Source organism: Hyaena hyaena, unplaced genomic scaffold (genome assembly GCF_003009895.1).
Source record: "Hyaena hyaena isolate Hyena2069 unplaced genomic scaffold, ASM300989v1 scaffold_170, whole genome shotgun sequence".
Classification (NCBI taxonomy): Eukaryota; Metazoa; Chordata; class Mammalia; order Carnivora; family Hyaenidae; genus Hyaena; species Hyaena hyaena.
In genome coordinates, this window is record NW_024080802.1 from 533434 (window position 1) to 605522 (window position 72089).

The 72089-nt window shown below is 37.1% G+C and overlaps 2 protein-coding genes across 2 annotated transcripts; both read left to right on the plus strand.

Moving 5' to 3' along the window:
- Window positions 1-13929: 13929 nt before the first annotated feature.
- Window positions 13930-47341, plus strand: EPYC (epiphycan). The gene is made up of 6 exons (XM_039240235.1): window positions 13930-14094; window positions 34080-34251; window positions 39556-39714; window positions 40582-40784; window positions 42115-42210; window positions 47171-47341. Exons 1-6 carry the CDS (start codon window positions 13930-13932, stop codon window positions 47339-47341), a joined length of 966 nt encoding a protein of 321 aa, XP_039096166.1.
- Window positions 47342-56508: 9167 nt separating this feature from the next.
- Window positions 56509-57963, plus strand: CCER1 (coiled-coil glutamate rich protein 1). Its single transcript, XM_039240230.1, has one exon. The coding sequence runs from the start codon at window positions 56589-56591 to the stop codon at window positions 57810-57812; it is 1224 nt and encodes a 407-aa protein (XP_039096161.1). The 5' UTR covers window positions 56509-56588; the 3' UTR covers window positions 57813-57963.
- Window positions 57964-72089: the final 14126 nt, after the last annotated feature.

The window sequence follows — 72089 nt, forward strand, 5'->3', positions numbered from 1 at the left end:
TTACAGGCTCTGAGCTGTCAGCACAGAGCTTGACATGGGGCTTGAATTCACAAACTGCAAGATCATGACCTGAGCTGAAGTTGGACACTCAACAAGCTCAGCCACCCGGATTCCCCTAAAATTCATTCTAACTCTCTTTCTTTGGTATATATTTTTCCTTTTATCATTTATCATTTTGTTCATGGCTTTAGCAATTATATATTAGAAAACTGAAGTCTAAAATACGATTATAACTGAATAAAACTATAAGGAGAGAAAAATAGCAGCAACTTATAAGAGCTGTATTGAATGCTATCTCAAGCTGCGAACATCAGTGTAAAATTAATGTTTAAAGCATAGAAAGAGTTGATGTTCTGGGATGAGAATCAAGTTCAGAGCAAAAAGCCAATTCATCTACACAAGCTGCGAAGGCCAACACACAAAAAAAGTATCATCTTGTAAACAAGTACATGAATCAACTTATTCAGCTTGGAATGACTGATTTAACCAAGTTAGACAACATAAAATGACTTCAGCCAAGAGAAGACTAGATGTTAACTGTAACAGAGCCAACAAATAGCGAAGTCAGAAAACTAGAGAGCAAAGTGTTAAGACTGCTGGCATTTATAGCTACGTGTAGACATAAAGTTAGAAGTGAGGCAATTTTCTGTAGTAAAAACCCCATAAATGTACTGTGTGTTACAGTTCTTGCTCTGATAAAAGCCTCTTTTGATTCAAATGTTTTCCTTTAGAAGAAAATGTTTGCTAAAGGAAACAAAATGTCTCATATATATGATATATATATATAAAATGTACACAGTGTGTGGGTTATCCCTGCATATTAATGCAGGGACCCATCCATAACTAACGGCAGTAACAGTGGGAATAGTAGTAGCTGTAGTAATATTTACCACATTTAAAAATATGGTCTATTCTTAATCCAATGTAGTACAGTATATTCAACTTAGGTTCTCACTACATCGGGAGAATTCCATAAAGTTGTATGCCCCAAGCACAGTGCCTGGGCACACATCCCTTTATTGCCCTTCACTTCATTGAGCTTTGCAGTGATTGCATTTATTTTTCTTCTTTCTTTCTTTCTTTACAGGGTAGTGTAAACATGAATTTACATGCACTCAGAAATAAAACAAATCCATTCGACTTGCCTTATTCCAGTGGTCTGGAACAAAACCTGCAGTATCTCTGAGGTATGTCTATAATAGGTAAACCAAAAATAGGGCACATTAGTGAGTAAGTTATTATATTAATCTTTTGTGTGTGTGCGTGAAATGAAAAGACTGAAATTTTTTTAAAGATTGAATTTTGATTAGTTTTAGATTTGCTGGAGAATGGAGGAGATAGTACAGAGTGTCCCAGATTACCACTTCCCGTGCCCTGAATACTTTTCCTTTATAATTAATATCTTGAATTAGTATGGGACATTTCTTATAATTAGCAAACCAATATTAATATACTGTTATTTTTTTTTTAATTTTTTAATGTTTACTTAGTTTTTGAGAGAGAGAAACAGAGCAGGAGCAGGGGAGGGGCAGAGAGAGACAAAGACAGAATTTAAAGCAGGCTCCAGGCTCTGAGCTGTCAGCACAGAGTCTGAGGCAAGGCTCAAATCCAGGAGCTGAGAGATCATGACCCCACCCAAAGTTGGACACTTAACCCACTGACCCACCCAAGCGTCTCAATACACTGTTACTAACTAAAGTCCCTAGTCGACATTAAGGATTGCTATTTGTGCTGTACAGTTCTATGGGCTTTGACAAATGCATAATGTCATGTACCAACCATTATAGTATCATACAGAATAGTTTTCCTGCCCCCAAATTCCCTGTGAGTCACCTGCTAACCCCTACCCACACCCTCTAAACCTTTGGCAACCACTGATCTTTTTACTGTTTCTGTAGTTTTGCCTTTTCCAGAATGCTGTATGGTTGGAATCATACAGTACGTTGACTTCAAAGATTGGCTTCTTTGACTTCACAATATATACTCAACTTTAATCCAAATTTTTTATGGCTTGATAATGCATTTTTAAAAATATTTGAATACTATTCCATTGTATGGATATACCACAGTTTATCCATTCACCTTTGAAGTATATCTTGAGGGCTTCCAGATTTTGGCAAGTATGAATAAAACTGCTATAAACAGGAGCACTGGGTGGCTCAATCAGTTACGCTGCCCAGTCAGTTTGGCGGCCGACTTCAGCTCAAGTCATGATCCAACAGTTTGTGAGTTTGAGCCCCACGTCAGGCTCTGTGCTGACAGCTCAGAGCCTGGAGCCTGCTTCAGCTTCTGTGTCTCCTCCTCTCTCTGCTTCTCCCCTGCTCACTCTCTGTCTCTCAAAAGTAAATAAACATTTTAAAAAATTTAAAAAAAAACTGCTATAAACAGAGTGCCCTCACTTCTTTCCTCCCATTCTTTACAGCATTGCTGTCATTCATTTTACTTGTGCATATACTACATTAGCCATCTGTCCTTGTAACTTGTCCACTTTTTCCAGTAGAGTCCTTAACATAGTAATCATATTTGTTTTAGGTTCTCTGTCTGGTCATTTAAAAAATCCATGTAATATCTGAGTTGTGTTCTGATACTTGCTTTGTCTCTCTGGATTGTGTTTTTCTTGTCTTTTAGCATGACTTGAAATTTTTGGTTGAAAGCTGGGCATGATGTATTGGGTAATAGGCACTGGAGTAATTAGGCTTTTAGTGTGAAGTTTTATGTTAATCTGGCCAAGAGTTGGGTGATGCATAATGTTTGCCACGGCTGTAGTTGCCAGAAACTTTAGTTTGCTCTAGTTTTCTTGTTTGAGATCCCCAAAACTCCCACCCAGCCACCCCATTGCCTATGGGTTTCCCCTAAGAACTCCTTCTTAAATAGATGCCATGTCTTGAAGATTTCTTAGTTCTAATCTGTTGTTTTTAAGCTGAAGACCTGTTGATGTGCTGGTAAGATGCTGGGAAGGGTAAGCATTATATATTTTTATAGTTAAAGCTCAGGTTTTTAGTAGACCTTAATCCCTGGGAAGTATGCCTTAGTGCTTTTTCTTTCTCTCTTTATGTGGAACAAAGAAGCTAACAGGAGCTAGCGTTGGCTGATTGCCCTATCATCAAGTCAGAGAGGCCTCTGGTAAAGTAGCATCCCATGGACAACAGGCCTTTGTTATTTTTTCTTCGGGCGTATTTCAAAATATTTACTAAAAACAGTAGAAGAGTGGCCAGTTTAAGGACATACACAAGGAAAGAGAAAAATAATAACATTGACAAGAGTGAAAATAGACAACGACAGGAAAAAAACAAAATGAGTCTCAATATGATGTATTTGTTATTTGAGAAAAATGATTCCAATGAATTAAACAGAAATCAAAATTCAAAGATAAGCTAAAAGATATTTGTGCTAAAATTAAGAATAGTAACTAATCTGCAAGTAAAAAATGAACTTTCTTCCCTTGGAAAGATTGGTACGGAGCCATAAATGTCAAGCCACCATTTGGTGATGTTACCAAGGCTCAAGGTGTAGAAAACATCTTATGAGCCTTCAGAGGAGAAAAGAAAATGACCTAAACAGTGGAAAATAATTAGGCCGGCTGCAGACTTTTCCATTGCAACCTTTAGAGCCAGAAGACAATGAAGCAATGTCTCAATGTCCCAAGAAAAATGTGACCTAAGAATATCCTACCAAACAATTTGTCCTCAGAGTAAAAAGTTCACAGACATTTTCAAACATGCAAGGCCTCAGGGAATTTGGCACATCTGAGATGTTTTTTGGGAAAAAAAAATCTGGAAATGAAAGTAGATAAAAGTATTGTTATCTGTAGATACACAGATATAACTACATTTTGAGCGGTGAGCATTTGAACGGTTATCTTTCCTTTTTCTCAGTATGTCCTGGGATTTTTATGACAAAAATGTATAATTTATACCAAAATAATGAGCTTTTTAAAAAGATGCAATGTAAAAATGATAAATAAACTGTAATAATTTAGAGTCCAAATTTTGATAAAAAAGCATCAACAGTGTCTATAATTGTTTTATAAGTATTACTTGATATAGAAAACATGGTTTACCTTAAGCTATACAAGAAGCAGAGATTTAATGGTACTCCTATCACATCTTGTTTGTCAATGATTTGTTGATACCTTACATCGGTTCACTGGGAAGACACAGAAAAATAAGAAATTTAGCAGAAACCCTCAGATCATACAAAATAGGTTTCAGAAAGTTGATGCGTTAATGCTCAAAGACTGTGACCAATCATGATTCTTTTGCTCTTCTTTTACTAGTCCCTGTTGGGAACCACTCATTTCTCAGTTCATTGCAGGCTCAAGGGTAAACATTTGGCCAGAGGTCTACATTGGTTCATTAAGTTATTCAACAAATATTTATTGAATGCCTATTGTGTGATTATGGACTAGAAACACCATGATAAACAAAACCAGTACATTGTGGTTTTGTGAAGATAACATTCTGGAAAAGAAAATAAAGAAACTAATCATATATGCAGTAATGCCAAAGAGTCAGAAGTGTTATGAAGATTGGTTCTCTTTTAGACAGAGTGGTCAGAAAGGAGCGACTGTAGAGGTAACATTTGAGCTGAGCTTCAAACGAGGTAAGGACTCAGCTAAATAGACACTGAATTCTCTCAACTCCATTTTTTTAAGCAATATGCATTGATTTGATCAGAATCAATAACACTAAAGGTAATATTTTCTTAGGTTACTAGAGTAAAGAATTCCTTTCTTTCCCTCTGGATTTTAACCCAAAAAGATGTAAGATATGGAGCAGACATTGTCACCTCCTTTGTAGGCAGCCCACTGAGAATGGAGTTAACCAAAAGCAAGTTCTCTGAAAAGAGAGAAATGTACTTTTCAGTTACTTGGGTCAATAAATTCCTTGTTTCCTAAGTCAGTTTGAGTTTTGGCTTTCTATACCTCTATTCAGGATTCCTAACTGGTATGGAAACTCTCAAATTCTCATCAAAAGTCCATACGGCATGTCTTTGTATGTGACACAAGAAAGTATTAGGAGCAAATAAGCATGAAACATTGATGCCTGAGGCCCTTGGACAGTGGCTTGAGAAGTGTTAAGAGATAGCCTGGCAGTTAGCTAAACAGAAAGATGTAATTAAAAAAAGAGAAAAAGAGAGAGAAAGAAAGGCCAAAAACAACTTATCATAAATGCAAGTAATCCTATAATATATTTTTACTATAGTCCAAGCAAATCATAATAGCTTATTAAGTAATTATGTATTCATTTGAATTACGTACATTTGATTCAGGCAATCATTAATTGATTCATTCAAATAACACTCAGCATGGATTGCAGGCCAAAGACTATTTTAGACACTAAGGATACAATTGTCAATGTGACCAATAAATTTTATGCATCATGGTGTTTATATTCACCCAGGGGAGATATATATATATAACACCAGAAAAATATAGCCACAGATGGCGGCAAATGCTATGAAAAAAATTGTAGTGAGACATGAGAGTATGACGCAAAGGAAGAGGGTCTCCTCGGATGGGGAGGAGGCCAGGCAGGAAAATAGGACCGTTGTAAGATGAAACTTTATTTTATAAAATTGAGGCATAATTTCAGAAGTCAAAATCAAATGATTTATAGAGTGAATCAAATCTGCAGATACAATTTTGAACTCTGCAATGTCTTAAAATAAGTTGATTTTAAATTTCTTTAGACTTACACATGAGTTCTCAAAGATACTACTATATAGCCATCATATTTTGATATTGATTTAGTTCACTTGTGTTATAGGGAGTCCCTGCCTGAATTTGCTCAGAGCATATGTCCCTATATGTAGAACTGACCTAGTGGAAAGGGAGATACTGAGAGGGAGGAGATAATTAGAGAAACCCAGACCTTAAAAAGAAGAAAGGGAATAAAATCCTGGGTATCATTTGGGGGATTTACTTATACGTGCAGGTGGATTTGATGGCAAAAGTTAATTATTATTCTGATGACTTCTACTATCACTCTATTCTAAAAGGAATACAGGAGGGTTGAGAACATAGGAATGTTATAAAGCAGTCATCTTAGGTTGGCAAAAAGAGCACCGTTATCATCAGAAACATAGTATGGTTGAAGATTTAAAGAATTTAAAGTGATGGCAATCTTTGTATGTGATATTCACTGTAATATACAGCTGCTGAGATGCAGGAAAGAAGAAAGTTGGGAAGTTGTATTCAACTAAAGATGAGGTTTCTCCAGGTGAGTATGGTGGAAAGAAAAAGGAAAAAAAAGAGAGAGAGAGAGCAGAAAGTATTTGAAAAGGTATACATATGATAATGGTGCATCAAATCTAAAAGTAAGGAGAGAAGTTAAGATAGGAGATTTAATGAATTGTGGAAAAGGGATGGAAGCTACGGAAGAAGGCCTCACTAGGCAAAAAGAAAAATAAGAACAGTGCCCATTTAATAGGGTTAAGTAAAACCTGGTGATAATGACCTTAAAGACATGACAGTGATGGTGAGTAGTTGGGTAAGAATGTGGTAACTTTACCACAGGTACCTGAGGAGATAAAGCAGCTACCACACCACCATGATAGGTGGATCATGTACGCGGAGGTTGGCATCACTGGAAATGATGACCAGATATGAATAGAGGGTATGAGCGAGTCAGGAGCTGAAGTCATCAATAAGAGATTTGGTTAGGAGATCAAGCAGTTGATGACAAGGGAGAAGTCACAGAGGTTACAGATAGTTAAGCCAAATGCCATGAATTCCAGGATGGGCAAAAGTTTTGCAAGAATAAAGAGGAAAAATCATTTGAAAGAGAAAATGTAAAACAAGAAAAATTCATCCATCTTTGTGTTATGTGAATGAAGAATTAAAAAAAAGTAAACACCACTTTAAAGGACAGCAGCACAAAGCTTTGTCAGGAGTCAAAGATTCTTTTATTATCATTATTAATTTTGCTTATTTAAATTCAAGTTAGTTAACATACAGTGTTGGTTTCAGGAGTAGAATTTAGTGATTCATCACATATAACACTCAGTGCTCATTCCAACAAGTGCCCTCCTTAATGCCCATCACCATTTAACCCATCCCCCATCCACCTCCCCTCCAGCAACCCTTAATTTGTTCCTATAGTCAAGAGTCTTTTACAGTTTGCCTCCCTCTCTGTTTTTATTTTATTTTTCCTTCCCTTCCCCTATGTTTATGTGTTTTGTTTCTTAAATGTCACTAATGAGTGAAATCATATGATATTCGTCTTTCTCTAACTGACTTATTTCACTTAGTATAATACACTGTAGTTTAATACGCATTGTAGCAAATGGCAAGATTTCATTCATTTTTATCTTTGAGTACTATTCCATTGTATGTATAGACCATTTATTCTTTATCTATTCATCAGTTGGTAGACATTTGACTTCTTTCCATAATATGGCTATTGTTGATAGTGCTACTATAAGAATTGGGGTGCAAGTGTCTCTTCAAATCAGCATTTTTATATCCTTTGGATAAATACCCAGCGGGACAATTGCCAGATCATAAGGTAGAGGATAGTTCTATTTTTAATTTTTTGAGGAACTTCCAGAGTGGCTTCACCAGATTACATTCCCACCAACCGTGCAAAATATTTCCCCTTTCTCTGAATCTTCACCAACATCTTCTGTTTCCTGAGTTGTTAATTTTAGCTATTCTGACAGGTGTGAAGTGATATCTCATTGTGGTTTTGATTTTTATTTCTCTGATTATGAGTAATGTTGAGCGTCTTTTCATGAAGCTGTTAGCCAACTGGATGTCTTCTTTGGAAAAGTGTCTATTCATGTCTTCTGCCCATTTTTTTACTGGTTCATTCTTGTGCATGTCACTGTCCAGCACCATGTGATGAAGATACTGTGTTTTTCCATCGGATAATCTTTTCCTGCTTTGTTGAAGATCAGTAGGCCATACATTTGTGGATCTATTTCTGGGTTCTCTATTCTATTCCATTGATCTCTGTGTCTGTTTTTGTGCCACTATCACACTGTCTTGATGAATACAGCTTTGTAATATAGCTTGAAGTCTGGAATTGTGATGCCTTCAGCTATGGGTTTTTTTTTTTCCAACATTACTTTGGCTATTTGGGGTCTTTTTTCATTCCATACAAATTTTAGGATTGTTTGTTGTAGCTCTGTGAAGAATGTTGGTGTTATTTGGCTAGAGATTGCATTGAGTGTGTAGATTGCTTTGAGTAGTATAGACATTTTAACAATATTTTTTCTTCCAATCCATGAGCATGGAATGTTTTTCCATTTCTTTGTAACTTCTTCAATTTCTTTCATAAACTTTCCATAGTTTTCAGTGTACAGACTTTATACCTGTTTCTTTAGTTTATTTCTTGGTACCTTATCTTTTTGGTTCAATTATAAATGGGATCGATTCCTTGATTTCTCTTTCTGCTGCTTCATTACTAGTGTATAACAATGCAAATGACTTTTGTATATTGATTTTATATCCTGTGACTGCTGAATTCATATATCAGTTCTAGCAATTTTTGGGTGGAGTCTTTCAGGGAGTGAATCCAACACGTTGGTGGACTCTTCCATTTTTTTCCTCATACAGCATCTTGTACGTCATCTGCAAAGAATTAAAGTTTAACTCCTTCTTTGCCAATTTGTATGCCTTTTATTTTTTTGTGTTGTCTGCTTGTTGAGACCAGGACTTCTGGTACTACACTGAACAATAGTATTGAGAGTGGACATCTCTGTCGTGTCCCAGACATTAGGGAGAAGGAGAATGCTCTCAATTTTTCCCCCTTGAGGAATGTATTGGCTGTAGACATTTCATATATGGCTTTTATGATGTTTTGATTCCTTTAAGATAAAAGAAGCAAAGGGAAATTCTCCAAAAGAAACAGAAGGCAAAGGAGAGTTTGCAGATTGCAGGTGAGGCTTGAGAGATTCTGGAGGAGATGATGAGATCAGATTAAGGAATACAGGCAGCACAGTGTATGTGGGTTTAAGGTATAAAGCTCCAGGACTTCTACTAATGAGTACAAAGTCTTTATGGCAATTTGGGAACTCTTAGGAAGGTAGATAATCACTTCAGGTATTGATTTTATTCCTTATTACCAGTGGAGGGGGATATCTACACCCTCACCTAGCTCCTACTGATGTGGTCATCTGGCGCTGAGGACAAGGACAGGCAGCAGCATGCTGTCCTCAGAGTGCTCTTCTCTGTTCACTACTGCTACAGAACAACGAGAATCACTAAGAGAAGACCACTCTGTTTAAAATTAATTCTGTTTAAGCAAGCAGGATGACATTCAATTAATTTTGTTAAGAGTTACAGTCAAAAGGATTTGTAAAATATTTGGGGGCTTAAAGAGATAAATCCAGAAAGCCTCAGTTACTAGATAATGCAACTAGTCTTAATAACTGATCCCCTGAGGGTTTCTGATAACCAAGCTCAGACTCTATTAAGAAAATTATCATGAAACTAAAAGATATTTACCAAGGATAAGAAAGACTGGAATTGGTAATTAATCCTTCTCACTATTAAACAGAGATTAGGTCCTCATGGGACGGTTACGAATTTGAGCTCCCATAGTTCAGAATGGATTTTGAAATATTGGAGAGAGTCCAAATAAGACCAAGACAAATGATTTAAAAATTGCCCAATTTTTTTTAAGGAAAAGTGAAACGCTTATTTATTTGGAAAAAGAAAAGACTTGGGAATGATCATTTATGCTTTCAATCCTATATTAAGACAAGTAATTTAGTTATTACCTTCTCACAGAACAATTGCATTAGTAGACAGTGTTCTGAGGCCCAAGAACAGCATCACTAAACCAAAATGTCACCAAAAGACAGTGTGAAAATGTTACCTCTGAAAATAGAGTCTTTGGGTTCAGCCAGAGAATTCCAGAAGACAAGGGACTACACAGATGCCACCTTTGTCACCTGACAATGTGTGCAGAGTATTAGATGAAATAATGCAAAAAGAAGAAAAAATATTAGGTATTTTCATGGATATTCTACTCATCTATTTTTATCCCAAAGCACCTAGAAGAGCCTAAAAATTAGTGACAGGTAAACAGCCTTAGGATAAGAAACAGAGATACCACTGTCTTTTCACCTTCACCTGTAACCCTCAAATGAGCTCAGTAACACCTGGGAACTTGGCCCACTTTGGTTTTTAATTTGTGTCACATGTGACCCCAGATAATTAAATGTTGAGTGCCAGCCACCTGGGAATGGAGAACTACATTGTTGAGAACGTGTTGGAAGAGTTAGCAATGTGTAAACTCATCTCACACGCAGTGTTGGGACAGCGCTGTAACAGAGCCAGTGTAGGAACTCAGCTTCAGGCCTCTTTGTATAAATGCTTCTGAAAGTAACCTCCATATGACGTGAAACTGCAGGATGCAGGGTAGGAGGCCCTATCAGCCAGGACGGCCTCTCTGCTGTCATAGACGTCTTGGTAGATTCTTCACTTTACCCTGTATCATCGCTTCCATTGTAAATAAAACTGGTCCCAAGAAAAATAACGCACACTGAGAACAACTCATGCGGAAGCAGGTGTGCATGGTGAGGGTAACGACTGACAGTGCCCTGAATCCCAAAGAAGTTTGGGGATAGGGAGGGAGAACAGTAGGGAAGACAGAAAGAGGAGACTCTTGAAGACAGACTTTGTCCTCCATCAGTTTGTCCTCACATGCTGTCAAAATTCAATACAGCTATTCACGTTTAGGAAAGGAAAAAAGGATTCCTGATGCACAGGTTAGAACCAGGGTTTATGTAAAGCATGTCCATATACATGACACAGCTTCATCTTCCTCTAGAATCTTTGCAGTGTGAATGGAAATGGAGAATGCAGATTGAATAAAAGTGTACTTTGTCTCCATACCTGTAAGAAGGCTCAGTGTCACAAACCATGTCAGGTAGCAGGAGCCTACAACAAATCTTGCATTCTGTGGAAAAAATGTTTTTATGTAATTTGATGTGTTTGGTTCTGATAGATAAGAGAGGAAAAGGAGACTTTTTTTTCAAAGCACTCAGATCCTATTTATGCATTGTTTCAAGACATAATATTTTTATGAGCATGCAAAGGGTTTATTGTTTCTTTGCTCTCAGAACGTTCCAAGCAATTTTTAAAAAATGGATTTTTTTTACTTACCCAGCATGAAACAGGTAAGGCTTTTGCAACATTTACTGAATTTCATTTAACATTAATGAAACCTGAAGAAAGCAATTCTAGACATGCAAGGAAAATTATTTCTTATTAGAACATTTCTACAGTATCCATCTCTAGTATCACTGTATACAGTTTTTCTTAACTGGTGAAATTGTTATAGATTAAATATATTAGAACCAACTTTTCGGATTTAAAATGTTTAAGGCAACACGTTGGCAATTAGAACTCCTTTAACATATTTCACACTATGTCATTTGGATTCTACTGCTTACTTTGAGTGACTATAAAGTAATTTGGGTGTTTTAAAGACTGAGAAGCATTTCTCAAGGCTAACTTTTCCAAACAGAAAATTGAGTGTTATAAATTCCACCTCCCACAGACCAGAATTCACAACCATTGGTCAGGGGCACATACTACTGGCTCGGCGTCCTCAGTCACTTCATGCCATTTCACCAAGTAGGAGCCAAAGGTAAGTTTTTACAATTGCTTTCTTCTCGGGTGAGAGACTTTTTTTTCCCTACTCTAATAACTCTTTGAAAAACAATTCAACTTGCTTTAATATTTCATGGTGAACTTTGATTCAATGGTTTAGGTTTAAGTTTGTTATTTTATATTTATATTATTCTTGGAAAACTCAAATTTTTAATTAGCTAAGAATTAATAACACACAGTAAAATGGTTGATCTTAATAGTCAGGATAGATGCCAATGAAATTATGGTAGTTTCCAATATATTCCTTAAATCAAGTGCCCTGACATAGCCCATGTTTCTTGCTATTATAGACATGCACTATTGATTAGTATTGATTGAAATATTATGCCAAAGGAAAAAAAAGAGAGGTTTCAGGTGCTTAAAAATATATTGATGATTATATGGCAATGATGCATTTAGAATGTCTTTATAAACTATATCTTTTAAAGTTGTATATAAACATAATTTTCAAAACACCATGAAATGATGTAAAGTGGACAATGAACTCAAAGATACAACATTAAATACTAGTATAGTTACTTGGAGGAAGAAATGTGCTTTTTAAACTAAGCATAAATAGGTGTTCTTCATATTTATCAGGTTTTCACAAACTGTCGTTGCTGATAACTTTGGGGGATATACCCAAAGATAGTAAAGTCTAAGAATGTAGACACATAATCAAATTTATAGTTTGAAGTGAGAAAAAATCATCGGCAAGTGCAAAATTACTTTGAACAATGAAAGTTTCCAGAAATGTAGAAGGAAATGTAGAAAGAAAAGATTTTCTCTAGGTTAGTGGGGTCCACTGTTAATGCTTTCCACTCGACTATGGGTGAATGGTTTGTGGAAAATTTGTAAATCACATTGTTTGATGAAGTAGGACTTTGTTGGTGATTGTGTACAGCAGTTCAAAATCTGCAATCCTGCAAAGACCCCTGCAAAGGCAAGTGACATAGAGGCTTGGTTTATCCAGTATGAATTAAAAAAAATTACTAGAAGAAATCATAGGAGGGAATAAAAAGGAGCTCCTTGTACTGCTTCTTATTCTCAGAGGAATTTCATATGCCTCTGCCTAAACCTGCTTCATAAAGACTTTCTTTCAGGTAACTGAAGGTCAGTTTGTCTGCGAGTGCATTCAAGTTTAAAAGTAATATTTATCATGAATTCCCTTTTATACGTGTGCATAGGTACAAGCACCGTATGCACTGTTCTTGAAGTAAACCTAAGAAGTGTATCCAAAATACAAAAATTTTAAAATTGGACATGCTTGATAGAAAAAAGTTTTACAGATGCTTTGCCTCCTCGATAAATGATTACCAGGTAACATTTTTGATAGGCCCAATTTAGATGTTTAAAATTAAACAGGACAGGTTTTTTCCCTAAACTAAAATGTATTTAAAGAAGTACATACAGGACTAAAATAATAAAACGATAATATCTTGATTGAATCCCTCCCACCATGTTATCATTGGAAAATATGAATTGTGCTTAATAAAGAATTATAAAAAAAAACTTTTTAATCTTATGTGTGTGAACATCCTCCTCTAAGGAAATCTTGCCATAATAGTGTCTTTTAGGCATGTATTTTGAATGATTTTGAGTTTAAACCTTAGATAGCTGTTAAGAATTGAAATAAAACACTAAGGACTAAAGGAAAAATAATTGTATTTTCTGTTCCATTTCATTAAGAATAAGTTTTGAAAAATATTGCATGATGTATACATTAATGATACCCAGAGGTAACAAGGAAGTAAAAAAGAAAAAAAATAAAACCTTCTTTATTTTGTCTGGAAAAAGTCATCGGCTTAAATGTACAAGAAACAGTTACGAGTCCTAGTTACATCATTAGTCAACTCTGTCTCGGTTTCCTCATCTGTAAAATGGAATGACAGTTACAGTCCCCCTCCCCCACCTCCTCCTCCTTCCTGCATCCCAAAGTTGATGAAAGAAACTTAATGTTTAGTAAAAGGTAAAACTCTAATGCAAACGCTTTTGTGAACAAGTGTATCACAGTTATGTCTGCATCCCATTTTCCCTGAGTTTCTCTATGAAAGAAACTTAATTTCACAGTAATGACTCTATCTACTGTGAAAATGTGGACAGGTTTGTGAAATAATTTGAACATCTGCTATGAATAGTCTTCAGAATCTGTAAAATTTCATGTGTTATGTTTATAAATGATCCATGTAAAGAAAGCTACCAGCTTAAGTTTCACAGTGTCGAACTGTGAATTTATCATTCCTATTTAGTGGAAACTATTCCTAAGTTATTATCGATTAAATATTTATACATGATAATATTTTTTGACTAGGAAAGCTTGAAACATGAAAATGTTAGCAAGGCTTGTTCTGGGACTCATCATCTTTGATGCCGTTGTGACTGCTCCAACTCTGGACCCCATCAACTATGACTCAGAAACTTATGAGGCCACCTTGGAAGACCTGGATAATTTATACAACTATGAAAACATACCTATCGGTCAAGCAGAGGTAACTGATTCCTCCCTCTCTTGAGACTTTTAAAAGCATGAGTATGAGGAGTTGTTGAGATTTTCTCACTTCAAATAAATTGTTATTTATTTATAAATAGATATGTTCTATCTTAATGATTTCATATGAACCCTCTCTGCAGAATCCGTTCAATCTGTTCAAAGATAACATTGGGACACTCTTTTGCTTTCTCATGGTTCACTTCGTTTCCTTTATATCTACTCACAAAATTAAAACAACAATAACAGAAAGAAGTTTCTATCGAATCAGAACAAAGAACATTAGAGGAGAAAGCCATCAGTAAGGAAGATTGGAAATAGGATGCATGCAATGATGAGGAAGATGGACAAGTTTGGGGCATCAGAAAAAGAGGAAAGTAAATTAGAAGAAAATAAGAATGCAAAGAAAGGGCAGTGATTTGGAACTCCACCATGTTGCAAGAGTGCATGTGCTTTCCTAAATGACTGATCATCTCTCAGCTAATGTAGGCATTGGCAAGGTTACAGCCCATTACATAAATCTGATATGACATGTTCCTAATTAAATGTTAGACTTTTTACATAACTAAAGGATACAGACTAACTTTTTGAATCAAAACACAAATAGACCTTGAAATGTTGGAGGGTAATTAATGTACACCATTGACAAAAACTAATTAAGCATAAATCAACCAAAAGGGAAGTTACGTCACCTTTACAGGGTCAAAACATATTTTGGGCAGTCATTCAAGTGTAAGTCTTCTTAGCATAATTACTTTTGATAATTAGGGAAGTAAAATATTTAGACAAAAGCGTATATTTAAATTGTATGGAACTTAGCTATATCTTTATTAAGAGAATAAGCATTCTCATTATTGTTTATGTTGCCTTCTGAAATTCAAGAATCAGATTTTTGCAATATGATTATTTTTACATCTTCTTCCCAACTCTATTTTCCTTTCCATCTTCCTCTCTCTTGTCTTCACTCTCTTCCCACCCCACTCCTTCTCTGTCTCCCTCTTTCCTTCTTTTTAGTAAAGTTTTAGGCTTGACAGAAGACCACTTTTCTTCTGCGCTTTTGGTTGTGACTCTGTTTTCTAAGTCTTTATATACTGTTTGATTCATTTTGCTGTATGACTTCTGCTACGTCAAGGGCATTTTCTGTAGAGTTTACAGTCATTAACACTAGTCTTGCTGTCCATGATCTCTAGATCTCCAATATAATGCATCAGTGCACAATATAAGGAGAAACTTTTTCAGTGCTTAACTCTCTGCTCTGTTCCTTTTCCCATCTTGCATAAATATAAAAAAAAGGGGGGGCGCCTGGGTGGCTCAGTCAGTCAAGCATCTGACTTTGGCTCAGGTCATGATCTCATGGTTCGTGAGTTCGAGCCCCACGAGTCGAGTGATGACTGCCAGCTCAGAGCCTGGAGCCTGTTTCAGATTCTGCATCCCCCTCTCTCTCTGACCCTCCCCTGCGCTCTCTCTCTCTCTCTCTCTCTTTCTCTCAGAAATAAATAAAACATTTACAAAATTAACAAAAAAGACTCAGTATGCATATGCAGTTATCTACCAAGCTAAATATTTTAGTTTTAAGTGTACTTGTCATTCCTCCAAAAGATATCTTATAGAATCAAAGAGGTTAGTGAGTACCATCAGTGAATCCTCTGTTTTGAGTAGGCCTGTGGAGTAGGTTCTAGGGACTGCTCAAGGCTGCCCTAGATAAAATTTTGAAGGAGATAAGCTTTATCTGTAGACCTCTTTAAAGCCATTCCTTGATGTCAGAATCCCTTTTTCTGCACAGACATTCTCAAGAGATTCTGAAGTACTTTGTGCCATCAATAAGCTTAAGCTGATAAATGCATCTCTATAAAGATCATTTCATATGTAACCCTTCCTCAGTATTTGCTTATTATGGAAGAGCAACCTTCTTGCAAGGTACCAAATATATGGCATTGTATCCCCTTACTTCATTCAAATATGCTTAATTTTCACCCTGGCATAGCCAAATTCAGCATCCTTAACAACTCTGTCTCGAGAGAGCCACAAAATAATCTTGTGTTCCTGACTGAAATACGTAAGTCATCCCTCATTGAATAATCTTTTGTGATGAAGAAAACCAGTTTATAGATAGGTGATATACATATATACATATACACATGCTTGTACAATAATGAAAACATAACACATTTGAAAACAAACTATGCATAATTTTTCAACTTTACCAGGTTGGTCCAGTAGCAAAATTCAATTCACCAATCTACTCACCTACCACCTGTGAAAAAACAAAATACAAAAACAATGTAATATAATAAATGAAAGGACATGAGGAATAAAATTCAGAATTTCAGCTCAGCTCTTAACAAGTTAATAATGTAAATTGCTTTATAAACAACGAACTAATATTCAATTCCTTACAAGAAGATGTGAAATAAAGCCAATAAATCCAGTCATGCCTGCATGGATTCTAGAATATAGCTACTCAAGATACAAATTTCTTGACTTGAGTCTTGGAAATTCAGATTCTGACAACTCCTGATAACCTTGTTTATCTAATCTTTATCAATTAAAAACAGTTGTTACACATGTTCTTATTCCTATATGACACTTTGTGAGTGAACACTGTTAACATACCCATACAAGGTACAGTTGAAGAAAAAATTCATGGTAAATAAAGCACATGGAGAATGGTAGGATACGGTTCTTTTGTTTTATGTCTTCAATCCCAAGAGTATGATTCTGCCTATCTTAGTCTAGAATTTATTTCATCTATAGAAAAGGCAGCCTTATATTTTAAAATTGTAAATTTATAGAATAACTGGACAGTGTTTCTAAAATATATGCCAGTTTCTTTCTTATTGGTTTCTTGGGTTAATATAATAGACTCTCTAGACTTTGAATGCTTTATCCTTAAGGTCTTAGATTCATATGAGGTAGGCAGAAATCTAAGATGTCCCCTAAATGACCCATCCCCAGGTGTGTCCATGCCCTCTATAATTCTCAAAATCATAAATATATTGGGATATCACTCTTGTAATTAGGTTATTTTATGTGGCACAAGTGAAATTTAGAGAAAAAAGTTCTATTGGATGGCTCTATCTATACTAATGAGCCCTTTAAAACAGTGTCTTGAAGTCAGGTACAAATTTTAAAGCATGAGATAAATTCAGGGGAATGGAAAACTATTTGTGGCTCTCTTTAAAGATGGATGGCTTCACATAGCAAGGAATGCAGGAAATCTCTAAATTTTGAGAGAAGCTGACAGCCAGAGAAAATATGGAAACCACCGTTCTATAGATAGAAGGAACCCAGAGGTATACATGAGATCACAGCCCTGGCATTAACTTGATTTTGGGCTTGTTTTTTTTTTTTTTTTTTCACCCTGAGCAGAGTACTCAGTCTGGCCATTCCTGGACTTCTCACCCACAGAAACTGTTAGTTAAAAAATGGGTATAGATTTAAACTGCTAAATGTATAACAATTTGCCTTGCAGCCATAGAAAACTAATATGATATGTAATAATATAAATTTTTTTCTGAGAACCAAATTTGAATTTTTATTGCTGCAAGGCTTGCATTTGTGAATCCAGTGATTTATCTAGCAATGAGCTAAACACCACCCCTCCAACCGCAAAGTTTGAATCTCAATAGAGCTTTGTTGATTTCTACTAGTGGGAGTATATTCATTCCCTGCCTAGTGAGTGAAAGGGTCATGGGGGCACCTGTGTGGTTCAGTTGGTTAAGCGTCTGACTTCTGCTCAGGTCATGATCTCACAGTTCTTGGGTTCAAACCCCGTGTCAGGCTTGGGTTCAAGTTGTCAGCACAGAGCCTGGAGCTTGCTTTGGTTTGTGGTCTTCCTCTTTCTGTCCCTCCCCTGCTCATACTCTGTCTCTCTAAAAAATAAATAAACACTAAACTAAAAAAAAATAAAAATGAAATAATTTCTAGTTTAAAAAATGATATACAGTAATAGTATTCCAGAATGTTGACTTAAGTGATTTCTGATCATTTAGAATATCCAGGATCTTCTGGATTCTATTTTAGAAGCAGATCTTAGGTTCAGAAATTCCATCATAATGCTCTATATTACCCAGTAGATCCTGGATAAATTTGGTGGTATAACATAAATTTTTCGCAGTCTTTTACTTAGCTTTTATTTTACTTTAATGGTACAAGTGGGAATTGGTTACAAGCCATTAGACAAAAATATGAACATTTTGCTCTCTGATGAATATTAGCTAACCTTGATTGAGCACTTCTTATGTGCTGAGTACTATTCTAGGCCTGTCACATGCATAATCTCATTACTCGCAACAAAACTGAGAAGCGATATTGTTATTTTCACTGAATAGATGAGAATGTTGAGGTAAAGAGCAGTTAAGTAACATGATTAAGATTAAAGTTGTTAATGACATATAATTATGGTGATATTATCTTCTCATATCAGAAAATTATTTCCAGTAGGTTAATAAAAAATTATATTATCCTCCATCCATTTTCTACCATTTTCCAAATTGTCCTTTTAACTTGATATTTGTTTTAGTAGAACTGAATGCTGGTGCTCCAACGCTGCTAAACGCATTGTTCTATGGATGAATAATGTAAACTAGAAGTAACCTTTAGAGACAGTTGACTTACCCAACTACTGTAAGAAAGAATGGTTTAAGGCTGACTACTTCAAAGATTAATTGTAGATAGGCATTCTCCAACATAGTGTATCTATGTTACAGGGAATAGCCTCTAGCTATCTCTCTCCCTCTCTATTTCTATCTATCTATCTATCTATCTATCTATCATCTATCTATCTACCTATCCATCCATCCAATCTAGTTATAGATGATATAGATACAGATATAGACAGATATATAAAATCATAAATATTGGATGGTTTAGAATCCAGGGAAACATTTTGCAATTTGCCTTAAAGTTTTCATCAGAACACAGTTCAAAATTTGGTATTCTTTAAGTGATTTAAACTGAGACTGTGCTTTTGATTAAGGTGAGTATTTGGTGTTTCTGTTTTCATGGTATACTTTTGGGGTTATTGATTTTTCATTTCTCTTAGGTCTAATAAAAACACTGGCCTACCCATGAATTATTTCCCTTGCCCAGAAAAGCACCTGGTGGCAGTATTAATATTTATGGAGGATATGAACTTCCATTTTTGCAGTAAACTTTCCTGGGCTCCATCCAATCAGATTTACCCTCTTCTATACTGCCTTACTCTAGTCTTATATAATTGCTTTTACTTAACTGTATCTGCAATATCCATGGATCTTTAAGAAACACCACGAATGTTGTATCACAGAGCCTTGTGGAGCACTTGCTTGTATTAAATGTGGAACAGTATGAGGGGGCACTTATAATGATGCCATACAATGCTCTTCAGGAGAATATAGAGTAGACCTTTCTCTCAGCCTCAGTGACCAAATGGGTTGCAAATTTTCAGGAATGTGCTTATTTTCTAGGCTCTACATCTTGTAACTAACTGTGCTTGTCATTTTGCTCTGAAATTTAGGCCCTAAATTTTGCCTCATCCTTTCCTCATTTAAAAAAAAAATTTAATGTTTTATTTATTTCTGAGACAGAGAGCATGAGCAGGGGAGGGTCAGAGAGAGAGGGAGATACAGAATCTGAAACAGGTTCCAGGCTCTGAGCTGGCTGTCAGCACAGAGCCCGACTAGGAGCTCAAACCCACAAACCGTGAGATCATGACCTGAGCCGAAGCTGGACACTTAACTGACTGAGCCACCCAGGCACCCCACTTTCCTCATTTTTTATTACTTCCCCCACTTTTACTTTCCCATAGTCCTAATCTCCTCATGTAGATTGAAGCATTAGCATGCAAGCTTTTAAAAATGCCACATACACCTTCTGGATGGCAATAACTAATAAAGGGATATCAGTAATAATTGACCAATAGGGTTTTTTTTTTTTTGAGTGAGAGATGTTGTCCTTGCTGTTACTCTCCATTAATCTTAAAATTAGGCCATTATTTTCTCTTTCATCAAGAGACTAAGTAGCTAAATTATTTAAAATAATTCCAATGAAAATCTCTATTGAAATAAATAAATTAAGCTTTAAAAATAGCTTTCATAAAGGAAGAAGCTATAAAATTCATCAAAGGAATGAAAATTAAATTTAGTGGAGTTGTAGAAATGGATAAGAACTCAGTGAAGGCAGGTGTACCCAGTAACAGTTGAACAATGGTTTGTTTTCAGTTGCCATCATGGTAATATGATGCCATACAGAATAATTTTAGAACAAATGTTGTTGCCCTGTAATACTAGAAATTGCGTAAGTAGAATCACATTGACTTTGAGCTACTCATAGAATCAATGTCCACTTCAGATAATGCTATATAAAAAATATTTTTAATTAGTTTATCTAAATATAATAAATTGGTATAGAGCTTTGGTAATGCTAGCAGATAGCTCATTTCAAAAACTGTCTTTGTATTTTCTGAATAAAAAGCAATTAATTAGTAATATTGCTACTATTTATTTCCTCTGGTGATAAAGCATGGAATACTTTTGTCTTTATATTTGGAATGATGTCGCACTTTGGCCGGTTTATGCAATATATTTCAGTTTCAAACTTATGGTTTGCATATAAAACACTTTTTATTGGAAGGAGTAATTCAAACTCAGCCCGAGTTAAACATTCTTTTCAGAATTTGGCAAAAAATAAAAACTAATCTTCCTCTTCACTCTCTCTCCTCACCAAAGACACTCTGGAGGAAGGGAGGGAAGAATTTTGCTGATGAGTTTTTAATATGGTTGTCTGATTGACTTTCCACATGCTTCTTTTAAAAACAGTGTTAAACTATTTGAATCTTATTTTAAAACTATTTGCAAACTTTAAGAAAATAAAGCCACAAACAATACAATCATATAGGCTTATAGGAAACAAAAGAACACTGATAGTCTTTGCCAGCGATTCATTTGTATTGTATTATACATTATTTATGAGACCACAAACATAAGTTAACTCTCATAACTATCCTTTGAAATGATAACTTATTCTGTTATTATTATTATTAACAATCAAAGATCAGAATTTTGCCCAAGGTTATTTAGCTAGTAAGTTTCAGAGTAAAATTTAAACCAGATTGTTTTAATGCCAAACCAGAGAGACTTTGGCATTAAATGCTTCCATTATTCTCCTTCTCTTTAATCTTTACTTCTTTTTAGCTGTGTCCAATATTGAGGTTTCTTACCTCTGAAATTAAGTAATTTGATTATTAGGAATCAGAAAAGCAAGAATTTTCAAGTGATTGTAATTAACACAATATCTAAGCATCTGTCTTAGCTGTCAAAGTATTTAAGGGAGCAAGAGGTAAGACAATCCCGGTGAACTGAAAGTGCTTTGTGAGAAATGTGGGACTGAGCAATCTTTGCCAAACACATTTCTTCCTCATCCATTTTCAAGATAAAATAGAAAATAAGATACAGCTTTCATTGCCAGTGTTCATGGTCACATTTTTTTAGATAATTAATATGGATCAGCTAAATCACTTTGCACACCAGGCAGAGAAGAATTCCAACTTAAGAATCCTCACTTAAGATATCTACATGCCAGTCTATGAAATCCTTAAGAATACATGGTTAGTAACCCAGGCTAAATATATGAGAGCCTTTTAATGCCTTTGGAAACCAGTTGTTGACATAATGCCAACAACAAGGGATAGCTTCAAGATTTGTTATCAACTGTGTGGGACAATTTTGGAAAAAGATAAATGTAAAATTCCATTCTGTTTAACAAAAACCTTATTCTGTGCTAATATGAAAATCCAAATAACATTCTGGATTTCATTTTTTTAATGAGGAGCAGACCTGTAATTTAAATATTATTTGCTGAAGGCCTGGGCTTACTAGTTAGGAATTGACTTAAAGAGTAAGGATCTTAATCAAAGTGAGTACATAGGTGAGGACATTTGTTTCCCAATCTGACTTTGCTGGGCATTTAAATTATTAAACCACGCATTACGAAGAATAATGGAAGAAGCCACTAGCTTTGGGTATTAACCCAAAACTGTGGTTAACCACAGTCTTCAGATTAGCGCCTGATCCAGTAAATTGTAGTGCATGGAGTGACAGAGCAATGTACATTCTTGACAGGTAAACAATTCTCCCAAAAAAGGAGGGTGAATCACTCAGTCCTATCTTCACCCACCCACCAATTAGCCTAGTCATTCTTCTTCAGGAAGAGTGAGTGAAAGAGCCAACAGAAGATGCACCCACCTCCCAAGATGGTGGCCTTCAAGCCATTAGGCTTAACTATTAAGTTCAATATAGCTCTTCCCTTCAACAGAAAGCTTCCCATTTTTAAGACAATCATGCTTGCACCTTTATGAGACCTATTCTTATGACAGTCAGCATTCTTAGGCATCCTCTGGCAGAATGTAGATTTTGATCCCAGAAGCCCTGAAATGAACCCAAGAGCATCAGTGAATTTATCTCAAAGCCCTTTCTGTACCTGAGATTGAAATCTCACTCTCAGTTGCATATTCTACCTAAAATTATATCAAGCCACACTAATAATACAGCTTAGGAAAGACTCTGAAATGAAATTAAATGCTGAGTAAATATACTCCAATAAAACAACTCCAGGGGTGCCTGAGTGACTCAGTCAGTTAGGCCTCCGACTTCAGCTCAGGTCATGATTTCACAGTTCTTGCATTTGAGCCCCATGTCAGGCTCTGTGCTGACAGCTCAGAGCCTGAGCCTGCTTCAGATTCTGTTGTCTGCCTCTCTGCCTCTCTCTTTCTTTCTCTCAAAATATAGATAAAGATTAAAAAAAACAATTCCTGAAACAAAGATAACACTAATTTGTATATATTACCCCTACTTCTATAATGCTTTTGTGGAAAAATAAAAGACTACAGATTAACATCCATTTCCTGCAAATTAAAGTCTGTATTTGTTTAAATCCAAAGAGGTTACAGTACAAAATCAGAATTGCTTGACTTTGATTTAAAAATCCAAAGAATATACAGTCCAAAACTTTCTTATCCTAATTCTTTTTGCTACATCTTCATTTTGCCTGGGGTCAAGATGGACTCTTTCAGTAACGACATGCTGAATTCTTCCAGATACTTCCAGATAAAGGTGTAGTCCCTTCAAAGGCACATACTTTGTAATCAGTTCATTACAGTCCCCCACAACCTTCACATTTTAAAAGAATGAAGCAGTAAATGTGCATGCAGTATTATCTCAAAAATGATCCTAACCCCCATCAGATTTAAAGAACAAGTTACTCCCGAGTCTCCAAAAATAATTACTCCAAGCAAAAGTGTATTCCCCCAGACCAGTACATAGTGCTGGCAGATACTCTAACAGAGACCTGGAGCTACCTAAGAAAAATGAGAAGGTGGAAAAAAAATCTTGATTTAGCCTCCTCCAGATGTTGGTCGGCTTATGTTTATTGCTCCTAGTTTGCAAATTTTGAGCTCAAACAGTTGGAGAAATCTTCCATCAGGAGTTAAATTACGGCACAGCTTTTACCATTCTCAGAGTAGCTGTTCTCAAAATGTAGTTGCTGAACTGGCAGTATCAGCATCGCCTGGGAGCTGGTCAGGAATGCAAAGTCTCAGGTCCCAACTCAGACTTAAGAAATCAGAAACTCAAGAGGGGACCAGAAATTTAACTCCTCTGTCATTCTGATGCACCTGTGGTTTGAGCAGCACTGAACTAAGAAACATCCTCTAACATAATGGCTCTTCTTAGAGTATCATTTGAGATATTCTTGTTTTCCAGCATCTTTTTAAAACACACAATGGTGGCTGGTCAAGGGAAGCTTCTTCCTCTTTCTGTATACTCAAAGCCTTTGAATTTCTAATTTTCTGCTAAACCCTGGGTTTCTGGCACCTGATTCTGCATTGTGTATTCTCTCAAGTGACAGATTATCTTGTGAGCAAGAATTGTCAGCCAGTGGGATTCTCCACCCTGAAAGCTCTGCCATTGTCTTATCCCTGGCTTCCTGCTATGGAATTCAAGAAATTTACCTCCCAGACACCTTTCCCTTCTTCCCCATGTTTTTTGTTTTTTGTTTTTTAGCTGGAGAATCAACCTCAGCAGATTCTTGAACTGGAACAGTCATGGATGTTTGTGAAACCTCTGGCCCATGGGAGTCTAGTAAAAAACAATCCTTCTACCACATTCTCATCAAGAATTTACTAAAGTTTCAAAGTCCCAGGACTTAATTAGTACTTCTGTCTCCTACAACCTATTCAGTGAAGTATGTTTCCCCTTTATTGTGGGGGTTCTCAACTTTGGTCACATATTTGAATCACTGCTAGAGTTTTAAAAATCCTAATACCTAGGCCACATCTCAGACTATTGAAGTCAGAATCTCTCAGGATAGACCCAGATACTTGAACTGGGAAGTGTGACTTTGACTTCCTTGAGCTGGGAAGTGTGAGTCAGGTCCTGGGCTTTTTTTCCCTAAATTATTTTAATATACATTTTTGGTGCCCATACAGTGTGTGCCTTCTCATTTCTTTCCAGTCCAAACTTTTGTTTTTCTAACATACTCCTGTAGATTTTGTCTTGCGACATCTAACTTAGGGATAGTTTTTTAAAAAATAGTAAATTATAAATCTTCCAGAAGTAACATTGTTCAAAAGATTTTTTGGAAATCTATTTTTGAGTTGGGTTACCCTACCCTGACCATGTGCTCCCGTCATACTAATTTCTAACCTGAGATTGAAATTGACCTGTTATTGTCCTGCCTAGCTCTCTTTTAATGTGCCTAATTTTCACTAGATCTGCCCCAACCCCATATATTCATATGTTCTAATACTCATAGGACATGTTCTGGGTAAACTTGTCTTGAGTTTGCTAGGAATAGAGAGGCTTCCCCCATGTTTGTTAAGGTACACACTCACAGGCTTGGAAATAGTTCAAGAATTACTTGGTAATGTCGTCACTCGTCAGTTTGTATAATTAATCGCTTTTGATGTCAACTCAGCCAATACGAGATGCAAATAAGTGATATAAAGGATAATCACAGCGACATTATGCCGTTCTCTCTGGTCACATTCAATGTGGGCTTTAAAGAGGTAAATGATATGGATGCAAATATATAGTATACACTTCATTTCTTAACATGAGAAGAACAAAGAAAAAAATATATATATAAGATATTGAGGCTTGATCAAAATTTCTCATAAGTTACGTATGATATTAAGTTATCTTTGGAGTTATGATATCAAAAACTCTGATTAAAGTATTAAATATGAAAGAAATAAAATCCATGACATTTAAAACAAAAAGAACTCCTCCTACTAAAACTCTACTGAATCTATAATATATAGATAAAGGAGATTGGAAAGGATCAGTACATTCTGATACTGAGAGAAGAAAGGAAGATCATAAAATCAAATATTTTTGAGGGCAATTAACTACTACTTAGCAGCCTCTATTGGCAGGATGATTCAATCATGATACTTAATAGCAAAACCTTATGGTCGTCAACAAATTTAAAGATTTTGATCCCTTGAAAAACAGCTCTTCTTCTGCCTTATGCTATTACAGAGAGGACTTACCTATAGTCCTTTGCTCTGGTGCTATGGTCAACAATGATTCTTTGATCATAATTAAGTTTCTAAGTGAGACAGAGGCTACAGATGATATGTTGGTGGCAGTAAGAGGATTCAAGTTAGCATTCTGGTTTAGTTCAGTTTTTTCATTTCTTTAAACAAATTTGGCCTCTAAAACATAAAGTCAGGTTTCTGAATTTGTAAAATTTTTTAAGGCTTTACCACTGAAACTAAACAGTAGAAAAAAATTGACATAATAATTATCTCTTTCAAACGTAATAGCTGGTCCTCCCTGGTGCACATGTTTTCCTATCCAAAATGTCTATTATTACCCTCTGATAATTTATACTTCATCATCATCAGCAACATCATCGCCATGAGTGTTCATGGCACCAATAGCAATTTTATACAGATAATCTCTAAGTATTAAAAGGCATGACTTGTTACACTTTGTGAACCAATAAAGTCTGTGTTAGAAAGAAAAATTCGCTTCGTGTTAGGCTAAGAAAGATCAAAACTTAAAAAAAGACTAAGTTAATCCAAAAAAAAAAAAAACCCACTAGAGCTTATAAGGTTCCAAATCTCTTGGTTTTTAGTCCAACTTCTTTGTTTTCAATTACTGTGATTGACTCTCTCTCTCTCCCCCTATCCTCATGAGATTACTGATGTCAGTCTACACTAAACTGTCCTTCTGGCATCCTTACTTGGGGAACAAGGGCGGTAAGGGGAAAGGGAATGTGAACTGACTTTATTATTAGATAATATTTCTAAAGCCTTTGCCAAAGTTCTCTTCCAATATTATTTGGAGACATTCAATCAGAACTAGATGATACATTTTGTGAGAATGAAGATATTGAAAATCTATTAAGTTTCTGGAGCCTAATAGAATGGTGGTAAATGGAGTCCTTAATAAGCTGAGATAAAACTAAAGTAGAATTTTTTTTCTGGCAACTAAAAATGGAATATTGCCACTTTCTGACAATAAGGAAAGGAAATGAGTAAATAAACACAGGAACAACAAAATACTGTTGTCCCAGAAGAGACATAGTCTAGAGAGGATATTATTAAATGAAACCTTCAAATCATCAGCTCTCATCTCTCTTGTATTAAAATTTTCACTGAAATATTGCATTAAATACAAAGAAGCATTACCATTCAGAGTAATGAATTTATGATGAATCACCATCTATTATGATAGATTTTTAAAAAGCATGAAATAATTTACCTGTTTTCACAAATACATCCTAGCAAGTCAATGTCAAATATGATTTTATGCTTTTTTGAAGTAAATAGAAAACCATTAACTAATTTTGATATTGGACTTATAGACATTTATTCATTGTACATATTTATTAACTCTGATTTAATCTAGTTAATAAAATACTGGAGCTTTAAAAATAACTAAGTTGAAATAATTATGAATTCACTCAAATGTAGTAATACACTACTTCAGTAAGTACTCCATCAAAAAAGCAAGATCAAAGAACAGTTGTTTGTAAAAAAGAAATCAGAGAGACTGACGAAAAAGAAAAAAAAAACACGTTTAAGTTTTCTTTTTTTTAATAGTTTATTGTCAAGTTGTTTCCATATAACTCCCAGTGCTCATCCCCACAAGTGCCCTCCTCCATGCCCATCACCCCCCTTCCCCTTTCCCCCATCCCTATCAGTCCTCAGTTTGTTCTCAGCATTCAAGAATCTCTCATGGTTTGCCTCCCTCCCTCTCAGTGATATGTTCCAGGTAAATCAACTTATAACAATGTTAAAAAATTGTTTCCTCAGTATGATTAGGGTATGGATAAGAAAACAAAAATTTAAGAGATCTATATTAAGGCAAGTTACATTAGCAGCTGTAACAAACAACTCCAAATCCCAGTGGCTTTATACTATAAAAAGTTATATCTTGCTGACATGACTATCCAGTGCAGGTCAACAGGTTTCCTGTCCTCCAAGCAGTTATTCAGGGATTCAAACTTCTTTCATGCTAGAGCTTCACCATCTTCTCTTTGGGCCTTCAAGGTCACACTAGTATCCTCTGTTGACAGATTGAGAAATTATACTTGCTCTTCATTAATTTGGACCAGATGTGGTGCATTACTTCCTTTCCCATTCAATTGGGTAGAATTAGCAGCGTGACCCAATCTAGATTCAAGGAAAGTGGAAAATGTACTTTAGCTGAAGGCCCAGGAGGAAAATGAAACTGTGGTGAATGCACGGAATTGTCTTAGCCATCAAGTTTAGCCAGACTAAAGTTTCATTCTGACATAATACTTATTTCTCACAAAAGTTAGAATTATAATAAATGCGGCTTGAATTTTACAATCCACTTATATTGATGTTATACGATATTTTTCATACTTGTCAATTTCAACTTGTGCTGTCAAGTGCTCCCACAGGGCAATGTGGCCTTCATATGGTTTTTAGCCTTCAGGATCAGCAACTGACTAACATAATCAGTGATAGTCAAATCAGATTGTAGGTTGATAAATGATGTCAAGCAAGAATTATATGAGGCTTAAAATCTGTACAAGATAGTCCACTTATGAATGTATAATGTGAAGTTATTTCCCAGTGAAGATAAGGCTCGATTTCCTCGTCCAGATCCCCTCTTTTTCAGAATGAAGTTACCTAAGAAACAAGATTATTCAGCAGAAATTTATTTGGCTGAGTACAGATTCAAAATTAAGTAAATCAAGCAGTCTTGTGGCAAGACTAATTACATTAAAATCTTGGTCTTACAACTTAGACATTGTGTGACCTCAGACAATTTATTTAGTCCTGACACCTCCCATTCTCAGTTTACAAATCTATTAGATGTGCACAATTACTGCACCTTCTACAAAGAGCCATTCTGGTAATAACATGTGAATCAATGGGAAGAACATAACAGTTTCTCACAGATAGTGAATGTTCAGTCCATACCGGTTATTTTTAACTAGCAGAAGATGAGTGAGATGCAGTAAAACTTCTCCACCAGAGACAATCTCTTTAGTGATTATGGCTTATGGTCAACAAATTTAATATTTCTCTCCTCCAAACAATGCTGCACACAATAACAGATCATACTTTCTTGAACTTGATTATTTTAGGCTGCCACTCTCTTCATTTTGCTTTTTCTTCAGCTATACTGTTATCACTAATAAGTCGAGAGTCAGGAAGCTGCTCCCAAAGGCTTGGGTGGAACAGTCTTTTCTTCCTGTGCATTTTAAAGGGCAGTTTTACATCATGAGAACAACTGAAAACGACTTCAATTTCTTGGAATGGAGACTTCACTGTGACCCTACCCCTGACCCTATCAGTATGTACGCTAAAATATGCATTATTTTTTGTATTCTGATAGGAACAATTATATCTTCACTCTTAAGTGAATATCAGTGAGTCAACAAGGATCTCAGTGTATACATGCTTTTGCTTTCTTTGTCTTTCAGAATTTACTCTATGCTCAATAAAGCTGTTTCAAATAAAATAAAATAAAATAAAATAGGGGAAAAAGAAGTTAAGGGATAGAGGGAATACCAAGCAGAACAACTAGTACATGCAAATGTCTTCTAGAAAATGGAACATAAGAAATTAAAGATGGGGAATGCAGGAAAAGAACAGAGTTTGATATGAAATGGAAGAAGGCAACACTAGAGAGTCCAAGCCATGTAAAACCTTGTAAAGGGAAGAGTTTTGAATTTATTTTAATAATAACAAACATAAAATAAAAACAGCAAAAAAAAATAGCAAATAATAATAAATTTCCATGGCACTTCCTATGTGTATTAACATTTTCATCCTAACATAGCTGTACTATATACTATACATACCAGGATTCTACAGATAGAGAAACTGAAGTTTAGGAGAAAAAGTAACTCACCCAAGGTCTCTCAGATAGGCCAGAGTCAAGTTCACCCAGTCCGAATCTTTCCTTTTAACTAGTACGTTACCATGCTTCTGCCAGGCCACTGTTCTTGCGGTCATTAAGAACAATAAAAAGCCATTTAAAGATTTTAAGTAGAGGTTGACAATCATCAGTTCTGTCTTTTAAAGAGCTTATTCTCATTACAGAGTGAATATATAATGGAAGAGATACCAACTTCCTGTAAGTAGATTATTGCTGCATTCCTGGGAAGACAGGTAGTGACTTAGACTATAGTGATCATGGTAGACACAGAAAACAAATAATAATGATGTTGATAGATGTTTAGAAAATAATACTGACTGGGAAAATGGACATAATGATCATAATTAAAGTGTAATATTTGGCATAGACATTCATTCTGGTTGATTAGATAAACATTAAGAATGGCAAAACCTGATCATTTACAAATTCACTCATTCAGTGATCTCTTCATTCATTCATGAAGGTAGGAATCGATTCCGAGTATCTGGAATTCTTTCACAGCATTCTTTCCATCACACAAAGGTGACATTTCATTCCATTCCTCTTTGGAAACTTAGCTTCAGTGAAAGTGCTGAGATCAAAAGATATCAAAATGTTAAAAGCACACACACACATTATGTTTTATTGGTCAAAAAGCATGCTTAACAGCAGCAAATGGTTCATGATCATCCGAAACAAGTATAAGCAATGATTCAGTAAGAGTCTGTACTGACAAGGGTCCTGGCAAAAGAGGCAATTAGGAAGAGAAGTATGGCTATTGTATCCAAACACACTACTTTTTTCATATTTTTACTCTGAAATTAAGACAAATACATAAAGTAGTCTCGATGGTAGCAATATAGTCCTACAGGTCATTTAGATGTGCTTGTTGATGAGACAAATAGATTTGATTAAAATTATTTAAAACCAAATATTATCACTTAAAATGGTGCTGAGTAGTTTTATGGAAGATTTTTCGGTGAAAACCTCTTCTGATTACTGGAGAATGAAAGTCTGCAATCTTTTGCCATATTATTGATAATGAGGTAAATATTGCTGGTAAAAGTCTCAGTACACATAATCTGGTACAAGAAATGTAACTGAATCATTTTCTACTGCGAGTCCTTATATCTCTAGGGAGCAGGGACCTCATCTAAGGCATTTGAGGGTTATTTCAGACACCTTTTCCCTGAGATTGCATCGGGGTGCTGGATTGCTTACATGGAATCAAAGCTGTGAAAGGGCAGAGGCCAAGGCAGTACTGATGACTTCTTTTGGCACTATTATCACTCCAACCTGACATACACAGATGTACTCTTTTATATAGATAATTTGTGTCCACCATGACATAAACTATCTACAGTTCTAAAGCCAGGTAAACAAGAAGATAGCTTATGGGTGCCTGGGTGGCTCGGTTGGTTGAGCATCTGACTCTTGATTTCAACTCAGTCCATAGTTCCAGAGTTGTTGGATTAAGCCCCATGTCCGGCTCTGTGCTGAGCATGAAGCTTGCTTAAGATTCTCTCTCTCTCTCTCTCTCTCTCTCTCTCTCCCTTCCTCCTCCTCCTCCCTCCTTCTCCACCGCTTGTGTTCACTCTCTCTCAAAAATAAAAAATAAAAATAAAGGACTAGCTTACTGCAAACCAGTCAACTCAAAGATGTGCCTTGCTGGTACTATGTCAAGAAGATATAGGGGCACCTGGGTGTCTCAGTTGGTTAAGCGTCCGCCTCTTGATTTCAGCTAAAATCATGGTCTCATGGCTTGTGGGTTCAAGCCCCACATCAGGCTCTCTATGATGACAGTATGGAACTGCTTGGGCTTCTCTCTCTCTCCCTCTCTCCCTCTGACTCACCCTCTCTCTTAAAATAAATGAATAAACTAAAAAAAAAAAAGAAGATATGCAAGCACAGTGATGGCTAAGTTCAAGACCATATGTAGGAGTGACCTTTTGCATTTATTGCGCTTACAAAATTCAGGTAAACATAATAAATAGATTAAAACAACTCAATAGAAGAAAACAGGTCAGAGTAAAACAAGGAGGTAAAAGGAAAACTAATGGAGGAACATTCTCGAAGAATAAAGGTTTATATCACAGGCTCAGTTATTTGCATTTGAATGTTGCCAGTTGTAGCCTAAGAAAAAGGGGCAAGGATGTTTTCTGGCCATTTGTGTTTCTTCCCAAATTTAGGTTTCTGCAGGATAAGCATAAAAGTCTGCCACATGGAAAGCCAGGTGGCCATGCCTCCCTGGCCTCATTTTTTGGCATGCATTGCCTCACAACTTCATATCACAGTATGAAAATTGTCAAAAGAAAGGGGGAAAAAAGAAGCTTAAATCATTTCTATTCAACAATGAAGATAAATGTGTCTGCAATGCAAACAGCTTACCCGGAACAGCGCTTTGAGTTTATAGTCCCGTAATTTTGCTGAACTGAAAAGGCATTCCTTCCCCTTGGTCTTCAAAATTGTTCAACATTCACATTTTATTAGCAAGTAAGCATGAACAAAACAGGGTTTGATAAACACAAAAGCTGTTTTTTGCCTCATTATATTGGATGGCAAGTGAGATCTTACAGCTTCACATCAAATCAGTGGAAAAACAATTATCTGTAGAAAGTATGTGCAAACATTTTTCCTACAAAGCTAAAGATGCGAGGCGACGTGTCTGGAATGTGTTTCTCCCTTTAGGCTGCCTCCGTTCCATGAAACATCTGTCTCAATTTCCGCTCTTCTTGGAGCCTCCTTTTGGTCTCTGCAGATCTACTCCTTCTAAATCTGCTTCATTCTGATCCTGCAGATGGAAACCGTATGTCTCCCTGCTTAAGGAAGTGCGCCCAAACTTCTCAAGTGGAGATTCCTGGCCAAGTGTTATAGTATCTTCATGTATGGCTTCTGAATGCACCAAATACAGTATGAGTTGCTTTGGGTTTGATTTCATGCTTTAAAAGGCATCACAGTGAGCATTAACACATTCACGTTTCTTATCAGTAAAATCTCTAAAATTAAATATAAAGCTGTGAATTAGATATAGCTTGGACAAGCAATTTTAAGTTATATTTAATAAGTACTTGTGGATCACCTATTATGCTATAGCCCTGAGTTACAAAGATAAAATATGTAACTCGGAGTGTACCATCTAGTGGGCTTGGATAGGCAGAAAACGGTGGAATCATTACAGGACAGGGAGTTAGGGCTGAAATAAACAGGCTCTACAGAAACCCAGAAAGAGACACAGCTAAGACGTGTGAACTGACAAAACAGTTTAGGGCTCCTTTAAAAGAGTAATTTTAATTTTCGTCTGTGAAGTCATGTATTCAAATTTATTAAAAACGACATTAAATAATAAATGTATCTTACTTTAAATATATTATGATTACCTAAAACACCTATCTAAAATATCCTGAGAATATCTGGCCCGATTATATACTTATTTGATACATGAAAGTAATATTGTGCAAAGCATTTGATATTAAATAAGTTAAAAGGTAATTTGTGGGGGTTTGTTCTTATCTAATAAATGCAAACAAAGAAGAAAGATGGGAAGAATCAAGCAGCCATATCCAGTGGTCAAAGGAGAATCTGAGATCTGGGGATCCCAGGAGGAAAGTAGGCCCCCCAAAGTGGGTCCTGCATGTTGCTAATGACTGTCTTGAGCAGATTTCCTGTCTGAGGTTTTAAGATTGTCAGGGAGGTAGATATTTATTAAGTAATACAAAGGAATAGACATAGAGACACAGGAAGGAATTTGAGAGTAAGGGGTTATTCTAAATGCAAACAGTGTTCTTAAAAGCAGTAACTCATTACCTAAAACATGCAAGAAGAGAAAACCAAGTAAAATCTAACATATAACCCCTGAAAAAATATTTGAGTATTTTTTCAATTTTAATAGATGCCCTCTATTGTCAAAACTCTAACAAAAGTCAATTTTAACAAACCCAAATATTGTTGGCAATGCTTGTACTCAAATAAATTTGAAAGTGTATGAGAAATTGCACATCATGATAAAATCATATAGTTTTCATATCTCCATCTATATATATTTTTTATTTTACTAGAAAGGATACTTTCCAGTAAAACAATTGGAAGTGTAAATTGTAAACCTAATATTTGAATCTAGGAAACCAAGGATGAAAAGGATTGAAGCATACACATTAATTTCTTAGTGGTTATTATCTTCAAAGAGGGTAGAGTCAGGGCTTCAGGCTGAACGGGACTTGGAGATTTTATTCTGCACACTTCTGGATTAATTTAAATCTTCCACAACAATAATGCATTCTTGCAATGCTATGTATTTAGAAAACAATAAATGAGGTTTTTAAAAAAAATACATAATCATGTAAGAATGTGTGAAAGAGCAAGATAATCAATCCCCCCAAAAAAACCATGGGCATTGGAAATTATTAGTAAGATTCTAGAAACAAAATCAGTTAAAACGAACAGTCACGATAACTAGAACCATGTGTGCCCTCCCTGGAGAGCAGGCCTGTAGTGTTGAACTTCAGAACACCAGTGACCTCTTGTGGCAAAAATGGATACGTTTAAAATTTGTGTCCCTGTCCCACAGGATGATTGAGGTTTCCTGAGGAAATTGTTTCTCTTTCAGATTGAGGTAGCCACAGTGATGCCTTCTGGGAACAGAGAACTCCTCACCCCACCCCCACAGCCAGAGGAAGCTGAAGAAGAGGAAGAGGAGGAGTCCACCCCCAGACTTATCGATGGCTCTACCCCACAGGAGCCTGAGTTCCCTGGGGTTCTGGGCCCACACACCAATGAAGGTCAGGTCCATCAAAGCTGATGTGAATTAAGTACACTTGATCATACCTCAACACTCTCAAGCTCCAATTCCATAGGCAATGCACACGACTCACAAAGAAAGTTTTGCTGTAAGGCTAGGTTTGAGGCAGGAGATACACACATATTTTGTATTCAAATATAAATTGAATTTATAATTCATAAATTTATAAATTCATAAATTCAATTTATAAATTGGAGTTTTAATAATTCATAAAAAGCAGTTTTTGTAATTTACAATTAACCAAGCTTTGGCATGATAGAAATCATCAAATAACTAAATATTCGGGATGAAAATATTGGTCTAACACCATTACTCAAAATCTTTGTGGTGGAATGCATTTCTAGAACAAGGAACACAGTGTTAGCAAGATGAGAATCTATGACAGATGAGGCCACAGCAGTTCAGGGTGATGAGATTATGACAGTTGATTAGGTTGATGGCAATAGTACTAATATTTTACATTGATGGGAACGTACTACTTGTGGGCCATAAGGCTCAGCATTTCATATTCTCTCATTTGGCCACCACAACCCCCGTGTAAGCGTATTAGGATTAATCTTTTCACTGTTAATGAGGGAGCTAGCTCAGGAATGGTAGGAACTTGTCAGAGATCACACAGCTGCTAGTATCACACACTGAGTTTAAAGCAAGCCTGTTCTGATTCTTGTCTGTGTGCTTATTGGGACAAAGACTTCTCTCACTCAGTCGTAGGGAGCAGCAGAGAAGAAGGCATTCCACAGCCTTGGACTCCATCTTGTACAGCCTGAAGGTGACCTAAACCACAGCCTTCAGGAGCTCCTGATGCTAAGTGTGATTCTATGATCTGTCTACATTTCTTGTTAGAATTTGTCCATCTCATCCCTGGAGGCACTCAAGTGGACTCACACCAGAATAGTTTCACACACAGAAAATGACACAGTGAGGGGGTATAGAAAAGTGAGTTCCCATTGCAAAGATTTATTAATACAGAGTTAGAGCATCTCTGTACCGTTACCTCTGGACATACAAAATTTATTTTAAAATGACTATGTTTTCATGGACATTTTTGTCTAGTACAGGGAGACAGACATGTACTAGAGACAATCATGTGTGATAGGTAATATGACAAAAGGCTGTACAGAACTTACTGAGAGAACAAAAGCAGGAGTGCATTCAAATTCCAGCTTTGGGACTTGCTGGATACACAGCCTTAAGCAAGACAGTCACTACTTTTTGCCTTAGTCTCCTCATCCAAAATATGGGATAACAAATAATAGACCTTATTTCATAGAATCGTTGTAAGAATTAAATGGTTGAACTTAGTGCCTGACCCATAGTAAACATAAGAAACGCTATTCTCATTACTCCATTATTAATAAAAGAGCTTATTTTTTGATTCTCACCAAATGTTTCAGAGTACAATACAGGTTTGGTAACTACAGCAGATCTCTAGAACTGACTTATTTTCTGTAAGTGAAACTTTACATATGTTGAACAACAACACTCCGGCCCTGACAACCACCAATCTACTCTCGGCATCTACCTGTTTTTAACTGTTAGCCAATAAGTGAATAAGTGAAGTAAAAGGTCATCTTTTGTAAAATGCTGCTGAGATGCCAACCACTAAAGCTTTGTATGTATATTAACTCTTTGAAGAGTCAGAATGATACTATGTACTAAGTATTATTATTTCCACTTTATAAATAGGACAACTAAAACTCCAGCATGATATGAAAGTTGTCCAAGGTCATGGAGGTGGTAGATAGCTGTGCTAAAATGCAAAAAGAGACCCTATATCCTAAGCCAATATCTTCAATGAATACATTATATTCTTTCCACATTGTTAACATCCTATTGAGTTGTAGAACACACCATAAATAAAAACATGGGGGTACACTTATAATAGAAGGAAATGTAAGTATCCACCAGAAAGTTTTCAGTAGGGAATTTAAATATATCTAGAACATTGCTCACTTTTAAGTAATTTCAGATCCATCAAAGGTTGACTGATCTGTCATCATTAACTATACTCAAGTCTTTCAGCCAAGCCAGGAACAACAGAAAAACAATGCCCAAACTTTTCAAAATCTTTAGTTTTTGAAAATTATGTTTAGTTTTTGAAATTATGGCTCAATAATGTCAGGTTTGAAATCATATAAAAATCTATGTCTTTAGAAAAAAAGTTATCTCTAAAGTAGTCTGAAGGTGAGTAATGAAGTTAAAACTTTAATTCACATTTTAATTTCCACAAAGCATAGCCAGAAATTCTAAACTTTAAAATTAAATTTAGAGGCGCCTGGGAGGCTCAGTCAGTTAAGCGGCTGACTTCAGCTCAGGTCATGATCTCGCTGTCCGTGGGTTCGAGCCCCGTGTTGGGCTCTGTGCTGAAAGCTCAGAGTCTGGAGCCTGTTTTAGATTCTGTGTCTCCCTTTCCTCTGCCCCTCCCCAGTTCGTGCTCTGTCCCTCTCTGTCTCAAAAATAAATAAACATTAAAAATTAAAAAATTAAAAATTAAATTAAATTAAAATCTTACACATTCACCATCCCCAAATAACTTGGAAAGAAATATTTAGAGTATTAATAATCTTAATAATCAAAATATATTTTTACTATGAATACACATTTCTAAAAATAATTTTCTGATGCCATATAAAAGAGACTTGGGTTATGAGTAGAAAAACTAGAATTAAATTGTAACTGGTGTGAAAATATATAAATTACCTTAAGCATGTATTGCTAAATTAGCAAGGCCATGAAGATATAGAAGAATCAAATGCCTTTTTTTTATTACAAGGGGCAAATATTAATTTATAATGAGTTGAAAAACTAGAAAGTGTTAAATACTTTATGTTCCCCTTAAATTTTCTTTCCTAGATTTCCATTCCTAAAATAGCTTTCACTCCTGGAGCTGTTGTAAATATTTTCCCTACTTAATGCCAGTAGTAAGACCTTAGTAGGTGCGCTTACTAATTCTTGATCACAAACCACAAATGGATCCCTCTACTAAGGCAAACAAATATCCGTTTGCCTGGGAGTGAGGGGCCCCATGGTGATGGATTTTCAAGGCTAAAACCAGGAAATTCCCAGATAAATTGGGATGAACTGATCACTGAGCAATCGCAGGAAGTTCTTCCATCGCTTTCGTCTAGTTTCTCTCATGGCTATTTCACACTCTCCATTCATCTCATATCTTACCACCCTTCACCTCCTCCTCCCTTTACTCTTCAAGCTAGGTAAGCCTCCAACTCCACAGAGAAAATACAATCTTCTGGTCAGCAGCTCTTTGGTCTTTCTGTTTTGAGATGTAATCTTTACCTACACGGATATGAATGCACCTTATCTCCTTCTCCTCCTTTTACAACAGATGGACTGTGTGTCCTCTCAAATATAGGATGTGATCCTTCCCACTGTGGCTTTGAGTCAATTTTCTTACTGTCTTCTCAGGATCCTTTTGATCTTCAAATTCTACTTTGGATCTCTTTCTTCCTATTTCTCCTGCTTCAATCAATTTACACACTGCAAATATATTTGCTTATACATATCAGCATCTCTCTTTCCTTCTTCACAGTTAAACATCTCAGTAGCATTGTCTATATCTGCTGTAACTACTTCCTCACCCCTAACTCCCACCTCAACGGGCTGTTAATCTGGCTTCCAGCCTCATCACTCCATAGCTCTTACTGAAGTCATATATAACCAACACAATAACTGATCCAAGAGACAGTTTCAGTCCTTAAATTACCGGATACCTCAGCAGCCTTAGAATGTTTTCTATTCCCTTTTCCTTTAAACTCTCTTTCTCCCCATTTGGCCCCCATATCTCCCCATCCTATCTTCCTCCTTTCCTTCTGGTCATTGCATTTCTATCTTCCTTTGAAGCTTACTGTCCTCTACAAGACCACTAAACAGAGAGTGAAGGAGGAGTGTGTGTGTGTGTGTGTGTGTGTATGTGTACATGTGATAGAGAAAAAGCTGATCAATATGTTGAAATATAACACAGCCTCACAAATATCTTTTGGATCTGTTGCCTTTTAGATATGTCACCATGACCAACCAAGCAACTATCATCTTTTCTCTAGACAACAACTCATCTCCACTCTGTCCACTTGCCCTCCCTCAGTCTTCTACAACACCTTCCAGCAGACTGCTTTCTTAATATGCAAATATGATCATGTAATAACCTGGCCATCGTCAGGGTAAGGAACAAAACCTGTAATCACACAGCCTCTAAGGTCTCTGCATGGTCTGTCCCCTACATTTCAATGTTCTCTGTGCTATAACCACATGGACCATCTTTTAGTCCCTCCAAAGTGAAGGGCCTTTACACACGTTGCTTTCTCTGCTTGGGTACTCTTTCCTCCCACTTGCATGGTCAACTCCTTCTGTTCTTGGAGATCTCAACTCGGTTATCACCTCCTCAGAGAACCATGACTGTCAGACTGAGTTGGATTCACTTATTGTATGCTCCTATATTTCGTGACGTTTTTCACAGTCCCCATTTTATTTATTTGTGTGATTAACATTTATCTTACATAGAAGATCATAAAATAGAACGGTGTCTCCTTGTGCTCCTCACTGTTTTGCCAGCTAGCATAGTGTCATTTACATAGAAAGGATTCAAAAAATATATATTGAGTGAATTAATATTAATCATTGGCCTATCATTTGTCTTGAAGCAGATTTTGTTTCAGTGAGGTGTTTAAATATTAAACCAATGACCTAATAAAAATATTATGTGTGATGTTTTAACTTTATGAAAACCACAGTCTTAATATTTACATTTGAAAAGAAAATTTCTTTTTTAATTTTTTAAATGTTTTATTTATCTCTGAGAGAGAGGCAGTGCGAGCAGGGGAGGGTCAGAGAGAGAGGGAGACAAAGAATCTGAAGCAAGCTCTAGGCTCTGAGCTAGCTGTCAGCACAGAGCCCACGCGGGGCTCAAACCCACGAACTGTGATGAGATCATGACCTGAGCCGAAGTTGGATGCTTAACTGACTGAGCCACCCAGGCGCCACTTGAAAAGAGAATTTCTAATAAGCATAAAAGCAACAACCACACTGTATCCACTAGGTGATTTGAAATAAAATTTAAAACATTACAAAGAATATACTAATTATTGGTGCAGCTTTAATTGGTACATTTGACTTTAATTTCCATTTCAAAAAACTATGTGAGAAAATACGAAATATACCAGGATACTCTATATCAGACCCTAATCTTATTTAACAAACATATAATCACGTTGTTTCCTAGAAATTGCTTTTGTTATTTACTTATAGATAATTGTTTGCCTCTACCTTGTAGACTTTCCAACCTGCCTTCTGTGTACATGTATAAGTTCCACCGTATACTGCGATGACCATGAACTTGATGCTATTCCTCCACTGCCCAAGAACACCGCTTATTTCTATTCCCGCTTCAACAGAATTAAAAAGATCAACAAAAATGATTTTGCAAGCCTAAGTATGAATGACAACACTAATATCACTGTCTTCTTTACAGATTTTTCTAAAATTTTTGCACTATAAAGTGTTGGTACTAAAAATGAACCTTGAATATGAAAACTGGCCCATAAATGACTATCTTTTCTTATTTAAATATGTGAAAGTTTGTTTTACTAATATTAAAAAACATGAAGAATTAAAGGTCATTATGAAACTATATAGTTGATATTTTCAAATGTGCTGTTTTCAAGAAATAGAATAACAAGTATACATATTTTATAGGTTAAAACTCATTATTGTGTTAAGACATTGAGTAAAATGTCATGGTCATATATTTACTAGGATTTGGGTTGTTTGAATAGACTTCCATTAAAGCACAGTTGCTTTATGATTGATACATACAAGCCTACATCCTGACTTTATAATTTGCCAGCTTTGAAGAATTTTGGTTCTTGTTTTTATAAAGTACTTTAGTCATTTGAAAATTTATTTTTAATGCCTTTGTATTTTAATGCTAATGCATCCATGACTATTAGAAAATACAGCAATCGGGCATCAGTGAGGAAACCTTCTTAAATAGTAAAATCTAGACAAAGTTTATGAAGAATATAGGGAAAACATAAGTTGTTTTAAATATAATGAGTCACTACTTTCGTTAAAGTTATGATTTCTTATAGTGCATAAATACGTATGGTACTGGGTGGAAACAATTAAAATTGTATATAAAATTATATAAAATTGTTAGAAATAATTATGTTATTAATTGTCCTTTGCTAGTTAAATTCACATTTATATTGCTTATATGTGGGAAAATTTATATTCGTATTTTTATGTGAGCACAACATATTCAAAAGTGTTTAACTGGTTCCTTCATTTTTCCTTCTAGATGATTTAAGAAGAATTGATCTGACATCCAATCTAATATCTGAGATTGATGAGGATGCCTTCAGAAAGCTACCTCAACTCCGAGAGCTTGTCCTGCGTGACAACAAAATAAGGCAGCTCCCAGAACTGCCAAACACTTTGACATTTATCGATATTAGCAACAATAGGCTGGGGAGGAAAGGAATAAAGCAAGAAGCATTTAAAGTGAGTTTTAAGTTTGGATATGGAAGACTTAATCTTTCCACCTCATTTGCTGTCAATGACTAGGCTTTTTATTTCCATAAGGAAATTCAATTTGATGAGATTTTTAACTACTAAACAACAAACAAACAACAACAACAACAAAATAACTCTAAGTACTACTTATCAAGCTTTGGGGAAATATTCTGTTCTGGCAAGTTCTGAGGCTAGTCAAACAACAAGAACAGAAAGCAGAGTGGGAATAAGGTGTTGGTGGCTACCTGGAACTCCAGTCTACAAGGAGTACCTGGAAATGGTGTAAGCCAGGCAATTTGTATTTCCCAGGAACTCTACTCGAGGCAAATATTTCACATGGCTTAATGGATAACTACTTGTACAGGGTGAGGGGGGTGACTTGAGGATAGAAATCTTCTAAATTACCTTGTAAAAGGATGGATTCAGTTAATCTTAGAAACTTAGAAAGAAGCAAGTTGGGGCTAGACTGGTTTGCTTAGAATAAGAGCATGGAGGATGAGAACACTCACCAACCAGCTCTCTTACCCGCTCTTACTCTCTTCAAGCTGCTCTTCCAAATATATGCAAATTTAAACAAATTTAAAATAAGATTTAAGAGACACTATGTTACTCCCAGGGAGAGGACAGAGAGCTATGTGGACCCATTGGTCGTGAGCCATGGCGGAAGTTCTGTTTCTCCACTAGCTCTCTTGTAAATTACCCTGGTGGACATAGGAGTTAGGACACCTCATTGTAGTCTGCAAGGGTCAAAGTTTAGTCTCCCCATTCAGCTTTATTTGGCATGGGTGGTGGTGAGTCGCAGTTTATTCTGTAGTATTTGGCTAGAGTAGACCTATTATTGTCTAAGTGTTTTTTGTTTTCTTTTTCTTTTTAAATCTTGCTAGGCTGCCCTTTTCCTGGTATTTGTACTAGAGAGAACAGGATTTTATTGGAGAGAAACTCTCTTTTCTCCATCCATATAACATAAAGGACGTTCTTCCTATGCCTTACCCAAATCTTCAAAACCCTATTGCAGAAGGTCTTCCATGTGAAGACACTGCCTTGCTTAGATTGAGAAAGTGAGAGTACACAAAGCAAGGTTCTTCTTAGAGATCGAGAAACACTTTACATTGTCATCAAGAAATATTTGCTGACAGTTAATTCTTACAAAACTTATTTGAATTGTCTAGTAACTAGAGAACTAATCTGCTTCACCTTTGCAAAACAAGACCTTGACAGGCATATGTAATTTTACAAGTGGTTGCATGAACAGGGAATGGAAAATACAACTGAGGCACCACTAATTTCCACTAAGTCCCTACATTTGGAATCTTTACAGGATATGTATGATCTCCATCATCTCTATCTCACCGATAACAATTTGGACCACATCCCTCTGCCACTCCCAGAAAACCTACGGGCCCTTCACCTCCAGGTAGGCTTCTGCTAGTAAGGTATGCTCAATAGCTCCATAGAAAACAGAAGCAAAGAGGAGGAAGTTGGACTACAAAAACTGTTTATGATGACATGTTGAGACATGGTCACCATCTTTCTCATTTTTCTCTCTTTTTCACTCTCTCTTCTCTATCTGAGTGCAAGGGCTTTGTACATTCATGCCTCTGTCTATACTGATTAATTTCTGATAACCATAGTCTCTAAAGATTTTCAGTCTTTATCAAATCCTAATACGTCTTGCTCGCATCCGAAATTACTTTCGAACAAACAGATCAAAACATTCATTTCCTGAAGAAATGTGTAAAAATTAGAAATGGAAGAGAAAAAGGCAGAAAGAAAATTTAATTTAATTTCTGGCTTTTAGGAGAAAAAATGTCAATTTTAACTTTTGATTTTAGTTTTTATGTATTGAGTTAAATTCAGTCCTAGAGCATTCTTATCTGCTGAGGGAGGACAGATTTCCATCTCTCTGGATTAAGAAAATGTGTTTCCAATGTATTTTCTAATTCTGAATTAAATTTTATTACTATTGTCTGTGATATTGACCCTACAAAGTAACTGTGTCTCTGATGATGTACTCAAACACAATGGGTTTGTATATACAATATGACATTAAAAAATAAAAGGTAATTGACTTTACATTCCCTACTCTAAGGTTTAAAAGGGCATCACTAAGTGCAATTTTAAAATATGTCTCTTCTCATGATCACCTCATCAGTATCCAGTATATACCTGTTTTGTTTTTCTTTTAAGTTTACTTGTTTTTGAGAGAGAGAGAGGATGCAAGTGCAGAAGAGGCAGAGAGAAAGAGGGAGAGAATCCCAAGCAGGCTTTGCACCCCCACTGCAGAGCCCGACGGGGGTCTTGAACCCACAAACCATGAGATCTTGATCTGAGCCGAAGACAGATGCTTAACCAACTAAGCCACCCAGGTGCCCCTAGCTGTTTTTAATTTACGTTGTTTTCAACTTATGTTTATTTTAATGCTTATATGAAAATCCCCAATTTTGATTCATTTCAAAACGTTTGCCAAAATATATATATAGTAATTAAGAATAAAGGCTCTGGCAAAAGCAGATTCCCTGGGCTGAAATTCTACTTCCACACTATCTAAAAATTGGACAGAGTATCCAAATCTCGCTGCACCTCAGTTTCTGGAGCACGATAAGTTCTTACATGCGAGGGACAATTATTATTAACAGCAGGTACCTATTACCTATCAAAGAAAATAGTACAGCACATAGGCACTAAGTTTGTTATTCCGCATGGACACTTTGTAATGAGAAGAGAGTCAATCCATCAGAAAGATACAAGGATTATCAGCATATATGCACCTAACAATATATAATTATATACTCATATATATTGTTATTAATCATTATTACTTATAATAATTATTATAAACAATATGCCTCAAAGTGTGTGGAGCATAAATAGAATTGAAGGTAGAAATAGACAATTCAATAAGAAGTTGGGTCTTCAATACTTCATTTTTAATAATGGATAGAACACTAGTCATAAGATCAACTAGGAAATAGTTCAAGAAGACCTTAGCAACACTATAAATCAGCCAGACTTAATAGCCATCTACAGAACATTCCATCCAACAACAACAAAATACACATGGTTCTCAAGTGTTCGATAAACATTTCCCAGGATAGGTCATACACTAGGCCACAAAACTGGCCACAATAACTTTGAAAGAATTGAAATCATGCAAAGTACACCTGACTATAATGGAATAAAATAGAAATCAATAACAAAGAAAATCTGGAAAATTGACAACTATGTGGATATTTAACATTTTTCTTAATTAACAATGAGTTAAAAAAGAAATACAATAAATGATTTAAGCAATGTATGAGGAGGTAACAAAATCAATACACAAATATTAACTGTATATGTACACGCTATAAATGAAAAATTTGAAAATGAAATTAAGAAAAACAATTCTATTTATATCAGAATATTTATATATTCAAAATAACAAAGCACCTAAGAATAACTTTGACAAAAAAGTACAAGATTTATAGACGGAGTATGATAACATATTGTTGAAAGACTTCTGCACAGCAAAGGAAACAATCAACAGAGAGAGAAGATAGCCTACAGAATGGGTGAAGATATCTACAAACCATACATCTGATAAGGGGTTAGTATCCGAAATATATACACAACTCAAATAACTCAATAAAATATCAATTAAAATATTGTCAAAATACCTGAATAGACATTTCTCAGAAGGAAACATACAAATACCCAGCAGGTATATGAAAAGATGCTCAACAGCACTAAGCATAAGGGAAGTGCAAACGAAAACCACAGTGAGATGTCGCCTCATTGAATGGCTATTATCAAAAAGACCAATGATAACAAGTGTTGACAAGGATGTGGAAAAAACGGAACCTTTGTCTACTGTTGGTGTAAATGTAAAAGGTACAGCCATTCTGGAAAATAGTATGGGGGGTTCTTCAAAAAGTTAAACAAAACTACCCTATGATCCATCAATCAACCGCATTTCTGGATATATATGCAAGGGAAACGAAATCAGTATCTCAAAGAGTTATCTGTACTCTCAAGGTCACTGCCGCATTATTAACAATTGCCAAGATATGGAAGCAAACTAGGTGTCTCTCAGTGGATGAGTGGATAAAGCAATTGTGGTATATGTATACAATGGGTAATTATTAATTCTTTAAAAAAGAAAAAAAGTCACCAGGACTCTGGGTGGCTCAGTTGGTTAAGCCTCCAACTTGATTTGGCTTAGGTCATGATCTCACAGTACATAAGTTTGAGCCCTGCATTGGACTATGTGCTGACAGTGCAGAATCTGCCTGGGATTCTCTTTCTTTCCCTTTCTCTCTGCTCCTCCCACTTGCTCTCTCTCTCTCTCTCTCTCTCTCTCTCTCTCCCCCTCTCCCTCTCTCAAAATAAACTTTAAAAAAAAAAGAAAAAAATCAAAATAGAAAAAAATCTGCCATTTTTAACAACATGGATGAGAACATTATGCTAAGGGAAATAAGATACACACAGAAAGACACATATTATAAGATCTCACATGTGGAATCTGAAACAGTCTAACTCAAAGAAGTGGAATGGTGTTTGCCAGGGTTTGGGGGCTGAGGGCTAAGGGAACATGCTAGTCAAAGAATGTGAAGTTTTGCTTATTCAGAATGAATTAAGTTCTGGAGATATAATGTAATACAGTACGGTGACTATAGTTAAGAATACTATACAGTGTACTTGAAATTTGTTGAGAATAGATCTTTAGTGTTCTTACACACAAAAGGTAACCATATGAGGTGGTGGAAATGTTAACTAGCTTGATTGTGGTAATCATTTCACAATGTATACATATATCAGAACATTATGCTATACATCTTAAGTATGTATAATTTTATCTTAGGAGAAATAGATGTAAATAAAGGAAAGACGGCTCATATTCATTGTTTGGAACACTTAATATTAAGATGGAAATAATTCCCAAACTGATCCACAGATCTTTTATATAGAAAGTCATAAGTAATCCACTAAACCATTTATACTAATAAATGAGTTCAGGAATGTGACAGGTTATAAAATCGATATAAAATATCAATTGTATTCAATGCACTAGCAATGAACTCAACCACAATGAGATACCACTTCACATCCACTTGGTCATCTAAAATAAAAAAGAGAGACAATTACAAGTGTTGATTAGGAGGCAGAGAAAATTGGAGCACTTGTACATTGTTGGTATAAATCTAAAATGGTGCAGGTACTTTAGAAAACAGTTCGAAACTTCCTTGAAATGTTAAACATAGTTACTATATGACTCACAATTCAACTCCCAGGCATATATCCAAGAGAACTGAAAATATATGTCAACACATAACTTGTATGCAAATGTTCACAGAAGCATTATTCATAAAAGTCAAAAGTGGAAACAATCCAAATTTCTATAACTGATGAATGGATAAAAAATGTGGTATATCCACACAATGGAATATTATCAGGGAATAAAAAACAAACAAGTGCTGATACATGGTACCAAACATATAAACCTTAAAAATGCAATTGTAAATGAGAGAACCCGGTCACAGAAGATGATATATGATTCCATATACATAAAAAATATCCAAAGTAGGAAAGTCCCCAAAAACAGAAAGTAGATTAGAAATCACCAGGGGATAATGATAAGAAGAAATGGTGTGGGGGGAGGGTAAGGGTAGAGGAGAGTAAATGCTAATATCTATGGGGTTTTGGGGGGATTTAAAGTGTTCTAAATTAAATTATGGTGATGGTTGTATAGCTCCATGACTATCTTAAAACTCACTGACCCATATACTGAAAGTGAATGAATTTTATGCTATGTAAAATATATCAAATAAAGCTATTTTTAAATATGTATTTCTTGATGCTGCTTATCTCCCTAATATTTTCTCACTCTCTCTCTCTCACTGTATTTACTTCACCCATGTTGACTTTTTTTCCCATTCTTGAACATTCCATGGTAATACTCAGATTGAATGTAGCATTCTCTCTCCCTGCAATATTCCTACATTGGCTCTTTCCATGCCTGAGTTGTTTTTACTCCATTCTCAGCTCCACTGCTGTCTCTTAAGATAACTTTCCACAGTGACCATCCTGTCTTCACATTACTCATCATTTTTAGAAATAACATTTTCTTTAAATTTATTTTCTCACTTCCTTATTTTACATTTCTATTGCTGAAGTGTAAGCCCCATGAAGCCAACCACATGTCTAATTTGTGCTTCAATGAATTAATCCCCACTGCCTAGAAAGTCTTCAATGGACTAGGATCCCATAACATGCATTTTTGGATAAGAGAAAGAACAACAGAATAAAAATGGGAGTGAGGCATAATGGACTGTGTTATTAATCAATACTAAGCATATGTTATATTTAGCCTTTTAATTTATTATCATCTCTTTTAGAATAACAACATTTTCGAGATGCATGAAGATACCTTCTGCAATGTGAAAAATTTGACTTATATCCGTAAGGCGCTAGAGGATATTCGATTGGACGGAAACCCTATCAATCTCAGCAAAACTCCTCAAGCGTACATGTGCCTACCTCGTTTGCCTATTGGAAGTCTTGTCTAATTGCAGATAATGGTTAGCACTATGATGCCCACTATCACGGAACAATTCCGCTCTCTTCTGAAACAAAAACTCAGCATGATACTTTCAAATTGTGTTCTGAAAAATGATATAATTTCATAAAATACAACTAAAAGTGTTAAGATATGATGACAATTTAGTAATTTAAGCAAACACCAGATGAGTCAGGGATAAAACCATTTGATGTGCAGAAAGGGCAAAACTAAATGACAAAAAATATATATACTTCTCAGATATTCTTGTAAATCACATGTAACTTGCAGGTTTTAAGGATTTCTATCCCATATAGTTTCAAGTTAAGTACATTATAAAGAAAAAGCTTTAAATGAGCACGTTAGGTGCATTGTGAAGATTTAGATGTTTTTAACTAAACTCTTCTATTCCTTTTTTTTTTTTTTTTTCACTAAAGCATGTTTCTGTTTCCCAACTGAGTAAAGACAATCAAGGAGAGAATAAAAGTATTTGAAATCTATAATGGCCTTGTGAGCAAATATTCATTATAATGGAACATGCAAATAATCATATCCAACAACAACAAAGCACATGGCTTCAGTTTTTGAATAATAATATTTTATCACCTTAAAGACCTGGTCAGCTCATTTTAAAACCTTGCTTAAATAGCAGTTTATCAGTATATCTGATAAGATGGTGGCATAGTAGAAAAACCTTAGGCTTGTCTCATCCCTTGAACACAACTAGATAACTATCAAATCATTCTATTGGTATATCTCTGTGCCTGTGAACAAAACAAAGGTTATAAAATGGAAAACATAGACAATGATATGAGAGCTACATTAGGGAAGAAGCTAAGGAATGCCTTCTAAGGAAAGTTGAACTGTCTGAAATGTATGATCATAATACAGGCACATGGTGAAAAGGGAATGATGACAAAAGAATGTACAATGATAGGTGATTTTCCTTCCAGCTGCAAACCTCCACTTCTACTCCCAAGAAAAAGCTACGCAATGGTTTCTTGCACACTTTGTGAAAGTTTCCATGAGCAACAAAAGCTTGTACATGGGCAATTTCCTCTCTTTATACAAATATACATGTGCAGGTACCACACACACACATATCACCATAACGTATGCATCTATACATGTAAACATGGTGTTTTAAATACAAGAGATAATCATTATTCTAAACCTTACTTCTTTCACTTAAAATCATTTCTTTTTTTTAAATTTTTGTTAATGTTTTATTTATTTCTGAGAGAGAGAGAGACTGCGTAAGCAGGGAAGGGTCAGAGAGAGAGGGAGACACAGAATCTGAAGCAGGCTCCAGGCTCTGAGCTAGCTGTCAGCACAGAGCCCGACTCAGGGCTCAAACCCACAAACCGTAAGATCAGACCTGAGTTCAGTCGGATGCTTAACGGACTGAGGCACCCAGGTGCCCCAAAAACATTTCTTGATGATTTTTCCATATCAGCACATACAGCTCTGCTGATTCTAAAAAAAATTTTTAATGTTTATTTATTTTTGAGGGACAGAGAGAGACAGAGCATGAGCAAGGGAGGGGCAGGGAGAGACACACACACACAGAATCCAAAGTTGGCTTCAGGCTCCAAGCTGTCAGCACAGAGCCTGATGCGGGGCTCAAACCCACCAACTGTGAGATCATGACCTGAGTTGAAGTCAGATGCTCAACGTACTGAGCCACCCAGGTGCCCCTACTGATTCTGAAAAGCACGTATCAGCCCATTACATGAATGTACATTTTATGTTCTTTTGTTTACACTAAAGTTGGAAAGACTAGCCTTAGGCAAACAAAAATAGTTTTGTGTACCTGTGAGAGTATATCTCTGGATAAATTCATAGGAGTGGAATTCTTGGCTGAAGAGCATATTATCTTAAATGTTAATAAATATTACTCGATTGACCTTCAAAGATGTCATAGCCATTTACACGTTCACCAACAGGGTGGGAGAGTGCATAATTTTCGATAACTTCACTAAAATGCTTAGTATCAAACTTCATCATTGAATAATCTATTTATCAATTAATATATTAAAGTAAAAAAGAGACAACTGACGACAGTACACCTTTAATATTTAAAAACATGCAATATATTGGGGCGCTTATGTGGCTCAGTTCGTTAAGCATCTGACTTCAGCTCAGGTCATGATCTCATGGTTCATGAGTTCAAGCCCTGCATCAGGCTCTGTGCTGACAGCCCAAAACCTGGAGCCTGGAGTCTGGTTCAAATTCTGTGTCTCCTTCTCTCTGTGCCCCTCTCCCACTCCCACTCCTCTCTCTCTCTCTCTCAAAAATAAATAATAAAAATGTTTTAATTAAAAAATAAATAAAAACTTAAAATATACTTTTTTTATTTTCAACTATCTCTTTCAGGCAAACATACTTCTTTATCTATATTTTCTGATTTTTTTCTCATTATTTCATATCATCCATCATAAGCCATTATTTATAGACATTATAGCTAAGTCCAGAATTTCTGTAGTGCGGCAATTGAAAAAAATTGTTCTTATGTTTCTCCACAATAGATGCATAAGCATTTCCTTGTTTCAGTTTAAATGTATAAATATCAATGTCTGTAATAATTAAAAATATATATTAATTTGCTGGACCTATGGGGGAAAACTAATCACGCACCCAGTGAATCATGATTTGTATACCCCAAGTTGTAAAGCTTAAAAATTAACAAAACCATCAAGCCATCATTATAAACCAATGACATTTAGAAACTGATTTTATTTTTACTTTTTAGATACACTCCAATACATGATTCCGAATCAGACTAAAAGTGGAATTTTAACATTGCAACTCTATATTTGTTTCCTATTACTGCCTTAAAATATTGGCACAAAATTAGCATTTTACTGTCTCACAGTTTATATAGGGCAGAAGTCCTACATGAATCAACTATCTCAGTTTAGGATATTACAGGTGCCAAGGGCCCGTAATGATTTTAGAGACCTATAAAAACATCTTCATTTCTTTTAATATAAAACAAAGCAAGGTAATGATAATAATGATAATAAACATTCAGTAATGAATATAGCCTAATTTATATTTTTCTTTATTACAACTAGTCATAAAATAAAATTTTTATTTTTATTTTTTATGGAGGAAGGAGTTCATGAAAAAGTCATAATGGGATTCTGCCCACAGGAACCTTATCGATGATCTTAGACTCCCTGCAAATGGCCTAGAAACTTCTTTGTCCTCACAGCCTTCTCTCTACAACATTATTATGAAATTGGGGTGGGTGGCTATAGCAAAACGTGAAATGAAATAAAATACCAAGATGAAAAGGGCATTATTATGCAGACATATAGGACCACCTGACCTGTTCACAGGCACTATGGCTTCCTACTCTCAAGGCTCCTGTGCAGATTTAATTCACCATGAACTTCAGAAGAACAAAATGCTACTATAGCCCTGAAAATATGATGATAACATTTTAGTATTCCTTCTCAATGCATCCTATTTCAGTGGCCATTTCCAACACCTCACATTCTTCACTGAAAGCTTTAATTCTAAAACTGACCCCTCATTACATGCTGTATTTTTAATAAACTTCTTTTTCTTTATTGAAGTGCTACACATTTTTTCCTCAAATATTACAGGTCATTTTTCAGGGGAGGGGGGCACTTCATCCTGTTGCTCCACAATACAGTGTAGTTTAAAATTATTTATAAACAAACATTTCCATGCTAATAATTCCTTTTTTATAGGTTTAAAAATTTTTAATGTATATTTATTTTTGAGAGAGACAGAGCGTGAGTGGGGGAGAGGCAGAGACAGAGGGAGACACAGAGTCTGAAGCAGGCTCCATGGTCTGAGCTGTCAGCACAGAGCCCGCTGTGGGACTCGAACCCATGAACCGTGAGATCATGACCTGAGCTGAAGTCAGACCCTTAACCTACTGAGTCATCCAGGCACCCCAATCCATGCTAATAATTCCTAATTAATCATTACATACTACACATGTTTTTCAGATGTCATGACTACAATATGTTGGGTTAATTCTCTGAAAATCTTGAGTAAATAAAAAGTTACTAGTATTTTCAAAGGGTGACAGCGAATAATGCCTACACATAGCACTAGTATGAATATAAAATCCTCATTCTTACTTCTCTCTAAATCTGCAGAAACTGTCTTTGTAGTTATCTCATTACAAAGTTAACTTCTCTTCATAACTTACTTATATGACATGAGGAGTCATAAACGGAAAAGCACCACAAGGTTATTCCCCGGGGTACAACATGCCTCAGCAGTTTTCCAACTATCCCCAAACTTCCCAAATTATCAAGAGAAAGTAATGAGTAATTTTTATCTCACTTTTTGAAAAGCTGGACTCTTAGTAATTTGCAGTAAGCCTCTATGACCAATGGATGGCGCCTACCTTTGTTGTTTCAACTTCCTATGCATAGTGTCTTCAAGGTGGCAAAAGCCAAGTTCTTGAGAGAGCATAATATGTGTTCCATTTCTTTTTTCATTTCCCATGGAACTTAATTGGTTACAAAGACAGATCTGAAAAACATGTGTTGAATATTACTTATCTGACCAAATGTATCAGGTATATCCAACTTCTTGCTAAAGAATTTTACATATATTTAATTCACTGAGGTTTGCTTTCTAAAAGCCAATTGAAAAATGCTAAAATCTAGTAATTCATATTGTCAAACTGGAATAGTTTAAATTTAGTGTTTGTGATAAACAAATACAAAGTTCTTATATTCTCATAGCTTATTTTGTATACTGAGGCCTTTGCTGACTGAATTTTGAATGAGTTACTACTGCCATCAAGTGTTTGAATTTATCCTTTTCAATTCACACAAATGCCCAAAAAAAAAAAAAAAAAAAAAAAACCACCAAGAAAAAAGTGTGTTTTCAACTTAACAACATAATGTCATGCGTGACATTAAGCATAGCNTCTTATATTCTCATAGCTTATTTTGTATACTGAGGCCTTTGCTGACTGAATTTTGAATGAGTTACTACTGCCATCAAGTGTTTGAATTTATCCTTAAAAAAAAAAAAAAAAAAAAAAAAAAAAAAAAAAAAAAAACCCACCACCAAGATAGCAGTGTGTTTTCAACTTAACAACATAATGTCATGCGTGACATTAAGCATAGCATAAACTATACTGTCATATGGGACTTAGTGGAATTTCAAAAATGCAAAATGTCATTAAGCCTTCCAAATAAAGTCATAACTAGCTACTATGGAGTACATATTTTACTAAATGTATTTGGTATATGTGATGAACAAACTTTAAGGCAATCCTCCAATTAACTTCCCGTCTCTTGATATCCATGCCTTTGTGTAACCTTTTCCTCTTGAGTGCTGGTAGGATGTGGGGTCATGCTTCCAACCGATAGAATATAACAAAGACAATGGATGTCACAAATGTCAATGTCAGGCCCACGCTTTGACACATACGTGTGTGTGTGTGTGTGTGTGTGTGTGTGTGTGTGTGTGTGTATTCATTGTGCTAGGAAGCACCAGAGAGATCTGCTTTGCTGACTTGATTGGACTGAGTAGCCACATTGAGGAAGCCCATGGCAAGGAAGTGAGAATATGCTCTAGGAATGGATGGTGACCTCTAGGACTTGTGGGTGGCCTCCAAACCTGAGAGCATCCTCCAGCCGACAGAAAGCTAAAAGGCAGGGCCCTCATTTATACATTCACGAGGAAACAAATTCTGCCAATAACGCAATAACATTTTCCCAAAGGGAGCCTCCAGATGAGAACCAAGCCAGCCAAGTGCCTTGACCATAGCCTGGTGAGACCCTGAGCAGAGGAGCCAACTAACACCTGAGAACCCTGAAGTAACAAATGTACCTTGTTTCGGTAAGTTTGTGAGAATGTGTTACATAGCAGTGGAAAACTAAGACAACATTAAGCCATGGCAAGTGTGTTATATTTTAGTGATGAATTAGAACACCTCATATTGCAGTATTTAAAGAATATGAGCCATTAAAAGATGTCTTAAAAAAAGTCCTCAACTGCATTTCTGAAAGCTGTGTTTAACGTACTCAGACAGTAACTTTCTTGGGTGATTTTACCAGTACATGAACAGTCAGAATTACAATGCCAATCTATCGATAAAACTAAAACTCATAAATCATAATTTTATGTTTCTCTTAAGAAGGAGAGGGATGGGACAAGAACAATACCAAGATAATATTCTTTAATAAGGAGAATTAATATGAAATGTATATGCCGCCGCGGAACAATTGTACAAAAACAATGTCCTTAATTATCTGAGTTAACCTTCTTTAAAACAAGAAATTGATGAGAATTCCACTATGGAGACATAGTCAATTTCTGAAGTTCCAAATTAGGGGCGCCTGGGTGGCTCAGTTGGTTAAGCGTTCTACTTAGACTCAGGTCATGATCTCACGGTTCATGGGTTCGGGTTTATGGGTTCGGGACCTGCATCAGGCTCTGTGCTGACAGCTCAGAGCCTGGAGCCTGCTTCAGATTCTGTGTCTCCCTCTCTCTGCCCTCCCCTACTTGTGCTCTGTCACTCTCTGTATCTTAAAAATGAATAATTGTTAAAAAAATTTTTTAGTAAAATAAAATTTCTAATTAAAACCCAGTATCGTATACCACATATGTCCTCAGACAAATAAATCTGGGATATCACCATTCCAATTTGAATTAAGCAGAGTAAGGGGAGAGTAACTGCCAAATGTGTGAGTCTACATCCAGAAAGGGACACTGGAGGCCAAATGTGTCAGCATTCTGCACTTTGAGTCATGCAGGCTCGTCTCCAGCAAACCAAAGAGCAAACAAAATTGAACGAAGCCTGTGGAGTGTGTGGGTCCCACAGCAATGACTGAAGTCCTGATCCAAGAACCCCCACACTGTTCTCAATTTTCAACCCGGAAAGCATACACAGCCTCTGCAGGCTTCAGGGCACTCCCACATTTTCCTTCTTTGTCATTTACTGGGGGCTTGTATAGACTCTGGTTCCCAATGGGCAATGTTCCAGTTTCTGCAATTCCCCTCACCATAGGAAGGCAATAAAGGGATATATTCTGGGATGGTTTTTCTCTAGGATCCAGCCTCATAGCATTTCCTTGATGTTTCTACAAAATGGGACCAGAAAAAGGCATAAGGGCAGGGATGCCTATTTTGGCATCATCCACAGCAGGGTTACTAATCTTTACATATATCAACTTCTTTCTCCTAAAGTGTTTAAGTATGCCAACCATGACAGTTAACAGCTACTGAGTGCTCCTGGGGTAACTGCACTAGCCGTTTTAATGAAGTACCTTGTGTAATCTTTAACACAGCCCTACGGAAAAGGTATTATAACTATACTCTTGGTATGGGTAAGAACCGGAGGTTTAGAGGCTAATAATCGCTGAATTGAAATTGAAGCACATTTTTAATAGATTTCAATTTTTTTAAGCAGTTTTAGGTTCACATTAGAATTGAGCGTAAGGTTTCTCATATACAGAGATTTCCCATATACTCCCCTCCCCACTCATTACCAATATCCCCCACCAGAATGGTACTTTCAACTGATCAACCTACATTGACACATTATCATCACTCAAAGTCGATAGTTCACATTAGGGTTCAGTCTTGATATTGTCTATTCTATGGATTTGGATAAATGCATCATGGCATATGTCCACCATTATAGTATCAGTCAGAGTACCTTCGTGATAATTTAAATCAAAGCCCATATTTGCAATGTAATGTTATCAACGCTCCCAATGAAATGGGCTTTCTGGTATACATAGAGCGACATCGGAAAAGACAACTGGCATACTTGTATTCTCACGAATATACGTCGTGGTCCTATTTATTTAATCCGACATTTGCAGGATATGTTACAATTAGCAAAGTGCTTTCCCATAGGATTTCACGCACTCCTCCCAAGAGTCCTATTTAAGGTGGGTGGGCAGTTGAGGAGAGTCATGGGGTTAAGAATTTGGGTTCTGCGGCTGGCTGGTAGGTTCAAATACCAGCCCCGAAGCTCTCAGTCCCCACGACCTTGGTTAAGATAACCTCTCAATTTCCTAATCAGTAAGACGTGATAACAGTGCCTACCTCACAGGGGAGGTGTAAGGACTATGTCTGCCCCGAGCCCATGCTTGCTGCAAGCACAGACACTAAGTGTTCGTGGTCGTGTTTCCCATATGAAGCACTACAACTCCCAGGAGTTAGAAGAGTGTGCACAGGTATGGAGTGGGGTCCAGTTTTCAGACTCCAGGCACTTTCTTTTCTTTCTTTCTTTTTTTTTTTTTTAATATTTTTATTTTATTTCTAGGATAGAGAGAGACAGCGTGAACAGGGGAGGGTCAGAGAGAGAGGGAGTCACAGACTGAAACAGGCTCCAGGCTCTGAGCTGGCAGTCAGCACAGAGCCCGACGCGGGGCTCGAACCCACGAACCGCGAGATCATGACCTCAGCGAAAGTCGGACGCTTAACCGACTAAACCACCCAGGCGCCCCTCCAGGCACTTTCTTTTCACCTCCTTATCCTCCAAAGGTATAAGATACAGGTTTTCTAAGGTACAAGCCCCCCTACCCCTCCGGCCCACTTCCAAGAGCTTCAGCTAAAGGCCCATCTTCCATATGCTCGCACGTCCAGGCGGTACACAGGTTTCAAATCAACCGCCGCAAACGTAATCAGACTTGAGCACCACCCCAGACCAGGACCCTATTTCCCTCCTTCAAAACCTGCGTCACAAGCCTGCTTGGAACCTTCACTGGGCACCTGGTTCCACCCGGAATCCCGCTCCTCCGCCAGGAGAAGAGCCTCGACCCCAATTGGCTATCACCCCGGGCAACCAGGGACGCGGTGGCCACCGGCCGGTATTTAAAGGCTGCCTCTGCCCTGGGCCCCTCAGTCCCGCCAGGACTGCGACGGTGAAGCACCTGGGTCGGGAGGGAGCAGCAAGGTAACGCGCAACCCCTGCCTCCCCGGCTCCCAGCCCGCGCCTCCGCCGAGGCGGGTGTGTGTGGGACCCGGGAGCGGGTCTCCCTGCGTGGCGCCCACCACCACCTTCCTCCCCCACCATCCCTACCCAGCCCCAGTCCCGCCCAACCCACCGGGCGGGACAGCGTGGGAGCCAAGGACAAGAGATTACGAAGGAAGAGCGAGCGAGCAGGCGGAGAAGAGGGGTCCTCGTGGAGAGAAGGGCGTGATCCCAGGAGCCGGCACGTGGTGCGGCGCAGGCCGACGAGGCTCTTCAGACCTGCGCATCTGGCCAAACTCGACAGCTTCCCGGAGCTCCCTGCACGATGACGCAGACGCTCGACAAAAGGGAGGACCCTCTTAACCTGGGCGGCGGCTGGGCCTCGCCGGCCCCGCTGGGCACCTGGTCTTCCTGCCACCGAAGGCGCAGGGGCGCTCCGATAAACAAGCGGCGCCACCGCTCTGCTCCTAAGTTCCAGTATGAGGCCCCCAGGAAACACCCGAAGCAACAGCACGGTCCGGGCCCCTGGTTCCAACCACCGCGACGGCCCCACTGGGACGTGTACTCCAACTGGGGGCCCTGGGGAGGGCCCTGGCGCCCCCCTCCGGAGGGATTCTGGAGCCCCCCCGGCCGAGTGCAAGTGATCCGCGCGTACGGGCTGCACCCGCTCTGCCTCTGCTGCTGCTCCTGCTGGCGCGGGCCCTGGATCCCCGGCCAGGCGAGGCCCCCGGGCAGGAAGAAGCGCTGGGGCCGCAGGGGCCGCGGCCTGCGCCGCCACCCTCGCCGCTCCTTCCCGAAGAGCCCGCCCGTGGACCTGAGCACCCTGCTGCGGCCGGTCAACCTGTACGGGTGGCGGGCCCCCGGCATGCGGGCGCCGCGGAACACCACCCAGTTCATCATGAACCAGATCTACGAGGACATGCGGCAGCAAGAGCGGCTGGAGCGCCAGCAGGAGGCGCTGCGCGCGCAGCAGGTCCAGGCGAGCGGCCAGGCCTCCCCGGAAGGCGCCTCCTGGAACGACGCGCCCCCTAGCGGCGGGGAGGACGACACGGAGCTGCCGGAAATGTACAGCTTTGTGCAGAACCCCTCTCTGGTCTTCACTCCCGATCAGTCTCCCACCACACGGCGGGGGGAGGAGGAGGACGAGGAGAAAAATGAGCGAGAGGAGTGTGACGAGGAGGAATACGACCAGGAGCAGCGTGACGGGAAGGAGGAGGAGAGCGAGGAGGAGGAGGAAGAGGAGGGGGCAGAGGCCGAAGATGAAGAGGATGTCCAAGAACCTGACTGCGTGGAGGAGGAGGAGGAGGAGGAGGGGGAGGAAGAGGAAGAGGAGGAAGAGGAGGAAATGGAAGAGGAGGAGGAAGGGGAGGAAGGAGAGGAGCAGAGAGAGGAAGAGAACGATTTACCTTTGGAAATGCCTTTATCATTCCTAGTGGGGGCTGAGGAAGAGAGAGAGAACTTTATCAACTGTGCTTATTTAAGCCCCAAGCCGATCATTCCCCAAATGCCCCAGGAAGCTCTCCTCATGTTAGACGACATTAACTGTTAAGACTCCAGGCAAGGGATTGAGAATGGGATGGAACTGATTTGAGGCTAAAATGCATTAGCAACTTATTAAAAACTAATTTAAAAAGTGAGTTCCATTAATAAACATATCTATGTAACCCCCTTCTTTGACCATTATAAAACGTTTAAAAATTGGTGTGTTTGTGTATGACTATGGGTGGGGGAGGGGGAGCTTTCAAATATAACTTAATTGGAAATGATTAAAGGCCAAATATTTTATTACTACAGTTTGAATAGTTTGGTGTTTCCTCTCTAAACACTGGAGATTTCTTTCTTTGTTTTTTTTTTTTTTTTCCCCTTAATCCTGGCTATGCTGAAACTTTTTTTAACAAATTTATTCAACTGTGTACTTAATGAGCTTGGAATCAACAGATATTTTGGCTGTTACATGCTTAAGAAGCACATGCTATGCCTAGTGACTGTCTATCAGTGCTCATTCTTTTTTAATGTTTATATTTTTGAGAGAGAGAGCACAAGCGAGGGGAAGGGCAGAGAGAGTGGGAGACATGGAATCAGAAGCATACTCCAGTCCCTGAGCTGTTGGCCCAGAGCCCGACATGGGGCTCGAACCCACAAACCGTGAGATCATGACATGAGTCTAAGTCAGCCGCTTAACCGACTGTGCCACTCAGGTGCCCCATCGGTGCTCTTAACATAATACTGAAACCATCTAAAAAGGAATATATTTCAAAACGTATTTTTCCTTGTAGCTTCTCCACCTTCAGAGTTCATTTTTGAGGGCAGTATTTTGATGACCCCCCCATTTGCAGTGTCTTGTGGCATCGCTCACTTATATTCCTTGTTCCGCAGTGCTATGGATCTTCCTCAGAAGAACATGGAGTTGCTTCTGTGGAATTGGTTATCTGCCATGGCCTCAACAATCCATAAATCCATGCATGGAGAGGATTCCCCATGGTCAGAAGTCAACTTGTACATCTAGTTAAAATCCAAGGTAACTGCAAGCAACAAAACATAACTTAGGTTTTGAAGCCTTGTTCCTGGAACTATTACTTGTCATAAGTTCACAGGAACCATAAAAGTGGTTTTTGCACAATAGATTTTTTTTAAAGGATGACTGACCTATTGGGGGTGGAATATTTTATTTCTTTCCCAATTTGTCTACCTTACAAAGGAGAGTAAAACAAAGATGCAAAGTGCAAGCCTGTGTGAGCTACTTTTTTAATGTCTAAGCAATTACCTATGGAGAATACATCATTCAAAGTAATAGCTTTTATTCAAACATTTTTAGGAAGTAATAATACATTTCCTTCTGGACACTTCAATTCTAATAACTTAATAAAAGATTCCATCCATAGCATATTCCAGAATATCCCTAGATGAAGAATTTGAACCTGCTTTCTCAAAAATTACATTTTTTTTTTTTTTACAAACTATACTTCTATAGTTTCAACCACAGTTTAGTATTTATTTGGTGAAGAGAAGACTATATGGTGATATCTTACCTGGATGTTGAGTTTTACTCTTATCTCAGTGTACTTTAGCTTTGGGGGTGATAAGCTTATGCTCTTGAAAAGTAAAATAATTAAAGCATTACATGAAAGTACCCAGCTTTTCACTTCTTATTATTTAATATCACGAATCTATTCAGTAATACTTCAGTGGTCAGTAGGATGAACAGAAGAAACAACACACTATAGGAATCTTAAAATGACACTGAACACTCCAAACTATAGCAATGACTAACTAAACATTAAACAATACACTAAAGATCATTACTTTCCATGAAATACAAATTCTGAGTGACCTATAAAAGTAGTTTAAAAATAACTAGCCATATTACTGTTACTAGGAAGAAATCAAGATTCCTGTTCCTGATACTGATCCATGAATCCTTGCAAATCAAAGCTCATAAAATACTTTGTCCAAGATATTGACATATTCACTGGGTCATAAATATGTTCTCATTAAGGATTTCATTTCTTCATCTTCACATCTGGACAATTCTCAGTTTATTATTACAAAAGATTCTACTTTTACATTAAAAAATTTAGTAGATTAATTGCCTCCACAGGCACAAGGCATTCTTCATTAGTCATTGTAAAGAATGTAAACCTCAAGAATTTCCTCTGCTTCACAAACTTTTATTCAAAAAACTCCTAGGGGCGGAACAATGTAAATCCTGATAAGGATACAATGGTGAATAAAAAAAAACCGTACTCTCATGTTGCTTACAGTTTAGTAGAAAAGACACATTAAATTAGGAGTTAGACAAATTAGTCACTCTGCAAGCCAAAGAAATGCATCACTACAAACTATATATCACAAGGGGCTCCAAGATGTTTACTGTGGGCAGAGGGAGACATGAGTTTAAAGGCCTAGAGCTGGGAGGAGCTTGGTGCCTTTAAGGAATTGAGGATGGAAATGCGAGAATGTCCTGAAGGAGCAGCCAATGAAAAGTGACAGAGGTAGGCAGAAGCTATGTTATCTGTTAATTTCTGCACAACCCATATCTTCTGAAATAGACACCAGCAAAAAATAATGAAGGAAGAAAATGATTAGGAACTGATGATTCTCTTGCTTAGCATGCTTGGAGCACTGTAGCTCTCACTTCTCACGGAGAACCTCTACACAGCTTGTTCAGTCAACTTGATGATTCAGGAGTGTCAGTAAGAACTAAGAATAAACCTAGTCTTTAGTTTTAGAGTTAAGTGTACACTTGAAGAAAACACAATTTTCCAAAGTGAGTCTATTATTCTTCAAGTCATTTCAAACTCAATGTGTGAACACAGCGATAAAGAGGTGCCACTTAGCCAATTCTCTCAAGAGTACAGGTATTATTCCTTTGTCAATGATGAGAAAAATAACATTATAAATCACAAATATGTTTAGAAGGCCTAGGCTTGATGAGGATCTTTGCTGTCTATTCTCAAGTGTTTTTAAATATGGAGATTCTGGTATTTTCCTTTCCTAGTGACTGGCAGCATTTCTTGATTTATCTTCATTACTTTGTCTCCACAGTAATTCAAAGGGATTTTTTTTTTCCTGTGGAAAACATTAGTCTTCTAAGGATGGTAAATACATTTGACATTTAGAGATCAACTCCAAATTTGGAGTATGGATTCATATAATTTTTAACATCTGCTTATGAAAAAAGTGATTCCAACATATTTAGTTCCATTAAAATTAACACAAGAGGTGAAAAAACAATTTCCTGCTGGCTACACCAAACCTACAAAGTCTGGGAAGAAAGTAATATGAATATCATCTCATAGGTAGTCTTGGGGCAAGGAAGTGAAGAGGACTAACAAAACAGCTTTAATTTTGATTTTAACAGCATAATAAAATTACATATGCAACTATGTTCATATTTAGCTAGATTTATATTAACATAATACCAATAGAAAATTACTCAATATTAATGCTTCCAAATTCCTTTGGCCTTGGTATTTAAAGCAAAATCAGAATATGGCTATATTTTACCTGCTTCAGTACTATCACTGCTCTGTATGCATTTACTTTTTATTTGTATTTGCATCTACTTACTTTTAATCAGTTAATGGAACATGGCCAGACATCAAGGTCAGCTGATGGAGGAGAAGAGTCTGGGCCTCTATGTGTGATCATTGCTGCCTAAGTGACCCATGGCAGTAGCCACTTGCCTTGGGTCTGTTTCCTCAAAGGTACTTGCCATAGTCCATTACTGCTCAAGCCTACTGTGAAGATCAAATAATCCAGTATTTCAGAAGTGCAGTAGAGACTACATCTCCATTAATCACTATATGCTGAACTACATCTAATCATAAAAATCATGTCAGTTTCGGAACATGAGATCAGTTTAGGTTCATTAACAAGGCTCATGAAGTGTCATCTTCTGTTGGACTGAGACATCTGGATATTTTAGTTGTTCCCACTAACCTCAGTGTGAACCAATTTGCCCTAGAAATTCAGTTTGGGCTCCTGGTAAAATAGTGTGCAAATGTAGTGGTTTGGTGCCTTGATATTCAAAGTGTAGTCCATGGACCACACAGTATTAGTGCCACCTGTGGTCTTGTTAGAAATATTGATATCCAGCCTCCCCTCAAAACTATCGAGTTAGAATCTGCTTTGTAGCAAGACCTTTGAATGATAGGCAGACCCAATGAAGACCTAGAAGCTTTGTGGTTGAGAGGCTTTTGCCATCGCATAGCCCCCAAGAGAATTTAATGGTCAAGACCGCTGTGTGTAGCTTCAGAACTTCTATTATTTCCTGCTTGTGTGACCTCAGGCATCTTACTGAAATTTTGACTTCTCATTCTCCTCATCTGTAGTATCTGCCTCACGAGATTAAATGAGATTGTGAAGGTTAAATGGGTCAACACATACCAAACACTCAGAACTGTGATATCCAATACCTACAAGTTATAATACTATTTAATAAATGCTATTTTTAATTTAAAAAAAAAAGCATTGAGGCATGCTTTGGTGTCTAAAAGTCACTCATTAGTAATCAGAGCAACTATAAATGGAAAACCTCACAAGATAATTAACAAAATGATTCATTAACTACCTCAGTTCCCCATGGATAATTGTAATCAGATACAAACCTTGAGCTGTACTTACTGTGCAAGACTATGAAAATCAATGAAATCTCTACACCTAGAAGTTTCTGTTCTTTATCATCTCTCCCTAACGTGGGGTCAGTGATCTTTCTTTCCTTCTTATGGCTGACATCAATATCCTAATGGCTAGTGCTAGGAACTATCCACCCAAGTCAGGATCACTTTTTTTCATAGAGGCAATGTATCTTCTCAAAATCAAAATACCTGCATAGGAATGCTTAAAGAAGACGGTTCTATCTTATGCTACACCAAAAGACAGTGAAAACTCCAATAAACATTAAATACCTGCTACAACCACCTATGTGGAACACATACACTATTCAGAACAAAGATCTTAATATTTCAAAAAAACATGTAGGCATATGCAAGATTCTTAAGATGCATTGTCACATTGAAACATATAGCCATGCTGTGAACTAATGTCCTATTTTCCTTATACAGATGAAGGGCCTGAAATGCAAAGAAGCAAATCGTTTCAGGACTCAAGTCCTCTGTTTGGAGTTTAAAGTCATGGGCCCACTGTATTTTTGGAACATATCTCCCTGTTGTCTTATTTAATACAACTTGTGTAGGAACAAAATTTTGTTTAATAACCTTGACCTGAGTTACAAGGAGAGTACAAAAGATTATATTGTCTTCAAAGCGGGGTTGATAATGATGGCACCTAACAAAGAGATACTAATATTCCTGTCTCTATTATAATTCTTAGTACTAGTTTAAAAGCTTATGTAAGTCACGGGATGGCAACCTCAGAAACTGCTGATTAAGAATTTTATATATATATTTGTGTCAATATACACACATTTGGAAGAAAAAAGCACAGCTTGTTGGTATAATTTAGTTTTAAATGCATTGCTTCTCATCTATGGTTAAAATCAAATTTTTACATTAGAAAACTTCACAAGAATTGTAGATAATTTTATAGGTGTGTAAGATACTGGATATCATTCAAAATACCATAACATTATTGAATGTTCTGTCTTATACTACATCTAAAGAGAAATTATTAATATCAGCATCTTCAGTTGTTTTCAAGTGGCGTTTGAGCTTTTTATAACGGTTGGTACTTCTACTATTATGACATATCTATTATCTGTTCTCCTCTATGAATAGATTTAGATTTTTAGCATGCCACTTTTAGTAATTCAAGACTTTTTACTGATGCTAATTTAATTTATCACTTCGCACAAAAATCACTGTTAAATTAGACTTCATATGACATTCACTATTACTAGCACTGCCAAAAGCAAAACTATAATGCTGCTACATATAATTGGATTCTTTTGTTTTAACTTTCTTTCTATTGAAACATTCCCTTGAGCTGAGAGTTGATATCAAATGACAAACTGAGGTCAGGACTAAGTGGATCTACATCCTCCCACCCCCAGTGGATTTTCAAAGTCAAGGTTCATCTTTTATTTATTCTCTTAAAAATATATGTATAATGTTTTCCTTTTCTTAAAAAATGTGATGTGATTTCCACATTACTTCCTGCAATAAGCCCATCACCTCAAAGTATATACTAGCACAAATATCTAAATACAAAACAAAGTTAAACTAACTTGCCTTTCTCTTATATACTCTCAATTTTGCCTTCATATGAGGAACGAACATGTGCTCTACAACTATTAATATATAGGTGCCACCTAGTGGCAAAGGTTAAACATTTACATGTGAATTGATGATCATGGGATTCTTGTATTTACAGATATGTTTTTCAGGGACTTATGCTATATTAATACATAGAAAAAGAATATTTTAAAGGTGTTGGTCCTTTAAGATATGTGTATGGTTTATTTGAATACGTTGCCAACTATCTTGCTGTTAAATAATAGTATCTTTTTGACCTATGAAACTAAGCCATAAATATAAACTATCAAACTTTGTAAAAGAAAGACAGAAAACAGACCTGCAAGAGTCTTGGATTTCCATGCATTATTTTTTTATACTTATAAATTTGTACTGATAATAAGTTTGTCTAAAGATATTACTGGAACAAATCTATTCTGAATTCCTTTTGAGATGTATACCCCTAATTAATGCCAGCAATGTATTTTTGATGGTATATTTGTTTTGACTTTAATGCCAACAGCACAGAAGACAATTAACAAATTTTGAATTTAATTTTCTATGCTTAAGTTTTAACTCCCAGTTGCTAAAGTAAATAATGCCTAATAGTTTAATCCTGAGAAATAAAAATAAGAGTATGGGCCTATTGGCCTAGTTTTATTTATTTTATTTTATGTATATATTTTTCTAAAATTTAAGTTTTTATTTTAATTCCACTTTGCTAACATATAGTGCTAACTTATTTTAGCCTAGTTTTAAATGCAGGGCTTGTGGATCCTCAATTCCCTCCTGGGACTTGAGCATCATTAAATTTATTAATGATCACAGCCGCACATTAGAACACAACTTGTTAGGGAAAGAGACAAACCTGCTTATTTGTTTGTCTGGAATCCAGAGGATAATTAATATTTTGATTACTGTCCCATTTCCAGCTCTTTCCAGCTGCTTAACTACTACTATTGGGAGCATAAATCAGTGCTAAGGCTTGGCTCTGCCTTAGCCTGAGAAGCAGTTTCCACATATACAACTTTCTTAATAACGCATTCATCAGTTTCTCTGAGCACCTCTGGAAAGAGCAAGTACACTTGCATTGTACTTCCTTCACTCTCAATTCACTGATAATTCCATTATCCTTTGAAAATTATAGCTAGTTTTCTGTGGTTCTCCTCCATCTATAAAATCCCACAGGACAAGGCACTGATTTTCTATTTTCAATACAGACTCATATATAAAAAGTCCTCAATAAATGTTTTTAATATTCTGAAAATATTTATTCTTAAAAAACAAAGCCAAATGTATGAAATGAGACTGTGATGATTAGGTAGCTCTCATAGGGAAGCATAGTGACTTATTCATGATGAGTATACTAAAACCACTTTCTTTTCTTAAATGTTTTTTAACATTTATACATTTTTGAGAAACAGAGAGTGCGAGGGGGGTCACAGAATCTGAAGCAGGCTCCAGGCTCTGAGCTGTCAACACAGAGCCTGACGTGGGCCCGAACACACAGACTGCGAGATCATGACCTGAGCTGAAGTCAGATGCTTAACCAACTGAGCCACCCGGGTGCCTCCTAAAACCATTTTCAGTAGGAAGCCTGCAGAACATTTCTTGCACCCTGACCTCTATGTTACACACTAGGCAGGTCCTTGTGGACAGACGGATCCTTATAGAGACTGAACACAAAGCCCTTTAACGTCACAAGGAAACTCTTGGCTCAGGCTTGCCAGAGCACAGAATCATGACTACGAACCACCTTCATAATGCTCATAGCGACAATCCTTCCCTTCAAGTGAACCTGAAAGTACATTTTAAGTTCATTATCTTTCTACAACTTAAAGTACCTGGTTTGTAAATTTAAACACATATTTAGCCACATTTCAGCTAACATTGGCTGAGTCCTCACCCCATGCCAGGGCCAGTGCGCTGCCTGCAGGTTTAGTTTCCCAGGAAGAGAGCTGAAGCGGTCGGCTATTGAACAACTGACTCAAGGTCGCAAAGCTAACAAGTGACTGAATTTGGAAGCCACACAGTTTCCTTGTATCATTGCTCTGCTCCAAGAAATGGAGAGGAGTGTGATGAAATCTTAAATTCAGCTCAGATTAGTCAAGGACATAACTCATAGTGGATATTCAAAGTCAAACGTCTGCAGTCCTACTGCATATTGTAATACTGTCCTGGAAAAACGCTGAGTCTCAGTAATTGATGTCCAAACGTTCTGTGATAAATTATTTATGGGAGGAGAAGTTTTTAAAAAGAGAAAAGAAGCGGCGTGCAAAACTGCGCTAGAATCTTCACATCATTATAGCCGTTTCCTGGCCCCTTTCCCCTTTCTTCTAAAGTGAAAGTATAAAGCTCATTCTGATTGCAGAATTCTTCATTCTCCAAATTAGGAATCAGCTGTCACTAATGGAAGTGGGTGGAAATGGAAAATTGCTAGCTGCTGGCAAGGGAGGAGCCCAAGAGCTGCCACATGGCAGTCACAGTTAAGGAAAAATATAGAATATGGTATAAAAAATACAAGCACTAGCCAGTATCAGGAGGTCCGTTGAAAGCCTTGGGTATAATGAAGAGTCCAAATGTAAAAGCTGAGAAAGTATCACCATAAGGAAAAGTATCAGGAATGAAAGGAGGCAAGTATTCAAACAGGAAATGTGGATGAAACTTACTAGAAAATAAGGACTTGGGGCACCTGGGCGGCTGAGCCGGTTAAGCATCTGACTTCGGTTGGCTCAGGTCATGATCTCACTGTTTGTGGGCTCTCATCAGGCTATGTGTTGACTGCTTAGAGCCTGGAGCTTGCTTCGGATTCTGTGTCTCCCTCTCTTTCTCTGACTACATGCCCATCTTGCTTGTGCTCTCTTTCAAAAATAAATAAACATTAAAAAAAAAAAACAAGAAAAGAAAAGAAGGACTCAGCAAGGAATAATACTATGTAAGATGTTACATCTCCTCTGTCACTCATTACCATCAGACCCAGCCATAAATATAACAAATGACAGGGAGCTTAAGTTTTGGTGTATGTTAATTTTTTTTCAAATTAGTTTCCACTGGTCCATGGCATGTTTATGTTTTCTCTAGCTTAAACTTCCTACCTTAAGCCTCAGTCCTCCTTTAAGACATTTTTTTAAATTTATAAATCAGCTGTTAGGTTCTGCATTAATCAGGAAAGCGTTGACAATGAATAAGGCCCAATGACTATAATAGCATTGATTAGTTTGTCCAGTATAGCAAAGCTGTTGACTTGGAGGAAAAGAGGGTCCGTGGAAGTAGAACAGCATAAGATTTGAGGGGGATTAAACGTGCCGATGCATCGCTGATAGAGCCTGGGAAGGAGAAAGCTGATTGGCCTAGACTACATACACAAGACAGATTCACACAAATTTTACTGAAATCCTTGAGGTCAAGTGTGTTTTGGAATGCAGAATTTTTCAGCGTTTAGGTTGTTCATTTTCTTTAACCATTTTTATACAAAAACTATAGAACAGTAAAGTTTAGGTTCATAACAGCTACTTTGCAAACAGAAGATAATCAGTGCTCACTGAATTTAATATGTATTAGGTATGTTACATGTGGGCTGACAAGAAATGTAAATAATTTTACTAAGCAATGATCAAACGTCAAGTTTACTTATCCAGGTAGATTAATTTATGATTCATCTTGATGTACCTAGGAAACTTTTCTATTTCATTAACAAATATACTACCTGTTCCTAAAATTATAATTATATGCACATATATAGATATATATTATATATGTATACTGTAATATGTATATAAGATATTACATATTATATGTGTAGATGTATACATTTATACACACTTACAATTCCATACAACAAAATAGTTCCCTTTGGTATGCTATTACTGATTGATTACCTGTAGAGATGCTTAGGCTAGTGATAATCTAAAACACGATAAGAATAATTTATGTTAGGGGCGCCTGGGTGGTTTAGTCGGTTAAGCGTCCGACTTTCGCTTAGGTCATGATCTCGCGGTTCGTGGGTTCGAGCCCCGCGTCGGGCTCTGTGCTGACTGCCAGCTCAGAGCCTGGAGCCTGTTTCAGTCTGTGACTCCCTCTCTCTCTGACCCTCCCCTGCTCACGCTGTCTCTCTCTCTCCTAGAAATAAATAAAAAAAAAAAATTAAAAAAAAAAGAATAATTTATGTTTGCCTTTGCCTTACAAATGTTAATCATACCTTCTACTAATCTTAATTAAGATTAACTTAAGGGTTTTGTGTGTGTTGGGGGGAGATATATATTCAATAAACATACACTTAAAACAGAATGTAGGTCCCATTTGGGACACCATTCATTCACTCACTCACCCATTGTGTTTTGCGTCCTTCCTAAATGTCAGGGACTATTCTAAGTGCTATATATACAGCTAACGGTTATATTCAAAATATTTAAACACTGGTATATGGGTATCAATTAATCAGAACAGAGACTGACAAAATGGCAGTCTAGGAATGACCGCATATAAAAAATAGTCTCTGCCTCCAGGGGGCTTAGCAGTTATTGGGGAAGATGGATGAGTTAATAGGTAACAGATCCAATAAGGGTAAACACAATAAAACTTCTTCAAAAAATACATGAAGTAGTTTTTCCCCCTTTTTATATTCTTACCTACTCCATAATTCTTGACACACTGAAAATTGATAATTCAGAGGAATCCAATTAACCAAAAGTTGTTATCTTCAGAACACAATTGAATGTAAAATCATTTTTAGGGGCTTTTTAAGAGAGTTAACTTTTGAAGTTAGCCGCTTCTTTTTTTTTTTAAACAGGATATATATTTCTCATAGCTGCTAAATCATCCATTTAAATCTACCTTATAGATCTATTGCTTTCAAGGACCCATAGTTGTTATATACCATATAAATATTACTGCATGGATCATACTTCATGTTAAATATGCTTTCAGAAATTGCCCTGATTGAAAAACATCAGAAATTGAAGCCAAGAAAATTAGCCCATTTCTATTGGAATCAACCAACTAAATTATCTCCTGCCCTATGTGCTGTGATTTGGAACCTAGTCATAAATGCTCAGAAACAAATAACTTTAAGGAATTTTGTTTGTTAATCTCTAAGACTTAAGATAGAAATTCCTTAGTATGTTAGCCTCTTAAACATTTTCAGGATATTAATTAAATTATTGATTATTTTTAAATTGAAGAATTTTCCCAGAATGTAAATTTTACCCCTGTAGTCAAATAGCAGGATATCTGTTTTCTGAAAATATTTCAGACATGGATGAAAAAATTAGAAGTTAGGCCCTAATGCATAAAAAAAGCTATATGCAGTTTAATGTTACTTACGAATAAAAATAGATATATAAGCTAATTAAGTTATGCAGAAATACACTAGTAGACCCACGACATAATATGTGTTTCCTGGGTGGCCCACCTCATTCACTGAAATACCTGTTTTTCCTTCCTACAGATGTCATACTTCTATTCTGCAGTCTGTGTGGTGCATTGCAGATGTTGCTTTGACTCATAATTTCCTCTAGGTGGCGATATTTTCAAAGAAGCCATGCTAGCACCCCCACCTAAGAGAACTGAGTTGTATCAGCACCCAGTATTTACACCTTACTCTAGCTATGACTTTAATCTCCACAAGACGAAAAAATACGACTTGGGGACACAGTCCGATTTTAAATTCTGTCTCCAAAATCTAACAAAATTGAAGAGATGGGTATGATCTACTTTAAAATTCTAAATACACGTTTGAGAAAAGATGTTTCAAAAACATATGTTTGCATTAAGCTATGATTCTGACTTGTTAAGAGGTGACGGAAACATGTTACTCAAATTTTAGTCTCTGGACTGCCTATAACCCCTCTTCTAAAACCCCGACATTATTATTTAATGAGATGTTTCATTGATCTCTCTAGATTGGTACTTGTCTCCCCCCCTCCCCCCCGCCACACACACACTGTCCAAAACTGCCCTTTAGTGGGTATTTCATTGATAAATGAGGAAAAGTGGGTAAATAGTGCTAAGCCCACTTCCATTTTAGTCCCTTCCATAATATATCAAAAAGAGAAAGAGACAATAACACAGAAAAAGTGTGAGATCCCCTCGATGTAGATAAATGTGTGTAGTGAAAAGAATTCTAAAATTCAGAAAGATAGGACTTTTTCTTTCCTTTCCCACCTTCTTTATCTAATATATGTCTTGTGGGGCCTTCATCCAGCCATATTTGCCATTTGTATATATATAAATTGGGCTTTCTTCTGCTTTGGACCTTCATCTTTTGCTTTTGTTTGTGTTTAAAAATTTCAGAGCTCCACCCTAAGGCTTTAACATCCTAGAGATGTGGGGTTTATGACAAGTAAGCATGACTCCAGTGTCTCTGTTCTAAATGCTGTCATGGAGTAATTTGAAGGATCCAGTAATCCTTAAAAAATTATGTAGCTGTTTGAAAGGCGATTTCATATTTTTGATGTGATACTTTGGCACTTTTAACAAACCTGGGTCATCAGAAAGCTCAAAGGATCACTATCCTTATTTTAAGGGTTATCAAAAGGGTTAAGGTCTTTCATTGGGGTTAAAATGGGTAACTGAAAAGCCAGGCCCCAAAGCCTTTTGGTTTTCCTTTGTAAGCCCCATAAGCTTTGGCTACGTCCAGCTGTTTACAACAAGACTTCCCTTGGCCTGGACCCGACCCCACACGCCGTGAGGATACTGCTGTATTCAGAAAGAGAAGCTGTTTTAATTTGAAGTGCTTTGTCTAGGGAGCTTCTGGGAGAGGATTTATTGGACCCACTTATGAGAACCTCCCAACTTTCAAGTTGGTGCCCTGGGCAGAGGCCATGGGCAATGAAGGTAAGCATCAGAGTTCAGGGCACTCACACTAAAACTTCTGCCAGCGTTCTGTTTGGATCTTGGACAAGGTGCTCTCCATGTCTCTCACCATCTTCCCCTTGGCCACTGCCCAAGAGGCAAAGCCCATCCTCCCCTGTGGTTTGTTTATCCATCTGTCCTCCTCTCCAGTCCCACTGATGTGCCCTCTCTCTAGGCCTGCCCTCCATTGCCCTCCTTCTGGGATCTACCTCTCTTAAATCTGGAAACGTCCAGTCAGGGCCAGTTACGGAAATTATAGGGCTCAAGTGCAAAATGTAAACGTAGAGCTCCTTGTGTGAAAAAGCATGGGAAAAGCTTTTTCCTTTATTCTGTGCTCTCTTTCTGAACCAGTCTCAGTGGTTTTTAAAAAATTATTTTTAATGTTTATTTATTTATTAAAGAGAGAGAGAGAGAGAGAGAGAACAAGGAGGAGAGGGGCAGACAAAAAGGGAGACAGAGAATCCCAAGCAGGCACCATGCTGTTAGCACAGAGCCTGACATGGGGCTCCAACTCACGAACTGTGAGATCATGACCCTAAGCCTAAATCAAGAGTTGGACTGAGCCACCCAGGTGCCCTAAGAAAATATTTAGTGTCATGTTTCTTGGGTGACGGATAGACCCTAATGGGAGCCCAGATCCTATCGTACCATTTTCAATGTGGGGTTTGCATTCCTGACCCCCTATTCATCCCGAAGTCCATACCTAGTCCTTCAGTGGGGGCAGCAACAGTCAGTGACCAGTAGGGGTAGGGGGGTGGGGGGAGCAGGTGGCTGAGGCCTTGTCCAGGGAGGCAGGGAGGCAGTGGGGAGGCAGGACAAGAGGTAAGCCAAGGTTCTAAACTCACACACATTCTCTGTTGTCCCAGCAGATTTCATTTACAAGACAAAATCAAAGATAAGATTGATGAGAATCTCAAGGCAGTGACCACAGAGTGTTAGAGAGCAAGGCCCCATTTGAGGGCACTAGGAGCACACTCTGGAAGCTCACCTGCCCCATGAGGGGCAGCCTTTCCAGCATCTCAGTCTTTTCTCACATGGAGCCTTCTGTCTTCAGTCTGGTGCCCCTCCAAGGAGTGGGGAAGTCGCCTGAGGGAACTGCTTATTCTCTCAAGTTCACAAGGACCGGAGTGTTAAGGCTTAACTCCTGCTCTGCAACGCTGCCCACTTATAAACCCTGACTCAGCCTAACGTGAGCAAGCTGCACACCATGCACATGCCAAGGCCCTTCTAGGCTTCTCCTCCTTTTCATCGATCAGGCGCCCACTCACTCTCCTACTTTC

Excerpts from the sequence above, each read along its gene's own strand:
- EPYC (XM_039240235.1), top strand. The coding sequence starts at position 13,930 with ATGAAAATGTTAGCAAGGCTTGTTCTGGGACTCATCATCTTTGATGCC. Across the intron at positions 34,252-39,555 it reads GGGCCCACACACCAATGAAG|ACTTTCCAACCTGCCTTCTG; the intron begins GTCAGGTCCATC and ends TCTACCTTGTAG. Across the intron at positions 40,785-42,114 it reads TAAAGCAAGAAGCATTTAAA|GATATGTATGATCTCCATCA; the intron begins GTGAGTTTTAAG and ends GAATCTTTACAG.
- CCER1 (XM_039240230.1), top strand. The coding sequence starts at position 56,589 with ATGACGCAGACGCTCGACAAAAGGGAGGACCCTCTTAACCTGGGCGGC.